The sequence below is a fragment of the Gobio gobio genome, assembly GCF_949357685.1.
Source record: "Gobio gobio genome assembly, chromosome: 17".
Classification (NCBI taxonomy): Eukaryota; Metazoa; Chordata; class Actinopteri; order Cypriniformes; family Gobionidae; genus Gobio; species Gobio gobio.
In genome coordinates this window covers 6,594,542-6,655,489 of record NC_137110.1, presented here as the reverse complement: position 1 = coordinate 6,655,489, position 60,948 = coordinate 6,594,542, and the positions used below count along the sequence as shown (strand labels likewise).

Here is a 60,948-nt window from a genome sequence, read left to right as displayed (position 1 = left end):
TTCATGATGCCTTGTTTTGAAATCGTCATCACTATGTAAGTCGTTATTTAGGGGTTTTTTGTGCACAAAAACTATTCTCGCCGATTCATAAAGTGATTTTAGAACCACTGTAGTGAGATGGATTTTGTAACGACGTCTTTAGGACCTTTTAAGGGTCTTGAGAGTGTAAAGTGCATTGAGCCAATGGAGGCCTTTCAGAGCCATCAGATTTCAACTAAAATATCTTCATTTGTGTTCCGAAGATGAACGTAGGTCTTTCGGGTGTCGAACAACATGAGGGTAAGTAATTAATGACAGAATTTTCATTTTTGGGTGAACTAACCCTTTAATAAGAAGACCGCAACACAAGCCTCGCGAGCAGTGGGACTTTTATTATGCCACAGTCGCCGGCGCCATTTCCGCTTTTCCAGCCATGAGTATAATAATACATTTTTTTTTTTTTTTAAGTGCGTTACAAATAAAATGTATTATTATTATTATACTATAAAGGTCCCGCTGCTCGCAAGGCTTGTGTTGCGGTCTTCTTATTAACAATCGCTCCTGCTTCTTCTTCATTCTACAGTAACGTTAATAATCACATCCATGAACATGATTTCTGCCCGAGTCCTATCCCGATTCTTTTTCACCGGCTGTGAGGAGAAGACCACATGTCCAAAGATTCTGCGCTCAAACCAGGCGTCATCAAACTACGCCTTGGTTTTGAATTAGCGGATGGAAAAGTTACATAGTGCAGCTTTAACACAGTCATAATAAAGCTTATATAGGATGTATCATTCATTCAAATAATGTCATGAAGGATCATTATGTCTGATGCTCCTATTTTGACTCTATTATGGATGAAATACACATTCTGTTGAGGTCAAAGGGGTTACAAAAGTTGTAACCATGTGTTAATATGTTCTTGGGCTTCACTTTCTAACTTTCCTTGTATAACTGACTTTTCTGCCATGGTACGTGCGCACACTTAGACAAAACATTGAGTAGTCCTTGGACACATTCGCACACACCCAGATGATACACATACACACATTTTGCGCATATACATGTCTTACACCATATATGGTACGGCTTGAATTTTAGTACCATGATTGGATGGTCAAGACATCCTGACATGACCTTTCTTCCTTAATAATACATTTGAGAATGTTATAGTACTGCACTGTGTGTTTCCTTGAGCATTCTCCCGAGATATCTCTCTGCTGCCAATGCCACACATCACAGGGGTTGGGATATTGGACATCGACTGATGACTGAGAATATTTCTAATAATAATTCTAACAGTGAGAAAACTTGACACTTTTTAAAACTTGCCCTTATTTGTCTTTGACCTATTCTTAAAACGTCACAGTAATATTGTATATCTTTATTGTCCACCAAGGTGGAAATCTGTCTTTGACTCACCACCACATAAAATAGTTAAACAGGCAATGTTAAGAAAGACAAAACAGACAAATTCACATTACATAAATATAACAATTAAGTTCCTAGCTGTGGATAGACACATGAAGACACAGTATTGCGTTGTCAGACTCCATTTATTTATATGTGTGTATGTTTGTTTGACTGCAATAATCAATATACATAAACTATACATCATTTTTGTTTGTACTTTTTTTTTTCCTTTCCAAAAAAAAGTACAACCCATTTTTACAAACATGTTTAATCAGAGCTGCCAGGGATCATAACTTATAGGCAAGAAATACAGTAGAATGAGTTAAGAGAAAACAAATGTTGCAATATTCAGTGTAGTATTGCTTTCTTAAAAAGGAACTAGATATGCATTTTACAGATCAAAAAAAAAAAAAAAAGTACAGTTACTTTATTCATTACATCAAAGGGTCCTCGAGGCCATGTATCAGTCTCACAGGCAAAGTTACATTTGGCCCATGTCAGTTAACACAGTCATAAATAAGCTTATATAGGATGCATCATTCATTCAAATAATGTCATGAAGGATCATTATGTCTGATGCAATGTTGCTGGCTTCCGTCACTGTGTGCAAAGGCCCTCTCGTGGTCAGTTTTGTAAGTGCAGCCTGACCTCACTGAGGTTTGGCTTTCCGGTTAGCAACAGCAGCATGAAACAAGAGCTTCTTAAACTTTCAAGAGCCCAAATTCTAGAAGGGCAAGTCAGGTACAGGTGTATGCTTTACTTGGGAAGGCAATGCATGGAAGATAAAAATGTGAAAATGTCATCTTTCAGATTTTTTTAGGTCCACTAAGATTTCTACATTCATCAAAGAAGACGATAACAGCGTCAGTACCAGCATCGATACAACTGCAGAATTTGCTTGGCAAAGATATTTTCGGGTTTTCCTTACATGAAGGAAATATTCGATTCGAAAACACGGCAATTACAAACATTAATTTGGCACAACAGGACATAAATGCCGTGAGAACACGAGTAGTGTTTCCAATGAGCAGCCATGCAAAAATGAATCCCTGAAGTTAAAGTGTCCGTAGACTCAGATTAATGTGTAGGCCTGGTGAGTTAGCCATTAACTACACGAATCTGTGTCAGTGCATTGGCAGTCTGCATGCAAGCACTTGCTCTGGGACTGTTCAACGGAGCACTTTGTGTGGCATTTCTGAGAGATTTTGGAAGTACCAGATAGCTATACATAAAAAAAAAATCTCTTTTTTAAGTCTATGTCTTTTCATGCTTCCAAGGTGCAGTTGGTCAATTGAATATTCAATGAGCTGGTTTTACCATTTTCTGTCGCACTTTGTCGTTTTCTACTTTGCTTACGGGCAATGTCACATGCAATAGCCAAAGCTCCGCCTTTCAGGAACCGCACAAAGTTCTCCCCCACCAGCGGACCCATGGCATACATCCCTGAATCCTTCACGCTCTCATACGTGTATGGATCCACGTCTAACGGGTTCCGCCGACAGCTGATTGGCTCTTCTGAGTCCAACCCCAGTGGGCGACCATGTTCTGGGAGGAACGACAGGTTGGGATGGGCACCAATCAAAACGAGTGCCATTGAGACTTGTAGCACAGTCTGTAGCCCTCCCTCGTCCTCTAGCACACACTTGCCATCCGGTCTGAAGGCAACCACACGGTGTTTTGGGTAACTGAGGTAACCAGGGTAACTGTTATATGGGTTGGTGCTCTCAGCAGGTGGCTGGTTGGACAGATTAACCACCATCTCACCAACTTTGTGTTGCTGTTGGCTCATCATTTGGTGCACTTTGTGGTACTCAGGGTAGAGGAGTTTGGGCAGTTGGTTGAAGATAAGCGCCGGATCGTTCACAGGCCGCCTAATGGCATGATATACAGGTATGTTCAAGTGGTGAGCCGCGAGAACAGCGTCTGCCGCCGTCAAGCCAGCGCCAACCACAAGAACAGGCTCTGAGGCACGGTCCAAACGGCCTGAGGAAATGGCGGCCTCCAGCTCCCAGAAGCTGTGGCACACGAAGGAAAGGTTTTCGCCTTCCACGCCGAGACGGGCTGGGATGTCGTGGGTTCCTGTGGCGAGCACCACGTTCTCTGCGTATACGGAGAAAGGGACTTCAATGACTTCCTTTCCTTCACCATCATTTGCTCTTCTCTGGAGGCCTTGGATCTTCCAAACGGAGCGGTCAGATTCCAGGGAAACCCGAGAGACTGAGGTCACGGTGGTGCCGCAAGCGAAGCTCCTCTCCAAGCCCATTTTAGTCACATAGTGCTGGTAGTAGGACGCGATCTCAGCTGGCGTGGCCCGGTCATTACGTAAATTTCTACATGGACAAAACACACAAATGTTAGATGATCGGTTTCATCATTTTGGTCACTTCTTACGTCATTAAATATAGTATGCGTATGATGCCTCATTTATTCACAAAAAAGCTCCACTTGCAAAAATAATGACTGTGGTTGACCTAGATTATGTCGAGTAGCTTAAACAAACATCTTAGGTTACATAAATGTTTCATTTTCGTACTTTCGTTTATCTCTCATCCAGTCCTTCAGCTTCAAACCAGGAAGTTCCATCCAGTTAGCGAGGCTGAGAGTCAACATCGAGCCCTCCATTGCCTGCAGGGATAAGAAGAATAATGAACATCAACTTCATAAGAAGCAGGCAAAGGCAAGAATAACAACATCTGATCAAACTGGTTCAAAAACTCAATAGAAAACAGTGTTAAAGTTGCTTTCAGACATGCACACTTTAGATCACATGGGTGCTTTTCCCACAGGGCTGTACTTCTGTATTAGAGTGAACCTCATGAAACCTCTCGAACATATTTAAGTCATTTCACTGTGTTTTTTTTTGTAGTTTCTATTATGCTCAATGGTGATTCTGTTTAGATGAATTGGCAATACAGACATTAACTATAATACAGTCGAATATATAATAAACACTAATATAATGTATATGTAATCAGCATATGTTAAAGGCAGTGCAACAAATACAACACCAGGGCTACAGGCTGCGACTAAATGGTCGCATTTTGCAACCTTTTTTCCTGCTGTTGCACTGGTGACTGTCTGATATGAGCTGCCATTTCTGTTATAAATGAGAAACATCAGAATGAAAGTGGAACGTAATCACGCTACTCGTTTGAGTGATGTGCTGCGCGGACCGTTTATAGCTCGGAGCAATATTAGACAGCGCAGTGCGAGCTCATACACGGGCTGATCTAGATCACAGGACACCGTTACGACACAGCGCTGGAGATCCAGTGAGAAAGCGCTTGAATTCACCACAGAATTAATAACATCGCTACTGCGAGATCAAGTGGGAAGCGTTTGGTGTAGAATTCTCTGTTATAAACCACAGATATCAGATCAAACAGAGCTGACATGGAGACCAGGAGAAACACTCAGGGGGTTCAGTCCACAAATAAACATTCAGCATGGATTTAATGTAGTATATTGTGGAAGAAATAATCAAATATTTTTTTTCTTTTTGTACATTATTCATCCCAGTTGAGATGGTGGTACAACCTTTTGAGAGTGAAACACTATTTTTTCAAGTGTTTCACACTTTTCCCTGCACTTCAAAGCTCTAAATATTATCCAATTTTAATATTTTTTTAGTTTGATGATTTGTAAAACTAAAAGTTGAAAGGTGTATGCCACTTTATGGCAAAAAAGCACTTTTTTTTTATTTTAAAGACATGAAATTACCAGTATAACCAGTAGGTGGTGGCATAGGAGCACTTATTAAAAAAAAAGGTTTTTGCACATTACTGTTGTTAATAAAAGTAAAAAAAAAATCTGCATATCAATTCAAGCTCAGCGCTTCACTGTTAAATTTCCAATAAACAAACATGTACTATTATTAGTAACTGCACTTATTAACAAAACAATAGTAATTTTATGATTAAATTATCTTTGATAAATTTTCCTCCAGTGCTGGTGCCACTGTTCGCAAATGTTAGTCTGGAGCCCTGAACACATAATATACAACAAATATTATCTTTATGTTAAATATAATTTCATTTTTATTTAGATTTTGTAGTGAAACATGACCAGGACATGCATCTGTGACATATAAAAAAATAAAATAAAAAAAAAGATAGTTTCCTGAAAAAGTGAACAATATAACCACTGAGGCTTAGACTTTTAGGAGTGGTTACTTACATGCCAGGCCCCTCCAGGTGGTCCCTTTCCCAGTACAAGGTGGGGAGTGGCCCTTTCTGGCTCATGTCGCCATATCAGCGGGGAAGCGCAATCCACCCCAAAGTCGCCATCTGGAAGGAGGAGGGCATCGAAGAGCACAGCCACAGGGTTTGAGGAGCGGCCCTCCACACCCTCACACAGGTACTCCAGATCCTACATGCACATATTAAGACAAAACTGTTTTTTCGTATATGAACAGAAGAATGTGTGCAAGCTCTTAGATTTCACAAATATAGTCATTAATGAACTTCACTAATCCTGGGAACAGCCTTTATAGACTTTTGGTGAAAACCCAAGACATTTAAATCACCACTTGTTATGTAAAGAGGTGTGGTAAATGTGTGTTGAGGGATTAAGTGTGTGAATTACCTGGTCAAGCAAAGACAGATGAGCGTTCTCCGTCAGTTTGTTATGCAAAATTGGGTTGGGATGGAAACCATTGGGGGAAAAGTAAGGTGTGTATCCCGACAGCAAATAAGAGAGACAAATCCCTGATGGCCCATTACCTGTTAAAAACAAAGTCATGCATATGAATACTGAATGCTCTACAGTATTTTCCAAAGAACTCTTCATATCTCAGATGATTTTTGATGTGCAAATTAAGATGTTCAGACTGCACATCTCTCTGAAATTGGGCATTAGAGGGATAGTTCACCCGAAAATGAGAATTCGGTCATCAGCTACTCAACCTGTATGAAATTCCTGAACACAAAAGATGATATTTTGAAGAATATGGAAGTCAATGGGACCCATCAACTATTCGGTTACCGACATTATTCAAAATATCTTCTTATGTGTTTAGCAGGAGGAATAAATTCATACAGGTTTGGAACAACTTCAGGGCGAGTAAATGATAGAATTGTCATTTGTGTGTGAACTATCCCTTTAAGCTGGTGGTAAAGTTATTAGAAACGTCCATGTAAGTGGGTATGTGAATGGCTGGTAAGAATTATTTATTATGACATATTTTTTTCCCACTTTACACCGGTCATCAGCACATCCATTTTTTCGCATTTACACGTGGTAAATGTTTTAAACTGAAAGCACTTTGCAATTATCGGTAGCTGTAAGAATGATGAAAGTAACCAAATTTGTGAATATACAAAAATCCAAGGAGTGGTGGATGTGCAGAACATTGTAATCAACAGGCGTACCAATTATGCAGAGCTTTCTGCAGAGTTCTGCATGCCCAGATTCCATTTGAGCCTGTCCATTAGTTAATTTTGGACCTTGGCTGCAATACAACATTTCAAATTGTTCACAGAAGTACAGTCTAGATTATACAAAGATGAAAATGAGAGAGAGAGAGAAAGAATCGTACAAGAATAGGCATGCATAAAGAGTTGTGATTGCTCATGGAAGAGGCCGTGTCAATGATGGGTCACATGAACTCACAAAACACACCTAAAGCTTAAAAAAACAACAGATATATAGTCTAATGTTGACTCTTACCAACAATGACAACAGGCAGGATATCCTCAGAAAATGCGTCTTTGTTGCACAGCTCCATAGTGGCTCTCCTGTCACATGCAAATAGAGAACAAATGGTGAGTTGCCAGCTATCAACATAACCATAAAACCCCCTCCCAAGATACACAATACCAGGTCACTACATCCCCTCCCCTACCATGATGGTCATGCCCAATAATAATAGTGACTAATACTTTCCCCTTCTATATAATCTGCATTAAAGTACGCTTCAGCCAATACTTATGAAACAACTTAAGTGTTTTACATAACAGAAGTTCGGTGTAACCATGACTGTGCAGATTTTTTAATGTGTTTTTTTAAAAGGACAGTGCCTCTCTAAACCGGTTCGCGCCACGGTCACAATTGCTGAGTCATTCTGAATAGTCATAGTGACACCTTATTTAGCCACTTTACTTTTCTCAAATACACGCTCTGGTTTTATTTGACATACATATATGGGTAGTTGACAAATAAGCAGATAAAAAAAACAAAGTAAAACACCACATTTGAAGAAAAAAAATTAAAAACCCTATTGTTATGTAGGGTCTGAAAACCCTACATAAAAAAAAAAAAAACGAACTTTGTCAATTCTTTCACTGTTTTTTGAACATTTTTAATGAAATGTGTCCTATGGTGTGACAGAAAGAATTAAGAATATAAGGGTTGTCGCACCAAAGGACAACAAATCTTAACGCTTCCAAAAAAGTTAAATATTTTAACAATTCGGAGACAAAGTCATCGGCTTCACAGTAACATGACCTTGAATGGGGTCCTTCAACAAATTAATCTTGTCAGTGGAATTGCCCGACTTAAAATCAGGATATGGTGTCACACCGGAGGACATGGTTTTCAGTGACAAATGTATCAGGCTTGAGACACTTTTGAGATTTGGCTCAAATAGTTAAAATATCTAAGCAGTTTTTATATCAAGGTCCATGCAAGATAAATACATGTTTAACCATTTACTCCAATCGAAATTATGACAATACTAATTATTATATTCATTTTGATCTTGAGTGACAGTGAATATGCCATGTCAGGTCAACAACCCATGCACAGAACTGCAGTTTAGAGATTGAATGGAGTCCAGGGGGGCGTGTGTGTCTAATATCGTACGCGTGAGACGTTTTCTGTGTTCTGGACGGTTCTGGACGGTTTATGAGGCTACTGTTAAAAATCATGTGTATGTCCAACTCATAAAAAAAGGTAAATGTGCACAAGTCATTCAAGTTCAACGCTTCGAAAGTGTAAGAACGTAGATTCAAAGTGTGGCAACGCATGAATTAGAGAAAAATGCTCATTTTATCTCACAGAATTTAAGACACTAGTAAGAGCCATTTCCCACAACTAAACAAAAATCGCTATTTAAAAGTAGGACACCGTGACAGCGAGGCGCGTGCACAAGTCCATTCAAGGAACTAACGTTAAATCGTACGCGTTCACAAGTACCCCCCAATTTAAATACTTTTATTTACGGGTGTACTGTTGCTTTAAATCTTCCGCTCATACTTTATGATTTTCTGTATTCAACGGTCCACAGAACTTTCCAGACTAGAACGACGTTCGTTTCCAAGCGACGGCTTCAGCGTTTCTCGAGCCTCTCCGGTCTCCATCCCAGCCGGTAGGATGCGCGAATAGCCTGAACAGAAACCCGAGACTGCAGGTCAACTGTACGGAAGATTACACGAAAGCCGGTAACCGTCTGTAACCCAGATGCTCGTGCGCGTCTATACGCGTGCACTGCGTCCAGACATGCCCACGATACAATGTCCATATCCGACGGACACATTACGACGCGACACCAAATTAAGGAAACAAGAACATAGATCAGCTATGATCTAGGAGATGAGATGGTCCAAATATGCTGCAATTGATGGTTGGTAGCGCTTTGTAATGTGACATTGGCGTGATGATGGCTTGAATGTAAAAAACACCTACCTTTAATGCAAATATCCGAGGTCCAAATAAGTCACGCTTCACTTGAGACAGCGACGTCTTCAATGTACAAGCTGCAAAAATATTTTAACCCCAAATATAGCTTCCTCCCGGCTGTAAAGAGATATGCCGCACACACCCCACGACACTCGACTCGTGCGCTAACGGGTTTTATAATTCTTCTTCATAGCCCATCCCATACGAACCAATCATCGCAAGTGGTAAGATGTGACGCTTGTGATTGGTGCAGTGCGGGGTGACATATGAGCGTCTTGTGGCTTGTAGTTTTCCACTGACTGACAATGATCTCATCCCTGATTGGCCAGAATCCTGCTGTCACTCCTCAGCAGCCAATAGGAACACGCAGCGGCTTGTACAGTTTCGCTACCATTTCACTTTCCTCAAAGAAAATGATTACCCCTTTTTGGCCCCCTGAACAATTGTTAGCCTTTCTTTTGTAATAAAAACGTTAATTATTTACGGAATATTCTCTATTCACACGATTCAATATCTAAACGTGTATTTATTACAGAATTGAAAATTGCTTCATGACTGACAGCAATAAGAAATTATTAAATCGATCATTATCCTGTTAATGGCTGGGTAATATGGTTAGGCTAACTTACTTGTTCAGGTGACTCAGCTATTTTATATTACTTTCAACCCCTTTATTTTTAAGAAATTGTGGTTTTAAGCAAACTTTAGTTTGAATACGTTTGTATAAGTCATTTGTTAGCATTAGATTTCATGCATTAAAAGTAAACAATCACTTTTTACAGCTTAAGTAGTGTAATTATATAAGTATACTATTCATTGATAAACTTTAAATGTTAAAATTGTTTGCTTCATGACTGACAGCAATAAGAAATTATTAAATCGATCATTATCCTGTTTATGGCTGGGTAATATGGTTAGGCTACTTGTTCAGGTGACTCAGCTACTTTATATTACTTTCAACCCCTTTTATTTTAATATTATTTTTGTTTTGAACGTCATGCTCAATTTGCTTGTTGTATAGATGTAAAACCTTTAAATCAATATTAATATTTTGGTTAAACCACAATTGTACGTGACTGGGTGACATGCTTACTAGGTCAGGTGATAGTGTTACTTTCTTTGACCCCCTCCCTCCTAAAAGAGAAAGAAAGTTTCCATTGTTGGGAACTAATTACTTAAATCCCCATTCAAGGCCTTTTCTCAGGGGTGTATTTGGGTTCGCATGTACATTTTTGTTTTGTTATGAAAGGAGACTTTTTAATACTTGGTATGAGGGAACAGCACATGCTTGACTAAGAAGTAGAACAGTGTGTCTAGAAATATCACACATTCGAAAAAGGATCCATTGCAAGTCATAAATTCATAGTGGTTTATAGTTGGAAGGACAAATGTAATAGGACTGTGGTAGCAAATTCGTATACCATGACATACACACAGAGAAAAAGGGTCAAAATTGGTACAACAGCTTGTCGCTTGGGCAGTAGCCTACCCTTAAATGACATATTTGTACCTTTTTTACTCCTAAAAGGTGCATATTAGGCTAACTTAGAGCACAAATACGTACCTTAAAGGGATAGTTCGCCAAAAAATGAAAATTAGCCCATGATTTACTCTCCCTCAAGTCGTCCTAGGTGTATATGACATTCTCCTTTCAGACCAATACAATTGGAGTTATATTTAAAAAGTCCTGGCTCTTCCAATCGTTATAATGGCAGGGACTGTTGCTGTGTTTTTGAAGTCCATAAAAAATGCATCTGTCCGTCAAATAACATGCTCCACACGGCTCTGGGGTGTTAATAAAGGCCTTCTGAAGCAAATCGATGCGTTTGTGTAAGAAAAATATCCATACTTAAAACTTTATAAAGTAAAGTTCCAGCCGTTCGCCTTCCATGGAAAAGTGTTGAAAGTGCCTTCTCGCAATTCAAGATGCGTGCACGACGTCTGGTGAGCATACCTGGTAGCGTAAGCCTTTTGAACAGCAGAGGCACTTTGAACACTTTTTCCATAAATTGAATACGGAAGGCGATCGGTCGAAACTTTACTTTATAAAGTTTTAAATATGGATATTTTTCAGACAAAAACGCATCAATTCACTTCAGAAGGCCTTTATTAACCCTCTGGATCCGTGTGGTGCAGTTATTTGATGGACAGATGCTTTTTTTATGGACTTCAAAAACAGAGCAACTATCACTGCTATTATAAAGCTTAGTTTAGCCAGGATTTTTTTTTATAACTCCGATTGTATTCGTCTGAAAGAAGAATGTCATATACACCTAGGATGACTTGAGGGTGAGTAAATAATGGGTTAATTTTCATTTTTGGGTGAACTATCCCTTTAAGGTATTACTATGAATCTTTTTGTGGTAAAAAAAAAAAGAGGTACAAATATGTCCTTTTTAGGGTACTGCCCCAGCGACAAGCTGTTATACCCTTAAAGGTACATGCTCCGAGGTATTTTAAAGAATACTATAGAATTACACAATGCTACCATTGCAGGGTTTCTAAAATGGTAAAAAAAAAAAATGTAAAGGCAAAAAGCATCATTACAACATTAACTGAAGCTTGCATAAGAGTTTTGAGGTGTGGGAAGACAGCGGCGTTGTTTTCTTGGAAATCTACCAAACAATTTACTGGACGAAAATGGCAAGAACATGCTGTCTTTTTAACATTGCGACCCCTTTCACGCTGTACCTCATAGCTTCTTAAATTCTGTTGGCTGGTAGTCAGCACATGACTCAACAAGTTTCCTGTCAGGACGAGGGGCCCTTTACAAAAGGCTCGCAAAAGCATTTTTCTTTAGTCTATCCAAGAGTCAACGGCACTCACAAAGAGAACCAAGTCTGTTATCACAATGCATCGCTTCATCAGCTCATGAAAGAATGGTGACATGGAAATCTGATTCAACAGGTCCTGTTGTCATGGCTGCTCAGAAGTTATGCAAATACTTATGTAACATTAAGCCATTAAGCCACACAGAAACCACTTGAGAATGGGTGAAATTGTGGTTTTGCGCAAACTTTAGTTTGAATACGTTTGTATAAGTCATTTGTTAGCATTAGATTTCATGCATTAAAAGTAAACAATCACTTTTTACAGCTTAAGTAGTGTAATTATATAAGCATACTATTCATTGATTAACTTTAAATGTTAAAATTGTTTGCTTCATGACTGACAGCAATAAGAAATTATTAAATCGATCAATATCCTGTTTATGGCTGGGTAATATGGTTAGGCTAACTTACTTTTTCAGGTGACTCAGCTACTTTATATTACTTTCAACCCTTTTATTTTTAAGGAATTGTGTTTTTAAGCAAACTTTAGTTTGAATACGTTTGTATAAGTCATTTAAGCATTAAAAGTAAACAATCACTTTTTACAGCTTAAGTAGTATACTATTCATTGATTAACTTTAAATGTTAAAATTGTTTGTATGTAGAAATTAACATTAACCAAGATTAATAAATGCTGTAAAAGTATCGCTCATGGTAATAGCTCATGTTAACTAATGTGTTTACTGTTAACTACACCGGGGTTTTCAAACTAGGGTCCGGGGACCCCCCTCCAGAAGGTCCTAAGAGGTCCCCAGAAAATTTCAGAGAAAAAAAAGACAAAGCAAAAATGGATAATGTCTGCTAAATATTATGTTTCATTTCTAAATGTTTCTCTCATTTCTTGCCATATACATAGCCTACTTTCCAGTATTGTATATGTTTGTTTTGTATCTTTCTATCAGAGGTGGACAGTAACTATAAGTACATTTACTTGAGTACTGTACTTAAGTACACTTAACTTGAGTATTATTTTTTCGGGAAACTTATACTTTAACTTCATTACATTTGAAAGACAAATATCTTACTTTTTACTCCACAACATTTCTATCAAGGTCCTCAAAGTCGAAAGTCGTTTCTGTAGCAGCTTTGAAAGTCAGTGGATGATTTAATTTCCTCTTTAAAAGGAATTTTTTTTTTTTTTGCAGACAGCCTCAGTAATCATTCTTGTAGGGTCATCTGAAATTTCCCAGCATTTTTTGAACACTGATCAGTTTATAGCAAAATGGAAGAAGGTGGTTCCTCTGCGCAGTGTGTGCACCCATGGCCATACTTAAAAAGTATGTTTCAGTTTTCTGAAAAGATTAAAGATTAGTTTTGTTGGCATACACTTGATGCATGTCTCATAAAAATGTAAAAAAATGTAAACGTCCGGGAGAAAGAGAAGAGTAAACAGTTGGGAGAACATTGGATGTGTATCAGTGTATTGGATCCATGCATTTGGCTTTAAAGTGACAGCAGCTTTGTAACTTTTATACACGTATTTAAATGAGTTTAAGGTAGTCGTATGCTAGCATGTCGGAAGGAGCATCACTGACTGGCTTAAACCACCATGGTGGCATAATGCGCATTTATACAACAATGCAACAATAATAAAATAATGCATTGACATAAACAATGAAATTTACTTTTGATACTCAAGAACTTTTAAAAACAAATACTTCTGTACTTTTACTTAAGCAAAAATCTGTTTTTAGAACTTTCACTTGTAACGGAGTAATATTTGACTAGTAGTACTTTTACTTTTACTCAAGTAATAGAGTTGTGTACTTTGTCCACCTCTGCTTTCTAGTGAGTTTTTCTCACTATAGTCCCCTTGATCTCGCTCACTGGGGTTGTAAGGCAGTATTCTTAACACAGTACGTAAGCTGCTAACATACATTTATTGTGAAAGTTGCTTTCAAATACAAATAATTTGGTAACGCTTTACAATAAGGTTGTATTATTAACATTAGTTAATGCATTATTTAACATGAACTAACCATGAACAACACCTCTCTTCAGCATTAGTTCATCTTTGTTAACGTTAGTTCATAAAAATCCAGCTGTTCATGGTTTGTTCATGTTAGTTCACAGTGCATTAACTAATGTTAGCAAGATTTTAATAATGCATTAGTACATGCTGAAATAAACATTAACAAAGATAAATAAATGCTTTATAAGTTGTAAAGTGTTACCAACACTCTCAGAAAAAAAGGTACAGTGCTGTCACTGGGGCGGTACCCTAAGGTACAAAAGTGAAAAGGTACATCTTTGTACCATACTCACCCCTAAATGGTACATATTAGTACCTTAAGAGTGTTTATTAGTACCTTAAAGGTACATGTTAGTACCTTTTCGGTTTTGTACCTTAGGGTACCACCCCAGTGACAGCAATGCACCTTTTTTTCTGAAAAATGTCCTTCTTTAGGTTTATTCACACAACAAAGTATAGCCAATTTATTAAATTTGGAAACAATATTTTATAATATTGTGTGTAAAATTGTGTGACAATAATTTAAAATGTCACACAATTTATCTAACAGTTTAAATGTTTTTTTTCTTCATAAAAATAGATGGAATTTAGGACGGGGGTCCCTCGTAAAAGATTCATCGTATTTTGGGTGTCCTTGGCATTATAAAGTTTGAAAACCCCTGAACCACACAACTTTATTGTAAAGTTTTACCAAACTTTAATTCCAGTGCAGGAATGTCAATTATTACAATGTCAAATAAAGCTATAATTTAATTATTAACTTATGATTTGACAGGTTTCTAGCTGAAGATCAATATTCAAATGTAAATTATCTAAAAAATACAAATATAATAATCTACATCATAAAACTTTATAATTAAATCCATTGGAAGAGGTGAAAGCACACAAGGGAGGAAACAGTTATTATGCAGAGTCATTCTGACTTGGAATGATTGGTGTACAATGTAAAGACTTGCAAAAAATGATTGTAGTGTAATTTGTGCATGCAAACAAGCGAGTCTGTACAACGACACAGCATTTTTTTGTCAATTGAGCTGGGAATATAATGCTAAATCTCTTAATTTCACTCAAGACAGCTTAAGTCTGACAATCAGAAGCAGGGTGGGCCGTGTTTATCCATTTCAACATCTTTCTATACTGTGCTTAAACTTTTCACTGTCATCCGTCAGCTATACAAAGCTCTCATTGACATGGAGGTCTGGGACAACCCTTTGCCAGAGTTTACAGGAATGCTTTTGCAATATGCAAAAACTTCAAACTTGACAAAAAGTCTGTGTTATTTCATTCAAGTCATGATATCAGCAACAAGCTTGACCTGTGACAAACAATAACTGCTGACATGAGAGATTGCACTTCTTGTTTTAACGATGAAAACCCATGACAGGCTGAATATAAATTGCATTTTTTACCTTAAAGAAAACAGATCATAAGATTACAAAATCACTTAAATCGAGAACCAACATATAGTCGAACAAAACAGCACAACTGAGAAATAATCTTTATTGGCATTTTAAATGACAACATAATTTATAATCCATTTAAAACCAGTGTCTTGACATCCTAAACCCTCCTTTTAGACAGAAAAAGGAACTAGAGTGATGTGAAATGGAGGTCATGTAATGCGTAATACTTCAGTGTGCACATTTCTGATCCGCCGCATTGAAAATGAGAAGAAAGAATCCTGAAAAAACATATTTAAATTTTCATTAACAACTTGAAAAATTCCCTGCAGGTCCATCTCGGATGCAAGCAGGAGAAAAGCCCTTAATCGTGCCAACCACAGACATTTTCACATTCCCAGTGCATTCAAATGTTTCTTAGTACCGATAGCATATTTATGAACTTAAGTCTGTGTAACACTTGTTCATCCAAGGTTAAACAGCAGGAGAGAAAAATAATCACAAATAACCCCATGCGACTTATATCAGCTAGTCCAACTTAAAGAAAGTTTACTTATGGTCAGAAGCTTCAGTCATAATTTGGTATTTCATTACCAAATTTTTTTTCTTGATTTCCAGTGACAATATCTAAATAGAAACAAAACAAAATAAATGTACTTTCACAATTGTACAATATATAAAATATATAACAACGTCAATTTGGTAACACTTTACTTAAGCCTTTATGTGTAATGCACTATAAAAGTATTTTTAATGCATTAATTATGGCTTGTAATACACCTTTAATGCATTGTGTGACTTCATGAATAATTGTAACCACAGTTAGAATACACCTTTAGAAAGTATAATGTATTACAACACGACAAACAAACAATTTTAACAATGTTAACTTTGGTTACAATTATTTATGAGAATATATAATGTATTATAACGTACATTATGAATACCTTTATAATGCCTTATACACAAAAGCTTTAAGTAAATTGTTCATTTCTTACCTTATTGATCTTTTTTTTTAACTAAAAAGGGGGGCTTAAAATAGAAAAAAATAAGTATTTGCCAATATGGTGAGAAAAGTAAACTTAATTGAAAATATATTCTGTGAAAACAAGTCTTAATTTAGCTTATTTTTACTCAAAATCAAGACAAAAAAAACGATTAAGCATTATTAAATTATTTTTTAACTATATTCCTGTTAGTAACAGTTAATTTACAGTATGATATAAAATACTGATGAAAATTTAGTTAAGGAAAATACATTTGCGTTATACAGTATGTCAAATATGGTCAAAAAAGGTACAATAAGGACGTCACTGCATGTGGAAATAAAATGGCAAGCATACGTTTGTAAACCGTCAGTATCTACATCTTTATGGCATTAGAGATGACTTCCACACACACTAGACTTTGGATCGGATGACCTCATAATCAAAGCCACCCGGATGTTTACGCCTTCCTATCTGGCCAAAAGGCGGATTAGAAGTCTGGAAACAATACAGACAATGGAAAATTCCATCATTTAAAGGAACACTCCACTTTTTTTGAAAATAGGCTCATTTTCCAGCTCCCCTAGAGTTAAACAGTTGAGTTTGACCGTTTTCGAATCCATTCAGCCGATCTCCGGGTCTGGCGGTAACACTTTTAGCATAGCTTAGCATAGATCATTGAATCTGATTAGACCGTTAGCATCTCGCTCAAAAATGACCAAAGAGTATCAATATTTTTCCTATTAAAAACTTGACTTTTCTGTAGTTACATCAAGTACTAAGACCGACGGAAAATGAAAAGTTACGATTTTCTAGGCCGATATGGCTAGGAACTATACTCTCATTCCTGCGTAATAACCCTGCGCAATTATATTACGCAGTGCCTGAAAATAGGCTAACTTCCGTCAACATAACCAACACAGGGAGTGTGCTGGGGACTATTTTCAGGCGCAGTTCCTTGATTATTATGCAGGAATGAGATCGCTTTTCATTTTCCGTCGGTTTTAGTACACGATGTAACTACAGAAGAGTCAAGTTTTAAATAGGAAAAATATCGAAAGCCTTTGGTAATTTTTGAGCGAGATGCTAACGGTCTAATCAGATTCAATGATCTATGCTAAGCTATGCTAAAAGTGTTACCGCCAGACCCGGAGATCGGCTGAATGGATTGAAAAACGGTAAAACTCAACTGTTTAACTCTAGGGGAGCTGGAAAATGAGCCTATTTTCAAAAAAAAGTGGAGAGTTCCTTCAAAGACTACAAGGAAGGTCTAACCTTGAGAGGGCAGAGACGTACAGGTGTGCAATCTATCAATTCACGTGTCCTGGAGTTAGATCAAAAGCACAGATAAAAGTAAATCCATTCGGTTAATTCCTAATCCCCAAGGAAATCATTAAATCAGAACAAGGACCACAATTCAAACCATCACCAATTAAAACAAACAATTGCAGTGCAGTTTAATCCCTCATTCTGTAACATAAAACAAACAAAACTGTCATACACAAAGCACCAAATCTGAAAATTAAAGCATTCAAAGAACATCCGAACAACCACCTCTTGATGTTGGACTGTCCGCTAAAACATCCACAAAGTGAGGGGTCTGTCCGTTTGGGCTCTCTGCAGTCAAAGGGTGTCCCATCACTGCACATTCATGTTACACCCTCTGCTGACCATGACTTCAAACTGCACGTCCAACTAAACAACCTCACTGTCTGAATGGAGTTTAATAAAGAAAGCAAATCCTTTGAAACAGAGAAAGACAGCAAGCAAAAAAAAAAAACTTTCTACCCACCTCTTTTTCATTACATCATTCATGGAAGCCAAATGAAGCAAAAGTATAGTTCCTGTATCACTCAGATACCTTCAGTAGGCCCCATTATTAAAAAGTCTCTTACAAAACAGCTTTGGTCCAAGAGGGAGTGTCAACGTCCAAACATGAGGTAAAACTCTCAAATGTGCAAAAGAAAAAGAAAAAGGAAAAGAGAGGCAAATTGAGGTGAAAAGTAGTGTGAATGAAAAGTTAAATAAAAAGGAGTAAAAATATGGGAGTGTGAGGCAGTCGGTGAGATCTCTCAGTCCCGTGAAAGAAGGTCACTTTAACACTAGAGTGGCTTCAGTGCCGTCTTCCTTCTTCAGGTAGAGGCCGTGCGTCAGGTGATGTTCTCGACGCAGGTAGGCATAGAAATAATCTGACACCAGGAGGATCTGTGATGGCATAAACACACACGACATTAGTTCATGTATTCTGTAAACTCTACTCATTTTCATAGTATTCACTAAATTAACTTTTAGTTTCGTTGTGACAAATGTGTGAGAGGTCATTTATAAAAGAAACCGCATGCTTTAAATTCCAACACGCTAGCTCAAGAATCTCTACAAAAAACATGCAGGTTTTATTATGGCAAGTTTGAGAAATGTTTAAGACCAATAAAGAAAATGTAAGGAATAAATAGAAGGGAACATAACACGTCAATATGTTCTCTAAATGTAAATGTCTAAGCACACAATGAGTTGTGTTAGCGACACTTCAAAGTTCCAAAATACAATTTCCAACAGATCTACATAACTTTTGAATCACTGTAAAGCTGCTCTGAAACTATCTGTATTGTAAAAAGCACTAGATGAAGGTGACTTGACTTAATTTGACAAAAAACAGCTTAAAGTTTGAGATTTTGTGAAAGTGATTTTATGATTAAAACAAGAACAAATATCTGCCAATGGGTTCATAAAAATCTAATTCAAATGTAAGTCATTTTCATACCCAATGACAGATACAGTATTTGATTGCTGACTTAGTACTTGTTTTTAAGATTTTAAATGGTTTTGCTCCACCTGTTTTTCAAGATTATATTGGTCAGATAACAGGACGGTATACACGAGCCGGTACTAGGGGTGATTGTAATGCACCACTACGAAGAACTACTTTTGGTCAGTTATCTTTTTCTTTCAGAGGAACACATGAGTGGAATAGACTTCCAATGGAGCTTAAAGAATTAAAATGTATAACAGGTCATTGTGCTTTCTCCAAAAACCTTAAAAAATGGTTACTGTCGAATCAAAATTGTGATCATTTATAGGCATTTAGGTACACTATTTTTGTTCCTTTTTGTCTTGTCTTGTCCCTAACATCAACATGCCAAGGGACTAAGGGATGAAAATTAGCCAGTGTTAGCTGAATCTGGCGCATTTTTACATATTTTTTGTATTATTAATGTGTATTGTCCCTGATTAAAGAATAAATGAAAAATGAAAATGATCTTGTTTTAAAGGGTTAGTTCACCCAAAAATCAAAATGTCGTTCCACACCTGTAAAACCTCATCTTCGGAACACAAATTAAGATATTTGTGTTGAAATCCGATGGCTCAGTGAGGCCTGCATAGCCAGCAATGGCATTTCCTCTCTCAAGATCCATTAATGTACTAAAAACATATTTAAATCAGTTCACTTGAGTACAGTGGTTCAATATTAATATTATAAAGAGACAAGATTATTTTTGGTGCTCCAAAAAAACCTAAATAACGACTTATATAGTGATGGCCGATTTCAAAACACTGCTTCATGAAACTTAGGAGCGTATCGAATCAGCGGTTGAGAGCGGCATGTGATTTCAGCAGTTTGACACGTGATCCGAATCATGATTGGACTCGCTGATTCATAACGGTTCGAATCTTAATGAAGCAGTGTTTTGAAATCGGCCGTCACTATACAAGTCGTTATTTCGTTTTATTGGCACACCAAAAATATTCTCGTCTCTTTATAATATTAATATTGAACCACTGTACTCACATGAACTTATTTAAATATGTTTTTAGTACATTAATGGATCTTGAGAGAGGAAATTGGCTATGCAGGCCTCACTGAGCCATCGGATTTCAACACAAATATCTTCATTTGTCTTCCGAAGATGAACGGGTGTTGAACGACATGAGGGTGAGGAATAAATGACATTATTTTCATTTTTGGGTAAACTAACCCTTTAAGCATAAAAACACTTTGTTCAATTCCTCAGAAAACTAATTTCTTTATGTTGCATGTCAAGTAAATTAATCTTGATTTAAGGATGTTTTGAATTTGTACTGGAAAACAAATGTTATTTTTTTTGCAGTGGATGCAATTTAAATTTGCAATTAAATTTAGGGCCCTATGAAATATTTAATTAATTTTTAGTTTTTATAGTTTATTCTATTTTTTATATTTCATTCATCTTTGGAACACAAATGATGATATGTTTAATGAAATGGGAAAGATTTCTATCCCATCATTGACAGTCTAATGATGGGTACACACCAAAAGATAATCGGGCTGATTTTGGGCCGATTTCCCCCCTTCCGACAATCCTAGCTATGTCCCGATTATCTTGATGGTTCTAAAGATTATCTTATCAGATTTTCCTGTGGTGTGAAGTGTGTTAAGAGTGTCCGAACATGCTCGGAAGAACGTCGGAGCCGTCCCGATCGCGAATCGTAAATATTCAACATGTTGAATATTTACGATCAGAAATCCTGATGTGTGGGGGGAACCCCGAGGACAAACGCGCGCACACTCACGTGAAACGAAATAATATTCAATCCGAAATCACGCAGAGAGATGAAATAGTCATGAACTGACTATAACTCCGACTATAAAAACAATTATTTAAAGTTTATTTAATAAGGCAATTTCAAAGAGAATAATATAGCTATTTTCCAAGAGACACATGAGGACAACAATTATAAAGAAACAGCAGTGTGATTTTTTTTTTTACTCACCTCTAGGCTCTAGCTCACTCTGTAACATCAGTGTTTCCCACACATTGACTAATTAGTGGCGGTGCGCCACAGAATCAACCGGCCGCCACATATTGCGCGTTGTTATTCATTCACTTTTTAACTATTTAAAACACGCAGCGTATTCGTTAATTTCCTTTCCATGCTCTCTCTCCATCTCTCTGTCACTCATGCGTCTCTCTCTCTTTCTCTCAACCCTGCTTTTGATATGAAACTTGAAAGTCTAAGGTTTTAAACTTGAATACGAAATTCAAACAATAAATATAGCGTTTTGGCGCTAATGTGGCATAAAAGTTAAAGCCAGAGGCGTGGAAAAACAGAGTTCCGACATGCTCTCATCTCCCGGCGGCGTGCGCTCATGTACGTGGTTCACAGAGCGCTCACCTACATCTAGTCTGTTTGCTCAAAGTATTGCTGATCATAACTGTTTACTTATTTTTAGGTTTTGCATTTAAATACATATTTATGATCAAACACTAGATTTCTTTAAATGTGAAATTTTAAAAACGTTAACAATTTACATCCTAATATTTTTAATGATACTTATATAAGCACACACAAGTGAATATTAATGATTCCAAGCAAATATAATTTACCCAAGAAAAGTTTAAAATAGTGCTAAAAAGGCCAACTTTCCTTATATGTACAGTAGGCTATATGAATTGATATTGAATCAAGATCGAAATTGACATTTGTGCCAATCATCGCCATACTTATTCTGAAGTCTCGCGAGATTTTGCGAGAATTCCTGTGTTTACAGTCGGTACTCTGGTTGAAAATCTGTTTGTGTGTGGTGTGCTGTCTTTGTCACATCATGGCACACCACACACTATAGGAGCAAAACGGTTCAATCTAGGATTATTTGTCCTCATGTGTGTGGTCTATCACATTTTGAAAATCTTATAAGATGTAAAAAATCTTTTGGTGTGTACCCAGCATAAGCAACTCCCACTTTGACACTTCAAAAAGTTAATAAAGAGACTTGATTGTTTTATATAATGAATGAAAGTCTTACGGCTTTGAAATTACATTAGGGTGAGTAAAGGATGACAGTATTTTTGGGTGAACTATCCCTTTAAGTGTTCTCACCTACCTTTGATTTATTCATACAAAATTTGAAAAATTCTGTGACATTCTGCATTATACAGTAAATTACATTTTTATGAATGGATTCTGATATTTCGTTCACGTTTTCTGCATCGCAGGAATCATAGGGCCCTAATTTAATGTCATGATATTGAATTTAAGACTTTTCACTCCAAGTTAAGACATTTTTAAGGCCTTAAATTGTGGAAGGTCAAATTAAGAATTTTTAAGACTCGCAGAAACCCTGACATGGGATTTGTTGTCACGCTATGAAGCAAACGTGAGCTGCACGTGCCTCATGTGTAAGGCGTGCTGCCAGCAGTCCTAGTTAACCTAATACGGGACTGAGCTGAAATTAATACAAGTTAATGAATAATGAAACCTTGTTCCTACATAGATTTTTCCACTCACAATTTGTTAGCCAAGTAGCTGTAAACACTATTGTTTCCAACATTTTCAAACATCAAAAGCTAGGAGTGGATAACTGCCGCTATATTTGCAGTTAACCTTTATTAATTAGATTTTTTAGCCATGCATTACAATAGGCCATTCTTTCTTGCAACCTGACACCAGGTTTTGTGTACTACCTCCAGGAGTACAGGAAAATATCTGGCATGACAGGCTTCTGTCAAGGTCTAATGAGCATAGAAACTGACTCTATCTTGAGGCTAAGGCCCCGTCCACACGAAGCCAGAACTTTCCCTATCCAATCTTTTTTTTTCCTTGTTTCAAGAAATATCTGCGTACACACGAGAGCATGAAAACGGCTCAAAACGATGTAGTATACATGCCAGGGCAGTATGTGGCACTGTAATTCTGCCACAGAAATACACTAAAAACGGAGAAGAAGAGTTGTGGCTAGAAGGCAACAGTCGGAGGTGAGGTAAAATCTCACAATAAAATAATAAATAAATGTGCTACTTACCAGATGTGTTTTATTAACGCATACACCTACCCCAACCCTAAACATACCCTTACAATAATGCAAATACAGTAATTAAACAATGCAGTATTGATGTGCGCATGCCCAGTGTCCGTAGCTGTATCCCTTCTAGTCTTCCCCGCGCAGAACGTGGTGTGATGACATCACCGTTTCACAAAATATACGGATTGGCTGTATACACGAAACCGCAAGGTTGTCGGTTTCAGATTTATCCACTTTAGGACCCGGTTTAAAAAAAAAAATAGCGATTTCAGTTTCCCAAAACGCCGGATCCGTGTGGACGAAACGCCAACACGATAAAAAATGTATATGTATACAGTGATACGCGTCTCCGTGTGGACGGGCCCTGAGAACTATAAGGGAACAAAAAAGGAAGTTTTCTTCTTAAAGACGGGATGGGCAATCTTGGTCCTGGAGGGCCACTGCCCCGCAGAGTTTAGTTCCAACCCTAATCAAACACACCTGAACCAGCTAATTAAGATCTTAAAAAAAACACATGATAATTACAAACAGGTGTGTTAGATCAGGGTTGGATCTGAACTCTGCATGTAGAGATGCGTTTCCACCGAAATTACCTGGAACAATTTGTCCCAGGAACTTTTTTCCCCCAGACCTGTCTGCGTTTAAATTGCGGTCTCATGCTGCCTTCACGTGCCATTGGAAAATTGGGAGGGCGTTCATGTGCAATTTTTCACCTAGGAAACTCGTATTTACCATAATTGCGAGAGCACGTGAAGGCAGCATTAATACCGTGAAGATTAGGCTAATTAGTCTGGTGATGTAGGACTGTGTGCGACTTTCCAGTTCCTGCTGGATTTCGTCCCCCCATAAAGCCTGAACCTCGTCGTCTGTCCATCGGTTGTATTTTTAAAACTCCATTGTTGTTTCGAATAGCAAACAACTCTTACTGCACGCACCGCAACAGACTTTTAAAAATGGTGGTGCTGCGTGGAGTCAACCAGTCAAAATGCTGCGTGAACTCAACCAATCTGCATGTTCAGCGCCCAAGTCCCACCCTTGAAAGTTCCTGAACCTCGAAAAAAGTACTACCTCGTGAGCAGGGACTTTCTGAGGGGGAAATTTTTACCCGGAACTTAATTTAGACCCTGTTCCCTGCGGTCGAAACACACCGAGTACCAGCCCAAAGTCCCTAGATCCTGGGGAAAGTTCCTGCGGTGGAAACAGAGCTTGGCTAGATCTCCAGGAAAATGATTGGGCACCCCTGCCTTTAAGATTTGTTGCTTAATTCCCAGGAAACACTGTACGATTTTGGCATGTGCCAGACGAAAGATGGCCAATTTGTGGTCTTGGCTCCCAAACAGTGGTCCTACGTCGTACAGTGAGAGAGGTTCAAAGACGGCCACGTCACTCTTGCGACCAAATGTCAGACATTGTCAGAAATGTATCATGATCATCTCACAGCGTGTTTGCTGCTACGCCTTGCGTCTACTGACTAGCCATAAAATTGCAACTAGAAATGGCGTATTGATCACCGCGCTAAAACTTAAAACTACTTCAAGCTCCATTTGCAAAATTGGCATGCCATGTTGGCCTCTTGTCCCTAGCCATGACCGCGTCCATATTCCCCTCTTTTGCTTCATCCTCTTTTTTTAGAGCACATAAAAAAACCCCACAATCGCCGATTCATCTTGATCTATTTGTTTACCACTAGCACATGCTTCTATACTTACTTGCGTCATAGACTATGATTCAATAGGTGTTATCATCATACAGTCAATATACATGTCGTATCCAAGTCTGTAGCAGGCATAACATATCAATATTGTTTTTAGGTGATGTGGCTTGTCAAGATGGGACCCTTTACCTGTCCAAAGTTGAAGAGCAACGTGATGGCGTAGTAGAAATTAGAGTTGGCACTGCCAGCGTATATCCACAGATGCCAGAGTACAGGAAAGAGCGCTGAGCACGCCAACAGCACACATGACACCAGAAAGATGTTTCTCAAAACTGAGATAGAGAGAGAAATAAAAAAAAAACACTCATTTCTACAATTCAATCCATACTACACATGCAATCCAAAGCTAGCAAGCAGATTTCAACTCACTCCACTTGCACAAAAATAACACAGAATTTGACTGAAAGCTCTGCAGAATTTGAATAACTCATTTACAAAGTTCATTCATAAAGTTTGTCTACCAATTCATAGTTTTCACGTGACGTCACACGCTTATAGGAACGCCCATCTAGAGGGCAAAACAAGGCTTTCCTCTGTTGCCCGCCAGTCATTTTGACCAGGTTTGTAGTCTGTAGTCTATTAATTCAGTAAGAGTGATATTAAAATACCAAATTCAATATACACCTTATTGATGATGCATACTTTATACAGGAAAGGAGATGAACACAGAATATTAGTGCAACGCAAGAATTCTCGTTAACTTTTCCGTCCGCTAGAGGTCGCCTATTCAAAACAAAGGTGTAGTTTGATGATGCCAAGTGTGAGCGCAGAATCTTGGGACATCTGGTCTTCACCTCACAGCCGGTGGAAAAGAATCGGGATAGGACTCGGGCGGAAATCATGTTCATGGAAGCGATTATTAACGTTACTGTAGTATGAAGCAGAGCAGGAGCGAGTGTTGTGGAGCTGAGCAAAGGCCGCAGGAGCGATTGCTAATAAGATGAACGCAACACAAGCCTCGCGAGCAGCGGGACTTTTATTATGGCACAGTCGCCGCCGTCACTTCCGCTTTTCCGGTCATGAGTATGGGGTAACGCAGCTCTGTTTATCATATTAGACACATGTGAGTGATTTGGAAATTACACTGCAGTGCTTTTTCACACTGCAGTGAGAGTAAAGCATTTCTGCTAAATAAAACTGGAAACCAAGAGGAACGCAGGTATGATGCCATCGACAGGCGACTCCCTCACTCGTCCCGGTTCATGATTAAAATAGCAATTTTCTCACGATTTACAAATAGTTTGGGATGTTTGGGATGATGAACATTTGGGATGTTGTAAGTACTCAACTGATCAAAATATATAACACTGACCTTATGGTTTTTGGATATTTTACTGAAAAAAAGTTAGATAGTGCACCTTTAAGCGTTTTTTTTCCCCCATCGAAAACCATAAAAAAGAAAACGCGTTGAGTTCATATTCTTGGCTCATCTGCTCGCCTGTATATAGTATGCAACATCAAAAAGCTTTTAATGTCACCGTTTTAGTACATTATGGCACTTTAAGGGTGGGTTGCACAAATAAGGATTCTTTAGTCTGCGTCAGTTCACCCTCCTCCAGTGCTGCTTGATCAGCTCTATAATTCTAACGGTTTTACTGCAGAATTAATCTGTATTTAAAATTAAGTGATGCAACAACTCGATTTAAAATAACTTAATTGTATAACTTTACTTAATTGAACCCTTATTGGTGCAGCCCACCCTAAAGTGTTTTTCATGTTAAATGATTTAGAAGGTCCCGTTGTTTTTAGTGATTGAAATTTGACAGGCTTGTGCTGCAGTTCAATGAAGTTCTATGGCGGTTTTGCCCTTCAAGGCTCCGCGACTTCTATAAATTACTAATATGAAAAGTGAAAACTATAAATACAAGTTTCTATATCGGCATCAATGGTTTTATGAAGACACTCTAATATCCTTGGAACTTTTCCATTGAACAAAAGTTTCTTTATAGAGGAAAAAGGTTCTGTAGATTTTTTTAAATATGTTTTTTACACAAAGAAAGACGAGGTTAGTTTAAGAACTCTGAATGGTTCCCTGAAATTTCATTGAATGGTTCTTTGGGGAACCAAATTTAGTTCTTGTATTGCAAAAAAAAAAACTTTTGGGACCTTTATTTTTAAGAGGGAGTTTAAGTTAAAATCCATAGAATTCTGCAGATTTTCCTACAAAAAAAATCACTGCAGAAAATGTGCAAATAATACACACATTCTTTGTAAAGATGCTTTGGAAAAGTGCTAAATATACGACGGTATTAAATGTATACACTACATTTTATTAATTCACACAAACCCACACAAAAGAAATTACATTAAATAAATCACATTTTTGCTCAATCTACACAAGTTCAAGCTACAGTCTCAAAATCTGGAGCTGAAATATTGAAATCAGTTATTTGGCGTGGGGCCAGGATGAGCCAAGCTTCTGATTGAGCCAAGCCACCCTGGCCCCCCCAACGTCTTTTGATATGGCCAAATTGAACCCGTTAACATATTTAATTGAAAAGAGACTCACATCTGTAGAGGTGACTCCAGGCTGGCAAAAATGCCATGTAGAGGGCGACATCTCCCACGGTGGGGTACGACTTAAAGATGGAGATGATGGCAATCTGCATGAAGATGAGGAACACTGGATGCTCCCTGTGTGAATGAATTTCCACCATAAGAGAGCTACACATGCTAAATGAATGCATCGCTTTATGCATTGCCCACGTTCAGCCATATGCAGGACTTACTTGAGTTTGATGGAAAGCGGGATGGTGTAAAAAAAGACATTGATCTGGAAGACGCAGATGAAGAAGAGACGAAAGTGCTCAAACATCTCTGCGAAGAAGTACCAGAAGAGTCCGATGTTTGGAGTGAGGTCTGGAACAGAAAATCTGTGGAAAACACACACAAACACATACTGTAGAAGATTTCGGAATAAGCACTTGATGAAACATAACAGAGTGCGATGCATGACTGCTGACTGACATGAATCCATAGACAGAAGGGATGAAGTCCCAGGTGCCCAGGAGGAAGAAAGAGAGTCCAGTGATCACCACCAGACTGCCCACGTATATGAACGCATACTGAAGAGTGAAGAACCAGAAACTGCTCCTCCTCAGGTTCACTGGGATATACAGCCTCTGAAAGGGAGACAGAGAGAGAGGTTTCATTTTGGTCATCAGTGACTACATTTACACATGCACCCTCATTATGTGGCTATCAGTGTTGGGGTAACGCATTACAAGTAACCAGAGTTACGTAATAATATTACTTTTTCCAAGTAACTAGTAAAGTAACGCATTACTTTTCAAATTTACAACAAAATATCTGAGTTACTTTTTCACATTAATTTGATTGACAGCTCTCCTGCCCCCATGTTGAAAAAAATAAGTGCAGAGGCGTTGTGTGTAAACATGATGGTTATTGTAGTTCTAGACTAAATGTGAGCATTTATTTATCTCACTTGCACAATAAAGATTCTGTACTCCTCAAAATGAATAAAATCAGTAAAATGCAAAATCAGAGTACTATGCAAACCTCCAATAATTAAATGTTAAATAAAACAATTTTTATGCATAATCTACCTTTATATTTAATTTACCAATGTCTTGCTGCCGACCTTTGATGATGAAAATTACTAGATTTTTTGTTTTTATTAGTAAAACTTTTCTCCTGCATCCTATTCTACCATTCTCCAGAATGGCAGCACAGCTGAGCTGCGCCCTCTACTGTTCATGCGGGAATCTGCATTTTTACCTCAGCCTGGGGCTTATTATTTCAATTTTGGTATGAAGAGGTCTTTACCGTTGTACAAAAATATTACTTTATTGTTATAAAAAAACAAGCCCAGCTCAGGTGAGAAAAAGTAACGCAAAAGTAACGTAACGCATTACTTTTCTTAAAAAGTAACTAAGTAACTCAATTAGTTACTTTTTAAGGGAGTAACGCAATATTGTAATGCATTACTGTTCAAAGTAACTTTCCCCAACACTGGTGGCTATAATAAAATTTAGGCAATATTATGATTAACTTTACCTCATACCTGCAAATTGATGCAATTGAGCTCATAATTGTATTGCGACCAAAGTGCGCATGTGCTTGTGACATACACGGATGATGTCATCAAGCACAGTCATGAATATAGCCGTAAAGAAGGCATCGCAAGTTCATGTTGACAACATTGCATGACATGAATATAATTCAGTATATTGATGGTCGAAAACATCAAAATGAAGACCACTTTTTAGATACGTCATTGAAAAAATCCAATAGGTCCATAGAAATGTGTTTTGCAGATTTAACGGAAGTAGATTAAAACAGTGGCGAGTAGCATATCTACTCAATGTGAGTTTATCATTTATGCTGTGAATTGGGGTATGTGAATAATAGCGGTAAAAATAACCACAATTCTTGGTGAATAAACACAATAATGAAAACTGCATGTAAACATGAATGAAGAGGTTTGCTTGTGTCATGTAAACATCTTACTGTGGTTAAAGGGTTAGTTCACCCAAAAAGGAAAATAATGTCATTTATTACTCACCCTGCATAGCCAGCAATGACATTTCCTCTCTCAAGATCCATTCATTTACTAAAAACATATTTAAATCAGTTCATGTGAGTACAGTGGTTCAATATTAATATTATAAAACGACGAGAATATTTTTGGTGCGAAAAACCTGAAATAACGACTTATATAGTGATGGCCGATTTTAAAACACTGCTTCATGAAGATTCAAACCGCCATGAATCAGTGTGTCTATTTATCATTCGGATCGCGTGTCAATCCGCCAAACTGCTGAAATCACGTGAATCTGGCTCTCCGAGACACTGATTGGACTCGCTGATTCATAACGGTTCGGATCTTCATGAAGCAGTGTTTTGAAATCGGCCATCATTATATAAGTCGTTATTTCAGGTTTTTTGGCGCACCAAAAATAATCTTGTCTCTTTATAATATTAATATTGTACCACTGTACTCACATGAACTGATTTAAATATGTTTTTAGTACATTAATGGATCTTGAGAGAGGAAATGTCATTGCTGGCTATGCAGGCCTCACTGAGCCATCGGATTTCAACACAAATATCTTCATTTGCGTTCCGAAGATGAACAGAGGTCTTACGGGTGTGGAACGGCATGAGAGTGAGGAATAAATTACATTATTTTCATGTTTGGGTAAAGTAACCCTTTAAGGCCTTACTCTAATCATTGGAAATCCCATTATTGGTGCACATGGTGAAATGGTGTCTGCAGTGCTAACTCTCACCTGCAGGAGGAACAGTAGTGCAGGAGCAAACAGGGTCAGAGGATAGATGGACTGATATGTGGCCAAGGCCAACATTATCCCGCTCAACAAGGCACTACCTAAAAAAATAAAGACAACAACCCCATATTCAGAAAACCTGTACATCTATAGACATAATGCCATGCTCTATCAATTTGAATTTTTTAGGGAAATAATGAATTCGGACACAAAAAAAACATGTCATGTCATTGACCCATAAAATAGCTTTGTTACTGGGGGAAAAAAAATAAAGTCTGGGCCCACCAGGAATTTCACTTGGCCCATCCTGCATCTCAAAGCTGGAGCTGGGCCTGATACCGTCCCAATACCTGGGAAGTTTTGATTTGAAGAAGTTTGGCCCATCTTTAGGGAACACTCACCTTTTAATGTACAGAGAATGAAGAGCGCAATAATGGCATTGTTCAGCCCACAAGTCGACTTTGCCACACAAGACAGGATGGTGAAGGGGTTTAACAGATAACTGGAAGACAATTAGTCAAATGAAAATGCATGCCTTATAGTTTTCTCGCTGAAATACTTTATTTGAAATGAAAAAAGTGATTGCATAATGCTTGATCAGAACTTACAACATGGCAACTTTGAGGGGGATGTAGAACATCTCCTTAGGAGAACGGAGGAGCTCCAAAGAGTCGGCGGGATACCGGTCCGATTCCAAGGCATATCTCTGTTTTCTAAACTACAAAATACACCAAGAGATATTTGAATCGATCTAAAAATAAATAATTAAATACAAAAAAGTAATAATAATAACAACAAAACATATTAAATGAATAGGCTCTAACTTCTGAAACATACACGAACAAGCAATAACTTACCACATTCTTATTATAAGTCTGGATTGACAGATAAAGAGCCACTGCTGTGATTCCATCTGCTATCTGGTGACATAATGTTATACGAGTACGTTTACATGGGTGAAGTTTGTACAAAAACACAAACAGTAGTTCTATCATTCAAACACGTTTTCTTGTTTTATGTGAAATTTACAGCAAACTGGAAAATTGCATAGTAAGACACATTTGGTATTTGTCGCTACCACTTGGCTTTTTACACAGTCCAATGATGCTAGAAAACAGCAAAGACAAACAACAAAATAAGGACTTACCATAAAAACAACCTCTGCATAGTCGACCACAAAATGAAAGAGGTATATGATAAGGGGTGTCTGGAAGAAATAATAATAGTAAAAAAGCTGACATCTGACTATAGAATTGAAAATGTAAAATGTGTAAATCAAATAGATCTTACTTCATGAAACACATCTCCTGAGTAAGGCGAGACCCCGAGATCCAGCAAGGCAAGGCCCTCCACAACTGTTTAATCCACAAATCAATCACGTTATGCATTTAACAACTAAAGCAAAGAATCTGAAGACCGTTTACCATTGCATGACCTTTAAAAAGATATTTTACATGATGACATTAAAGTGTGACATCATGTTATACCCCATCTAATACTATACACAACTTATATATGTAGTTTAAAATAACTGTATTTGAATATTTATACACCACAGAACTACTTAAATGAAAAAGTTGTTTTATATAAAAATGTTTAACTAATCAATAAAATTAAATAAAAATATTAATATTATTTAAATGAAATTAATGTGTGTGTGTCTCTCTCTCGCTCATATATATATATATTAATAATTAAAATAATAAACCAATTAATCACATGCAGGGCAGTGAAATGACTAACACTAATATCAAGTCTGTAAGGGTGTGGGGTCAAAAATCACATACTTCAATGTGGACTTCAGTTCATCAATATTTTCCACACTGTTTAAATATAACATGTATGATGGTCACATGCAAACTCAAACTTAAGAGCAATTTGCAGTAATGCAATCAATACAATACAAGACAATGAAGACACACTGTAATTCGATATTAAGGTGGGTGCCACAACAAGCTGTGGAGAAAATGGCATATTCAATTGATGCTGAATATTTGAGATGAGCTATTCCAGTAAACAATAACGCTAATAACAATAAATAACTTAGAAATGCAGCATGAAAACATGATGTGCTGTCAATATCTTTAAAGCATGTCTTCATTTGACAGCTCAGCAATGAGGCTGCCATCATCATCAGTAAACAGCCTCCCCGTGCAGAAAATAAACACGAACAAACCTCGTTTCCACGCATTCAACGGCGACACCACCTCGACCCTTTCTGAAATGATTTCTGCTAAACTGGATCGGAATAAAACGGCTCTTATTGTTGCAGCCACTATCAGCAGGAGTGTTAAAGGAGCCGCCATTTTTGTCGCGAGGAAGAAGCTGTCAGCGCGGTGCACTCTGGGAAACGTAGTTCACCACCGCCTTCCTGAAGGTTTCATAAGGGAGAAGATTCATAAGGGAGGAAATGGAAGCGTAGTTAGTAGGACGAAAATATAATGTGATTTAGGAAAGTTTATTAAATGGTCATGGATCTAAGTTACAACTCTGCCCTGTAGTGAAATTTGACGTTCATTCCATAATAGCTTTTGTGCACACAGTACAACACAGTAAATGGAGTGTAAACACGTCTGTGTCCTACTTTAGCCCAGTATTCACTGGTCTGAGAGATTTATTATCTGTATATTTGTAATATTATTTGTTGGCTACCAGTCCAAACAACATGCAAATGGTTTGACTTTCACTACACCTAAAAGTTCTAGACATAGCCTAAATATATTTACTAATATCTAAAATAATAAAATGAATTATGAATTAGCATAAAATGTTACATTTTCATATTTTCCCGTCATTATAATGTATTTGGCAATAATTAAATCCCGTTGCTCAACAAAGCATTTGGTACGCCTGCAAAAAAAAAATTTTGTAAAAAAAAAAAGAAAAGAAATGTTTTATAGGCCTACTAAAATATCTAAATCACATGTTTGGATTAGTGTTGCACTGCTTCAAAATACTGCCGATGCCACAGCTTTCTTTTTAAACAATAGTATTGTCAATAATGTAGGCTACCATAAGTAATGTGCTGCAGTTACACTATTTAAAGCGTTCATTTGAACATTTATGGCTGCAAAAACATTACACGATAGTCTTTTTGAACATTTAATATTTCTGTATTCAGAATATTATATTATATTTAACATATCGTTCTCATAACATTATTCATGTAATTGTAACCGCATGCATTAACCACATTTGAGCAGCATTAAACAGTCTGAAACATTGTAAATACATCTAAATGTCTATGTTTGAGGTACCCCCCCCCCCCATTACCATACGGACAAAGACATTTATAGCCATAAATAAATGAAAAAAAAAAAAAAAAAATACAATTATACATAAATAAGGAAGACATTTTTACATTTCCTTGTATATTTATTTATTTTTACATTTCTGCATATATTTATTTATGTATGCCTATTTATTTATTATTTAGGCAGCTTTGGGATTTCATAGGTTATTTATTCTCGTTAATAAAGTATTCAGAGGAAAATCTAGTCTAGTCGTTTTCATCTAGGCCTACATCTATATATTTATGAAAATTTGGTCAATTTTGTAGATTTGAATTATGAATTAACACAATATGGTTTCGTGATACTTCAGCTGGTATAGTAGGCTATCCTAATAGTATATGTTTATGGTACACTCAGCAATTGGGTTGTTTTGACAAAAAAATGCTGGGTTAAAAACAACCCAAGTTGGGTTGAAAGTGGACTAACCCAGCAATTGGGTTGTTTTAACCCAGTGAATGGGTTGTTTTAACCCAGTGAATGGGTTGTTTTAACCCAGCAATTGGGTTGTTTTAACCCAGTGAATGGGTTGTTTTAACACAGCAATTGGGTTGTTGTTTTAACCCAGCAATTGGGTTGTTTTAACCCAGTGAATGGGTTGTTTTAACCCAACAATTGGGTTGTTTTAACCCAGTGAATGGGTCATTTTAACCCAGCGGTTGGGTTAAATGTTTGCTTAAAACCAGAGGTGGACAGTAACTAAGTACATTTACTTGAGTACTGTACTTAAGTACACTTTTTGAGTATCTGTACTTTACTGAAGTATTATTTTTTAGGGAAACTTTTACTTTTACTTCAGTACATTTGAAAGACAAATATCGTACTTTTTACTCCACTACATTTCTATCAAGGTCCTCAAAGTCGAAAGTCGTTTCTTTAGCAGCTTTGCAAGTCAGTGGATGAATTTTTATATTTTTTTTGCAGACAGCCTATAAGTAATCACTTTTGTAGGGTCATCATTTCCCCAAAATTTTTGAACACTGATCAGTTTATAGCAAAATGGAGGAAGACGGTTCCTCGGCACAGTGTGTGCACCCATGGCCATATTAGAAAGTAAGTTTCAGTTTTCTGAAAAGATTAAAGATTAGTTTCATTGGCATACACTTGATGAATGTCTCATAAAATGTTAAAAATCGTAAATGTCTGGGAGAAAGAGAAGCATAGACATATGGATGATGAAAGAGCTCAGTTCAGTCTGGTTTTTTGTGCCTCTGAGATGCCAGAGCACGAGTACTGAATAGAGCTTTCTTTTGTGTTTTTTTCGCACTTAAACAGACCAATACACACAAAATGTCAAAATTTTCATTTTGGAAAGTATTCACGTAAACAAAGTTGATTATGTCATAAGTGAACGTAAACAGTTGGGGGAATATCGGATGTGTATCAGTGTATAGGATTTGTGCATTCTGCCTTAAAGTGACAGCAGCTTTGTAACTTTTATACAAGTATTTAAAAGAGTTCAAGATAGTCGTATGCTAGCATGTCGGATAGAGCATCACTGACTGGCTTAAACCACCATGATGACTATAGCGTGCATTCATACAACAATGCAACGATAATAAAATAATGCATTGACATAAATAAGGAAATTTACTTTTGATACTTAAGTACTTTTATAAACAAGTACTTCTGTACTTTTACTTAAGTAAAAATAGTTTTTTACAACTTTCACTTGTAACGGAGTAATATTTGACCAGTAGTACTTTTACTTTTACTTGAGTAATGGAGTTGTGTACTTTGTCCACCTCTGCTTAAAACAACCCAATCGCTGGGTTAAAACAACCCATTTTCAACCCAACTTGGGTTGTTTTAACCCAGCATTTTTTTGAGTGTACCATAAACATATACTATTAGGATAGCCTACTATACCAGCATTTTTTAGAGTGTATCAATACACATATTGCCTGATGCCATATATATATATATATATATATATATATATATATATATATATATATATATATATATATATATATATATATATATATATATATATATATATATATATATATATATATATATATATATATATATATATATATATTTTACAATATAGAATTGTATACATTTCTGAACATTATTCAGAACATTTCTTTATGTCTGTCATGCAAGTCTGTATCGACTATTGACAGGTGAACATTTAAAGGGTTAGTTCACCCAAAAATGAAAATAATGTCATTTATTACTCACCCTTGTTATTTAGTTTTTTGGCGCACCAAAATTTTTCTGGTCTCTTTATAATATTAATATTGAACCACTGTACTCACACGGACTGATTTAAATATGTTTTTAGTACATTAAGGGAGCTTGAGAGTGTAAATTGCTTTGCTCCCTATAGAGGCCTCACTGAGCCATCGGATTTCAACAAAAATATCTTAATTTGTGTTCCGAAGATGAACGGAGGTCTGAGGGTGAGTAATGAATGACATTATTTTCATATTTGGGTGAACTAACCCTTTAAGAACATACCAATATAAGTCATAAAAATGTGGTGCAGGATTTCAAACCGACCACAAGATGGCAGTGAATGAACACTCAATAGGCTCCTACTAGCGCCTGTCCATAAACCAAGAGCATTAAATGCTAATCGAGTCTCTTGTATTACCAAAGAACATGCCCGAACTAAACTAAGCTTGTAAAACAAATTTTCATATTCAATTCAGCTTTTATGTCCCATTATAGTCTTACTGAACCTATCAAGGCCATGCTGACCCAGAAAGAGTCCCATATTACACAGGTCAAGAAACATTTATGGATAAATGTCACATTATGGAGAACCCGCCGTGTCTGTATAATGTGACACATCAGCCGCTGAAGGCTAAATTGAGCTGATGGGAAGATGACTAGACTGTGCCTGAGGATTACTGAGTGTGTGTGTGTGTCATAAAACAGAATCAGGTAATTTAAAAGTGCGACTAAATGAGCTTGATGCGCACAGGATTGTGGGGGTCTCAGCGGGAAAGCGGCAAAGTTCAAGGTCCGAGCCAAGAGGGATGATGATGTTGGGCTGGGGATGTAATGAAGTCGGGAGGAGAGCGCATTAAATCCTTTCCCCCCTCTTTCTTTCTCGCTCTGGGCAGGGCTGGAACGGGCCGTTGAGTGGATAAAGATTATCGAGCAACCGTGTTGACTGACACTGGCTCACCTTTCTGAAGAGTGGCCAAAGCACCAGGCCAGGTAACAGCATGTGGAGAGAGGATGAGCAGTGAGTCAGTCAGATGTGGATAGAGGATTAGAAAGTTCAGGATGAGAAGAGTGACCTTAGAAAGAGAACGAAATAAGAAAGTGTTACTGAAATACATTTTTAATATAGCATGCTGAGCTTCGTGTTCTGGTGAGATTCCCAGAGACCCCAATTAATCTATATTTCACTTTCAAATATTTTAATATGTTCCTCTGAACTAATCAAAATTCAGCTGATAGATATTAGTGAAGCTTTATTCCTCTGTTGATCATAAAGTAGGCATGCATGTTTTAAGTTCGAGAACAGTATCCATTCTTTTTCTCAACTTAAAAACTGTTCTAAATAACTACTAATTAGGTCAATTTAAACTTGTTTATTTACAGTGCCTATGCAAGTACAGACTTTTTGTTTAACAAAATTTCAAATTAGTAACATAAATGTATTTATTATTTTTATAGGCTATAGTTTTGTATGGTATTATGGTAGGGAACTGTTTTATCTTTATTGATATACAGTCACCTTACAAACAAAAGATACCTGGGATATTGCTTTAAAAAGTAATACCTCAATACTTGACACACAAATCTCAAGACTGGTGACGGCTGACTAATGTACAAATATATTTACCCAGCCATTGGGTTAAAAACAACCCAAATTGGGCTGGGTAAAGGACAGAACACATGCTGGTTTAATTTTACCGAGCAAATTGAGTTGTTTATTTAACCCAGCATAATTTTTTACTATAATAAATTAATTTTATTTTTTAAATATATTTTTTTACTTCATACAATAATTTACCTTTAATCCTCTAAACTTTTTTAAAATACTCCACACAACCACTAGTTTGCATAATAATTTGACAATTTTTTTTACTGTATTATATACCGTTTTTAATACATATTGCCTTAACTTATCCATAAACAATCAGTGTACAGTTCTGTGAAAATATTTTAACATCATAAGTATTTATATTCTGTATCGTTTTGGAAATAATTTTATGCAAGGGCAGCCTGGGCAGGGCATCGGGCGTTTCCATCATGCGAAAACACAGACGCGACACTCTTTTAGCTGACTCACATCGAGCCCCTGTGTGTTGCTTTGCATAAAATTAAACGATATACAGCACAATAACTAATTTATAGATCAAATAAAATGTACGCAAACCTGTATTTTACCGGATACATGCACCAATTTGACAGAGTTGCACTGCTCTCTCCTGAAGAGGTCGCAAAAAGCCTGTAAATAACTCAACCCCTGGGTTGATAGTCTGACCCACACACAAAAACTACCCAAACACTGGGTTGGTATGTCTGACCCAGGATCTGGGTAACACAAAAACTACCCAAACCTTGGGTTGTTATGTCTGACCCGTTACCTGGGTAACACAAAAACTACCCAAACCTTGGGTTATGTCTGACCCGGTACCTGGGTAACACAAAAACTACCCAAACCATGGGTTGTTACTTCTGACCCGGGACCTGGGTAACACAAAAACTACCCAAACCTTGGGTTGTTACTTCTGACCCGGGACCTGGTTAACACAAAAACTACCCAAACCATGGGTTGTTACTTCTGACCCGGGACCTGGGTAACACAAAAACTACCCAAACACTGGGTTGATACGTCTGACCCAGGACCTGGGTAACACAAAAACTACCCAAACCTTGGGTTGTTACGTCTGACCCGGTACCTGGGTAACACAAAAACTACCCAAACCTTGGGTTGTTACGTCTGACCCAGGACCTGGGTAACACAAAAACTACCCAAACACTGGGTTGTTACGTCTGACCCGGTACCTGGGTAACACAAAAACTACCCAAACACTGGGTTGATACGTCTGACCCGGTACCTGGGTAACACAAAAACTACCCAAACACTGGGTTGACATGTCTGACCCGGTACCTGGGTAACACAAAAACTACCCAAACACTGGGTTGATACGTCTGACCCGGTACCTGGGTAACACAAAAGCTACCCAAACACTGGGTTGTTACGTCTGACCCGGTACCTGGGTAACACAAAAACTACCCAAACACTGGGTTGATACGTCTGACCCGGTACCTGGGTAACACAAAAACTACCCAAACACTGGGTTGTTACGTCTGACTCGGGACCTGTGTAACACAAAAACTACCCAAACCTTGGGTTGTTACGTCTGACTCGGGACCTGTGTAACACAAAATCTACCCAAACCTTGGGTTGTTACGTCTGACCCGGTACCTGGGTAACACAAAAACTACCCAAACACTGGGTTGACATGTCTGACCCAGGACCTGGGTAACACAAAAACTACCCAAACACAGGGTTGTTACGTCTGACCCAGGACCTGGGTAACACAAAAACTACCCAAACACTGGGTTTTTACGTCTGACCCGGTACCTGGGTAACACAAAAACTACCCAAACACTGGGTTGATACGTCTGTCCCGGGACCTGGGTAACACAAAAACTACCCAAACCTTGGGTTGTTACATCTGACCCGGTACCTGGGTAACACAAAAACTACCCAAACACTGGGTTGTTACGTCTGACCCAGGACCTGTGTAACACAAAAACTACCCAAACCATGGGTTGTTACTTCTGACCCGGGACCTGGGTAACACAAAAACTACCCAAACCTTGGGTTGTTACGTCTGACCCAGGACCTGTGTAACACAAAAACTACCCAAACCTTGGGTTGTTACATCTGACCCGGTACCTGGGTAACACAAAAACTACCCAAACACTGGGTTGTTACGTCTGACCCAGGACCTGTGTAACACAAAAACTACCCAAACCATGGGTTGTTACATATGACCCGGGACCTGGGTAACACAAAAACTACCCAAACCTTGGGTTGTTACGTCTGACCCAGGACCTGTGTAACACAAAAACTACCCAAACCTTGGGTTGTTACATCTGACCCGGTACCTGGGTAACACAAAAACTACCCAAACACTGGGTTGTTACATCTGACCCGGTACCTGGGTAACACAAAAACTACCCAAACACTGGGTTGATACGTCTGACCCAGGACCTGGGTAACACAAAAACTACCCAAACCTTGGGTTGTTACGTCTGACCCAGGACCTGGGTAACACAAAAACTACCCAAACACTGGGTTGTTACGTCTGACCCAGGACCTGGGTAACACAAAAACTACCCAAACACTGGGTTGATACGTCTGACTCGGGACCTGTGTAACACAAAAACTACCCAAACCTTGGGTTGTTACGTCTGACCCGGTACCTGGGTAACACAAAAACTACCCAAACACTGGGTTGATACGTCTGACCCAGGACCTGGGTAACACAAAAACTACCCAAACACTGGGTTTTTACGTCTGACCCGGTACCTGGGTAACACAAAAACTACCCAAACACTGGGTTGTTACATCTGACCCGGTACCTGGGTAACACAAAAACTACCCAAACACTGGGTTGATACGTCTGTCCCGGGACCTGGGTAACACAAAAACTACCCAAACCTTGGGTTGTTACATCTGACCCGGTACCTGGGTAACTCAAAAACTACCCAAACACTGGGTTGATACGTCTGTCCCGGGAACTGGGTAACACAAAAACTACCCAAACCTTGGGTTGTTACATCTTACCCGGTACCTGGGTAACACAAAAACTACCCAAACACTGGGTTGATACGTCTGTCCCGGGACCTGGGTAACACAAAAACTACCCAAACCTTGGGTTGTTACATCTGACCCGGTACCTGGGTAACACAAAAACTACCCAAACACAGGGTTTTTACGTCTGACCCGGTACCTGGGTAACATAAAAACTACCCAAACACTGGGTTGATACGTCTGTCCCGGGACCTGGGTAACACAAAAACTACCCAAACACTGGGTCGTTACGTCTGACTCGGGACCTGGGTAACACAAAAACTACCCAAACACTGGGTTGTTACGTCTGACCCAGGACCTGGGTAACACAAAAACTACCCAAACCTTGGGTTGTTACATCTGACCCAGGACCTGGGTAACACAAAAACTACCCATACCTTGGGTTGTTACATCTGACCCGGTACTTGGGTAACACAAAAACTACCCAAACACTGGGTTGTTACGTCTGACCCAGGACCTGGGTAACACAAAAACTACCCAAACACTGGGTTGATATGTCTGTCCCGGGACCTGGGTAACACAAAAACTACCCAAACCTTGGGTTGTTACATCTGACCCGGGACCTGGGTAACACAAAAACTACCCAAACCTTTGGTTGTTACATCTGACCCGGTACCTGGGTAACACAAAAACTACCCAAACACTGGGTTGATACGTCTGTCCCGGGACCTGGGTAACACAAAAACTACCCAAACACTGGGTTGTTACGTCTGACTCGGGACCTGGGTAACACAAAAACTACCCAAACACTGGGTTGTTACGTCTGACCCAGGACCTGGGTAACACAAAAACTACCCAAACCTTGGGTTGTTACATCTGACCCGGTACCTGGGTAACACAAAAACTACCCAAACACTGGGTTGTTACGTCTGACTCGGGACCTGGGTAACACAAAAACTACCCAAACACTGGGTTGTTACGTCTGACCCAGGACCTGGGTAACACAAAAACTACCCAAACCTTGGGTTGTTACATCTGACCCGGTACCTGGGTAACACAAAAACTACCCAAACACTGGGTTGTTACGTCTGACTCGGGACCTGGGTAACACAAAAACTACCCAAACACTGGGTTGTTACGTCTGACCCAGGACCTGGGTAACACAAAAACTACCCAAACCTTGGGTTGTTACATCTGACCCGGTACCTGGGTAACACAAAAACTACCCAAACACTGGGTTGTTACGTCTGACTCGGGACCTGTGTAACACAAAAACTACCCAAACACTGGGTTGATATGTCTGACCCGGGACCTGGGTAACACAAAAACTACCCAAACACTGGGTTGTTACGTCTGACCCAGGACCTGGGTAACACAAAAACTACCCAAACCTTGGGTTGTTACATCTGACCCGGTACCTGGGTAACACAAAAACTACCCAAACACTGGGTTGTTACGTCTGACTCGGGACCTGTGTAACACAAAAACTACCCAAACACTGGGTTGATACGTCTGACCCGGGATCTGGGTAACACAAAAACTACCCAAACACTGAAAGATAACTAAAAAAATGACCCAAAAGGCTCAACCCAGGATGTGGGTAGAAACAAATAATCCAGAATTTTTTAGAATGAGGAACAGTACCCTGCAATGCATTCTGGGAACAAATCCTCAACAATTCAGCAATATTATACCATTTGAAATTCTCAAGAACTTCTTTTGTTTAGACAGCTGTGTTTGACTAGTTGGGACAACATTTGGCAGAATTGCTTTTTTTTGTAGTTTAAACTAATTCACATTTAATACGTGATTTAAAAGGTCCTATGCAGTTGCTTTATTCTTTTACAGTGTAACAATTTATTCATTGTTGAAGGCTACTGGTAATGCAGCATTTCTAAAACCCTTACAGTATATATGTGCAGTAATAATTCATCCTCCACATCCACGTCGAAAAATCTCTGCAAAATTAGATGTCAACTGCAAACTCACATTCAAGTCAGGCTCTACACAGGTGTAAAACGCCCTCATTTCATGATCCATCCAGATCTCATTCACTTAAAATGCATCACATTGTAGAAATCAAACGGGGTGTGAATGGATTTCATGAAGACTTCTTATACATTTTTGTGTTTCAGTGTTTCTGGCCTTATGGTTAAGTTACTGACAGATGCCAATAACATTATCAAGCAACTCAAGTTGACCCAAACTTTAGAATGTTTGCTGCAACTTTGAAAGGATTCTTTGAAAGGATGAAAAGCAGAAATCAGACAGCTATCAAAGCCTCTGCTCACCTTTCAAACCCCAGCCTATGATGTTTTCTCCATTCTCTTGCTTTTAATTCAACAGGAGTCTCTTTCTGTTTGACTGAGGATAACTTATTCCATCCTGCCGGAAACTCTCTCTCTCGGAATCTCAATGTTCTGCCTTGCCGAGAGAAGTCACAGCATCTAATAGTTTGTGAAGATCAGGTGGCGTATGATCAAGGTGACAACTATTTACACTATCCCGGTTGACTTTGAACATGGGATTTTTCTATTGACAAAATTAATAATATCCAGAAGAACAAGGTAGTAATGCTATAATCAATTAGCCTGACGTCGTCATACTCAATAGTCAGAATATGAGTCTGATACTGCTCCGTTGGGCTGTGATTATGGGGCGTGTTTCAGCCGAACCAGGAAAGACCTCAATTGGATAGACCTACAACCAATCAGAGCAACGGAGCGACGCATAACGTTAGTTGTCAAATGTCAACAGAACTCAACTGCACTTTGTTGCCATGTCCGTGGGTTGAAGCGACCCCAATTATGTGATATACAGACCCAGGAATGCGATTTTTAGCTGCCAGCCCTGCCAAAATAACACATATTTTACCCCCCAAATGCTTTTTTCCCGGAGAACCCCCCTGGAAAGCTATTGGGCTTGTTTTTGGCTAGTTTTGAGGAACGTTAGCAATTGGGCGGGTTTTGTTGTAAAAACTTGGCAACCCTGTACCTGCACGCACGCTGGAATAAGTAGCCTAACGTTAGAAGAAAAAGATGAGTGTAAACGATCTTTGCCGGTGTTGTAAAAAAAGAATTTAAGGATACACAGAGTACTTACCCACACGATCATCATTTCTGAGAGAAATAGTAAAGGTGAATGCATATACGAACAAGTTCTCCGTTTAGGATTAGAACAAACTCAACCCAAGCGCCTTTGATGACGTGGATGATTACGTTAATGTTGATCATCTGTCCATCATCGTCTAAAGCCCGCCCTGACAATTTCATTGGTCCGAACAGTTTCTGTTCAGGCATAATTACTTCTCTATGGATCAAGTCCAGACCGAACTGCCCGAGTAAAAATGCTGTGGGCGGGGCTAAGTTCGGCTGGCATCCAGGCTAATAATCAATGTAAACATTTAGAACGCACCTTAGTATCTCATAACACATGAAAATGAATATTTATTCAATCTCCTTTTCTTGGCACTCCTAGAATTTGCCTTAATATTTTTTCACTTGGCATTCATTTGACATTATTATTTATTAATGCTATTAATTTGCTTGCTAAGGTAAAAACACGACAACAAAATTCATTTGAATGTAGTCCTGTTTCGCAGTCATGAATAAACATACAGACCAAGCAGTTCACCTGCCCAGAGGCTTCCACTGACTGTCACAGATATTGCATCATTCTTGCTAAGAAAAAATATTTTGAAATGGGGTTTTGTGACATGATGTAGTCAATTATACTCGTTTTGCATGGAGGGAGACTGGAGTGCAGATAATGCTCAACAGAAAAGTGTTTTAAGGTAGCTGCACAAATCTCTTTTATTATCAGACTCTGGCCCAGGGCGATGCAGGTAATCATAATGCTGAAGGAAAGACCTCTCTCCCGTATGAGACGTGTGTCAACAACAACAGTCCACCAGGACATCCATCTCCAGCTCTGATCTCTAATATAACAGGGATAAGCAGGGATTTGGTGACCCAGTGTTACAAACAATGCCAATAGTGATGAGGTGAGAACAATTCTGATGTACGCTACGGTTCAAAAACTTTTTTTGAATACTTTTATTCAGCAAGGACTCAATTATTGATCAAGTAAAGACTTTTATAAAGTTTATATTTACAATAAATGCTGTTCTTTTGAACTTTCAATTCATCAAAGAATCGTGGTTTTCACAAAACTATTAAGCAGCACAACTGTTTTCAACATTGATAATAATAAGAAATGTTTCTTGAGCAGCAAATCAACATATTTTCTGAAGGATCACGTGACACTGAAGACTGGAGTAATGATGCTGAAAATTCAGCTTTTGCATTACATGAATACATGATATAGCCTATATATATTCCTAATATTGTGTTGGTCCCCCTTTTGGTGCCAAAACAGCCTTGACCAGTTGAGGCATGGACTCCACTAGAACCCTGAAGGTGTACAGTGGTATCTGGCACCAAATGTTAGCAGCAGATCCTTTAAGTCCTGTAAGTTTCGAGGTGGGGCCTCCATGGATTGGACTTGTTTGTTCAGCACATCCCACAGATGCTCGATTGGATTGAGATCTGGGGAATTTGGAGGCCAAGTCAACACCTCAAACTCGTTGTTGTGCTCCTCAAACCATTCCTGAACCATTTTTGGTTTGTGGCAGGAGCATTATCTGCTGAAAGAGCCACAGCCACCAGGGAATACCGCTTCCATGAGAGGTTGTACATGGTCTGCAACAATGCTTAACATGTCAAAGTAACATCCACATGGATGTAGGGCTGCAACAAACGATTATTTTAACAATTGATTAATCTAACGATTATTAGAACGATTAATCGACTAATCATCGATTATATTATTGTCATTGACATCAATGACTAATCAGTAAATTTTGAACGATTATTCAGCTTTTTCAATGAGTTAAAACATTGAGTTATACATATTCTAACTATAATATATAAAAAAGAAAATCACTTCAGCTTTTGAAATGGATGTTTTAATTAACTTTGAGTTAAGTTCTAAGAACTCAAATCACACATAAATGCTCTCTAAGCAATGTTTAAATATTCTGTTCTCTTTCAATTGAAAAATAATAATAATAATTAGCTGCATTACAGACAACAAACCAAAAAAAATGTATGTTTGAATGTAAACATCTTTTGGCAGCAGTATTAAGAGCTTCATTTGTAAAACAATAATAGGCCCCACTGCTTTTCTTAGAACTGAAACAGAAAAAGAGGACATTTACTTCAGGACACAAAGAATGGTAAAAATATTAATCTGCAAATGACATAATATTAATCTCTTACATGACAATTGAGCTGACAGATTCTCATTCACCTTTTAATTAATAATATGAAAAAGTAACTGACATGATATTCTTCCTAACATCGCCTTGTGTAAGTCTTCATGCATATGGAACAAAATACAGGCGAGTGATGAGACTATAATACCTAATAGTATTATAATAATAAAAACAGTCCTGACTCCAAGCTCGATCAAACTTTATTCTATGCTTAATAAATCACTACATTACTTTAATTATATTATTATTGTTAATATTATTACAATTATTAGTAGTATTGGATTCTCTAATAAAGAGATTTACCGCTTGTTAGTTAGCGTTAGTTGTTTCCTCTTTAAGTGCTCCAACATGCACGTTGTGCTCTTGTGAAAAGTTTGGCCTTGCACGTCTCAATCAGCTCCTGGTTCAGTAGTCAGGGCACTGATCAGGACAAGAGTCAATCGGCTGATCCCTGATCAGTGCCCTGGCCCCTGACTACTGAACTAGGGAGCTGATTGAGACGCAGCCTTAGTTTGAAGTTGTCAGAATAAGTCTCGGAGCCAGATGCAAGTTCACAAGGTTTATTAGAGGAGTAAAAAGAGAATCAGATGAAGCACCAAAGTCACAGTCCACGGCACAGAGACCACTTTAACTTTAGCGGAATCGGGACGAATCTCTCCCTCGGCTATTACGAAACCCAGAAACGAAACCGACTCCTGGTGGAACTCACACTTCTCCGCCTTAACAAAGAGCTGATTCTCTAACAGCCGTTGTAAAACCTGGCGAACATGCTGGGTGTGTATCTGCATAGAGGGAGAAAAGATGAGAATGTCATCGAGATACACAAAGACAAACTTGTTAATCATGTCACCCAGCACTTCATTGACCATGGTTTGGAAGACAGCCGGTGCGTTACAAAGACCGAACGGAAGAACGCAGTATTCCCAGTGCCCTGATGGTGTATTAAAGGCTGTCTTCCACTCATCGCCCTCTTTAATACGTACCAAGTGATAAGCGTTGCGCAGATCTAACTTGGTAAACACGTGCGCTCCCTGTAATAACTCGAACGCTGATGACATTAAAGGCAAGGGGTACTTATTTTTAACAGTAATGTCATTCAGCCCTCTATAATCAATGCACGGACGAAGAGACCCGTCTTTTTTCTAGCTGGAGACGAGGAGCGGCGAATGAGACCGGCATTAAGAGACTCATTAATGTACTTATCCATAGCCTCTCTCTCTGGTTTAGAAAGGGAAAATATGCGACCCTTAGGCGGAGAAGTGTCTGAGAGAAGTTTGATTTCACAATCATACGACCGGTGAGGAGGTAGGGAAGTGGCCCGAGCTCTACTGAACACCCGACACAGATCAGAGTACTCCGCCGGAACTCCCGAGAGATCAACATCCGGAACCTGAAAAGTAGAACACACAACAGGAGAAGGAGCAGGACCGAGACATGAAACATGACACGCAGACTTCCAAGATAACACAACACCGTTCTGCCAATCAACGTGAGGATTATGTTTAGTCAACCAATCATGCCCTAAAATGACGGGTGATTGAGAATGTTCTAATAAAAAGAATTCGATCTCCTCACGATGATTGCCAGAAACAAACAGACTCACAGGGGGAGTGCGATGGGTGATAACAGCCATATGCTGTCCCTTTAAAGTTCATGCGGAGAGGGAAGAAGACAGAGGAATAAAAGGAATGTTCCACGATTCGGCCACACTGGCATCCAGAAAACTCGCCTCCGCACCAGAATCCAGCAACGCCTGTGAATGAAAACACTGTTTATAGTTTATGATTACTGGAAGTGTGGTACAGCTTACGGGAGACTTTAATGACGACACGCCCACCGAAACTCCCGAAGTCATCGGCGGGCAGACTCTTTTACCGGGCACACAGCGGCGATATGCCCCGCCTTACCGCAATACAAACACAACCCACAGGACAGACGACGATGTCTTTCAGTGGCGGTCAGACGGAGCTTGCCCAGTTGCATGGGTTCCTCCATTTGGAGAGAAGATGCGGTGAATTCCTCCGGTTCAGAGACGACGAGATGACGAAACGACCGGCGGATGTCACGTTGACGGTGGCGAGTCTCGATCCTCAACGCCAGGTCAATCGCCGTCTCTAGAGATGTCGGCGGATCCCGTGCAGCAATCTCATCCTGGATTTCAGGCTTGAGACCCTCGAGGAACTGAGCCCGTAATGCAGCGTCATTCCAGCCGCAGGTGATGGCTAGCGTCTTGAACGCGATTAATCCGTAACGGAAGAGGTCCGTTGCAAAAGTCTCACTAACTCGGCTGCTGCCATGTCCCCACGAAGTGATCGATCAAATAAGCTCAACATCTCCGTTTCAAGAGCCTCAAACGAAGCCGTGCACGGAGCCCTGTCTCCCCATACAGCCATTCCCCACTGTCTTGCCCTTCCGGTGAGAAGTGTCAGTACATACGCCACCTTGGATGATGAAGCGGCGAACCGCCGTGGCTGAAGGGCAAAGACAAGGGAACACTGCTGCAAGAAGGCCCGGCAAGACTTGGGATCGCCGTCGAAGGACGGAGGTGTCGCCGCGTGTGGCTCACGGTCTGCAGGTGCGCTTTCAACCGGTGCAGAAGGAAAACGCTCACCGACCTGGGAAACCATCTGGTCTACCCGGGTACTGAGCTCCGTAAATTGTTCAGACAGGACACGAAAATCTCTGGAAGCTTCATTCAACAGAGATGAATGCTGTTCAATGACCACTCCCTGCTGATGAAGTGCGGCGTACACCGGATCCGAACTCTCCGAACTCGCTGACTCCATTGGTGGCGTGCTCATTCTGTCAGAATAAGTATCGGAGCCAGATGCAAGTTCACAAGGTTTATTAGAGGAGTAAAAAGAGAATCAGATGAAGCACCAAAGTCACAGTCCACGGCACAGAGACCACACGCGGCGTCCCACGAAGTAATCCACTCTGGTCGGTGACCGGGAAGAAATCCTCACACGGCAGGAGACTCACGAACCTCAGAACACTGGACAGAAGGCAAAACAACGTCCGACAGAAAAGAGCAGCTCTTTGGAACCTGGATGATACTGGATCTCGCCTGAAAACAAAGCGCACCAGTAATACCAGAAAACAGAGCACAGTTCACTCAAGGTCAAGTTCACGATCCACAGGCGAGTAAACTCCGGGCTAAGACGAGCCTCCAGATGCCTGCGACCGAAACTGACGAAACAGCAGGAACTAACGACTGGACTAGGACAGCGAGACTGAGACCAACCAAGACAATGAGCACGCGACGAGAGACAGGACAGAGTGCTATAAAAAGAGAACAGCTGATGAGACACGACAGGTGAACAATTACTGAAACGAGCGGGAGGAGCCAGTGAACCAGTGAGGAACCACCACCAACAGGTAAGACAACATACACACATACACATGATCACCCAGGAGTCCTGACAGAAGTTTTGTGAAACTTTCCCACATCTTGCTTGTTCAGATTTGTTTGCACTCTGTCATTCATGATGTTTTCTTCTACCGCAACATTTGTAAGGGCTGCATTCAGGGCTTAAAAACGGAAAAAAATATCAATCGGTTCACTCCGAGCAGAATCGATATTTTAACATTTCCGTTTTTGCGTTCCTCATTAAACATTACTGTTCCGAAAACGGTTTGATTTGAAAAAATAACGGTTAATAACGTTATTTTAATTTAGCCTATACTTTAAACAAATATGTATAAATAAAGACTTATTTTCACTCAATAATAATTTAACGCATGATAATTAAACTTGAATATTTATTTCATAACATTTTTAAAACCACAACAGAAAAACATGCATTAATTACAAAGCATAAACAGCGGTACAAATCCTGTTTTAATGGAGTGGAAAGTGGCCCTCTATATGCCTATTCTTTTCAGAAGAGTGATAACATTCTTTGTACATAACTTTTTTTTCAACACGACTTGTTTTAAAAATTGCATGAATAAAGAATAAATAAACTGGATAACCATTAATGCACTGTCAACATGGTAATTTCAAAGCAAACACTGCGCAACACGTCCTTGCATCACATAATCAAATTCAGTCAGCTAATAAAGCTTGATAATTTAATGCAATATAACATACCATTTAATACGAAGCATCAACCGTCTATATAGAAAACATTGACCTGTCCTGTATTGGCAATCTGAAAGACTATAGGAAAAATGTTTGATAGATGCTAGTAACTAGGGTTGGGCATCGTTTTGATTTGAACGATTCTGATTCCGATTCCGATTCTTAGTTTCGATTACGGTTCTTTTCGATTCTCGATTCCGATTCTTTGAGGGGTGGAGTCACAACATGTCACAGGCTCATTTCACAGAGGAAAATTGCATTTTGATTCAATAATGAGTTTTAGTTTTGGGACTTTCTCCGCTGGCATTTTCACTTGCTTTGCTGCAAAGGTGAATGGAGTTTCACATGAGTCCCGGTTTAACAATAGCATTAACAGCAGTCATATTAGGACTGCTACTAGGGTGGGCAATTTGCGTATAGCTACATTTATCTACGAGGGGGAAAAATAATTTCAGTAACGTTGTTGTTCACCACAATTCGCAATTTGGTCAAGGGCTTTGTTATTACACTACAATCACTTACCTGATTATGACGAGGTGGGATAATGTTAGTTCACCCTGAAATGAAAATAAAGCCATCTTTTACTCACCCAGCTGTTGTTCAAATGCGCGTGTTCTTGTGTGTGCGCACTCCAAGCCGCAGTAGCCTCGTGCAATATTGTCATGACAACCGGTACACAATATTCACTTAAGGAGGTTATATTATTAGTATTATTTCTTATCATATACGTTATAGAAAAGACGAGAATCGCGTTTTTTTCTATTGAGCTTGATTTCTCAAAATGGTTATGTGTGTGTATGTGTGTGTGTGTGTGTGTGCTTATCCTGTTTGCAATGACAACAGTGCGAGTTATTATAGTAGGCATGAGCTCCGGCGGCTGCTGACGGCTCATAGTGTACACAGAGGAGTGCGCTCAGAATAACGGCCGAGCTCAGTGTTTTGACTGAATAATACGGGTTCGTTCTCGCAAAACCTTATAGTGTGCCCCTGAACACTTTCCATATGGCGCGCGTCTCCCTGTATCGTTGCGTGATACATTTGTTTATTTTTTGTAATGTTTTAGCTGATCGCCATTCACTGCCATAATAGGAAGGAGCGCGTGCAGGAACAGTATTTTAAATGTCATAGGACATAGGGCACTGGGACAACATCCGGGTAAGAAAAAGAAGGCTTTATTTTCATTTCAGGGTGAACTATCCCTTTAATAGCGTTGGTTAGCGCAGGGTTGCCCGAGGAGGACAGACCTGCGCAGCATTTCAAACACGCTACACTCGTTAATTTATACACCACATATTTGTAGTACATCCTCCCGTGCAAGAAATAAGTTTGTCATTTGTGTTGCACTGTGCCGACCCAGGCTTTTTTTTTTTTCAAGTGAAATAAAGCCACACTTTTGAGCGCCGCTTACCGTGCTCCATGGCTGCAACAGAACAAACGGGCGCGGCAAGCACTTCCGAAAACTTGCGCGTTTGGAACCATTGATCGGAATCGAAAACAAAATTTCTAAACGATTCCAATGGCATCGTTATTTTTTAAACGGTTCCAAGTTGGAACCGGTTCTCGATGCCCAACCCTACTAGTAACCTACTTGGATAGGCTTAAACGAAATCCACAAACTAGCCTAAATCAGACTATTTGAGCTTAAAGTCCGTACTGCTTATTTAAACATACGAAAAGAATGTCCTCCAATACCTGCGCTTTCATTGTAGACCTCAGCGGGGAAAGAAATGTACTTGAGGCATGAAAATGCGCGCTCTATACTGACTTGCGTACCAGTAGATTCATAGATGATGGTGCGCGGGCATTTCACTCACGCTTGATCCGTCAACGTCACACGCTGTAGCTACTACTCTATTCATTATTGGTCACTGCCAAATTAAAATATTAAAGAGAACGATAAAATAACGTTATTAACCGGTTAATGGTCATTTCAAATTAACGTTTCTGTTCAGAACGATTCAAATTGATTTTGATTTCGTTTTTGTTCCTCTTAAAATTTTGTTTGTTTCCGGTTTTCGTTTTCGTTCCTTGAACCGGTTCAGAGCCCTGGCTGCATTACACTCTAGCGCTACAAGCAGGCCCTTACATTAGGTCACATGAGATCAAACGATTACTCGACAACAAAGATATTTGTCGACAATTTTTTATTGTCGACATTGTCGACAATGTCGACTAATCGTTTTAAACCTACATGGATGGGAGGACCCAAGGTTTCCCACGGAACATTGCCCAAAGCATTACTGCCTCCACCGGCTTGCCTTCTTCCCATAATGCACCTGGTGTTCCCCAGGTAAGGGACGCACACGGTCATCCACGTGATGTAAAAGAAAACGTGATTCATCAGACCAGGCCACCTTCTTCTATTGCTCTGTGGTCCAGTTCTGATGCTCATGGCCCACTGTTGGCACTTTCGGGGGTGGTCAGGGGTCAGCATGGGCACCCTGACTGGTCTGCGGCTATGCAGCTCCATTCGCAATAAACTGTGATGCTCTGTGTATTCTGACACCTTTCTATCAGAACCAGCATTAACTTCTTGAGCAGTTTGAGCTCCAGTGGCTCGTCTGTTTGATCGGACCACACAGGCCAGCCTTCACTCCCCACGTGCATCAATGAGCCTCGGCTGCCCATGACCCTGTCATCGGTTCACCACTGTTCCTTCCTTGGAGCACTTTTGATAGAGACTGACCACTGCAGACCAGAAACACCCCACAAGAGCTGCAGTTTTGGAGATGCTCTGACCCAGTCGTCTAGCCATCACAATTGACCTATCGGTAAGCCCCTCCCTTCGAACGCAGATGAGCCAATGGCCGTTGAGTATCAGTTGCACGGCGACTGGAACTCGGACATCTTTAGGTTTCAGCGCCATAGAGAAACATTGGAAAATCTGAAGCTCTCATCGGTTTGATGGTGTTTATGCTACAAAAATGCTAAAATGTTGTGCCTGAGGTACTATAACACTGAATCCAGGGATCCTGAGAGGATTTTCTGTTTGTCATACTCTCATTAAGTTACAATTAAAGTCCCTGCTAACATACAAACCGTAATAACTAACTGTTCTCACGTCATGTAACGCTGTAGGTCAAAAACACGAAGGTCTACATTTCAGTGCCTCTCCATATTAAACTGGTTATAACTTATATGTAAATTAATTTAATTTTAGATATGTTTAAGGTCTACATTATCTGTCCTACTAAGGAGGACTCCTATTTTGATGGGTATTATAGTCTACGGGTAGTGAAAGGAAGAGCTCGCACGCAGTTTATCGGAGTTGTTTTGCAGATACAAAGTTAACCAGTTTTTAACTGCACCCTCGAAAAGGCACACGGTCTGTGTATATGTTTGTTTACTGTTAGTTGTATGAGTGTTTCTGTGTAATTTGCTGTGTATGTTAATGGTAATGCCACGGAGAGAGATAGTTTGTGAATGAGACACTTAGTTGTTAGTTGATAGTTGTTAATGCGCACTTCTTATGCTTTGTTTGTTCAGCTCTTACGATGATTTTTTGGAGTGAAAAAGTACATAATAAACTTGATAAACCATCAGTTAAGTTTGGCCATCATTCGGACGGGGTATATGCTACATTCTGTGTCCAAAAACATCTTGGAATAAGGTTTTCACACTGATAGCTGTCATTGTAAGATATAGCAACTCCGTTTGTTTGTCCGAGTTAGCAACAGTAACTAAGGGGGGCGGGGCTTACCAATAGGTCAATTTGGCCCTTGTCAAACTCGCTCAAATCCTTACGCTTGCCCATTTTTCCTGCTTCTAACACATCAACTTTGAGAACAAAATATTCACTTGCTGCCTAATATATCCCACCCACTAACAGGTGCTGTGATGAAGAGATAATCAGTGTTATTCACTTCACCTGTTATTAATGTTATGCCTGATCTGTGTATTGTCCCTGTAAACATTTTTACAATAATCTTAAATCTGAATGATATAAACCTATATAATGCCTTGACATTATAGTTCTGTAAACCACATTTGTGTGAACACAGGAGAGTGCGGTGCAGATGAAGGGCTTCGTGAAAGGTTTGAACAGTGGCACGATTACCTGTAAAACATTTTTTTGCAAATGATCACAGGCTGAATTAGGAAGAGCCTATTACTCTTATCTTTTCATGCCGAAGAAACTCCCTAGCCATGAACTATTGGACTAATATGTTACTTGTGGTAAGAATGGTTTATTCTCATTTTTATGAATAACAAATGCATTCATTAAACAGTGGTGTCTTTTATCATATTGCAATAATTCATTCACGGTTATGTGCGCAGTGATTTTACCTTGAACACCTCTAACCCATGGTAAAATCATTGTAACACACTGCCTCGAGAGGCTGATTGCTTTAATCTAATAACCCGAAGGCACTACGGCTGCCTCAGCCGCTCTATTCACAGGTAGTTTTCCGAAGGCACCGTGGCAGGACAGCACGGGTAATGTCTCCTGTTCATTTTTCTTCGTAATAGAACTGTCAGTGGGAGACACGTGGCGAAAAGGACGCGCTCTGGCTCAATAGGAACAGAGTTTCCTCACGTCATGGGGAAAAAACGAGACACCCGCTGGTGGGGGGGAAATGAAATTCACACCGCCTGCCAAGTACAGAGGCGATTCATCACCTCTAAACTGTTCTGCCGCGGCTGGTGTGGAATAATTCACCGTTGGGCGACAGGTCAGGCCACAACGGGAGCAATCGCACCTGCCCTCTGCTCCTGACGTGCGTCAAACGCCCGAGAGACACACCGCCGCGTGCGCCCTAATTGAAGCGATGGTAACTATTAACCCTATTAGCATTAAAGACACATGAGCCCACTGATGGAGGAATCAGACTTCAAATGGGACTGATAACCAGTTGAACTCGTTTATTTACACTACTAAACCTTGCAATATCAATAATAAATTCATCACAATAGCTTGTTTGCAATCACGTGGTTCTGATGACGTGCAAAATTCAGATGGAGGGCAGGAAGTGAAAAACAGAATGGACGAGATGGAGGAAAGTGCTTTTGAAAGTTCTGTAATAATTAAAATTACATTTGAAGTATGATTCTCACTCAAACTTGCACGCAGCCACTTCAAAACTATTCACAAGCTTACGTAGATTTGACTTTGGTTGTCATTTTTGGAAATAAATATTATAAAAAGAATACAGTGTGTCGGTGTCTGTCCGCTGAATGTAACCCTCTCCGATTCTCCTGCGTGGCCATATGGGAAAATGAATATATACAATGACCACAATAATTTACACCTTTCCAACAAAGAAGAGATCGATCGATTTCTGTCAGCTTGTTGAACACATTTTTATTTTGACACATTTCTACCATATAATGATGGCAGCAGCGAGTGCCCAGCGTGTGACACTGTTTTACGGTAACCAGATCAACATTGTGAACCGAGTTCTTCAAAACTTCTGTGAAAACATCAAATGAACAAATGAATGGAATAAAATATATTTTCTTCACTGCAAACGATACCAAGAAGAATGCAAATATTTAACCAAGTTAAAAACAAAGGTAAGCCGGTATCCGTATTAAGTTCCGTATCAGCAGACGCAAAACGCCATTAAAGTTACATAAACGATAAAAACTCTGTGCTTTCTTGGTTTGATCGATTTGAGCAACAATAAACGACGCAAAACATAGGCATTTTGAGTTTGTGTTAGTGATTCCTATGTAGAAAATCGCTTCTTGCCCAGCAGTGACGTCACATGCAAACAACCTATTACAAACCTTATTTGTTAAACATTTAAAAGTAGAAATGATCGTGTTAGGTGAGATCAGAGGATTGGCACAGTTGTGGTTCATTCTGGAGAAGGTGATTTTTATTTATTTATTTATTTATTGGAGAAATATATAATGTACAGATAAACAACAGAAATCGAATTTTAAGTTATCGTATTTTCCTTATGCAAACAAGAATAGAACATAAATTATAGTTCCCTCTGCAGTTATTAACTATATTTTATTATTTAGGGATGCACCGTTATGAAAATTTTGGCCGATACCGATAACTGATCATTCTTTATATTTGAAAGCCAATAACTGATATTTTGGCCGATAAATCTAAATCCAAATTTGTATATCATTTTTTAAGGGGCCTGATTACAAAACAAAAGTCTCACTATTAAAAGCCATGTCCCAAGCACACAATTATGATATTTTCCTTATAATTTTATGTAGCCTCTATATGACAGATTTGTGCTGCATATTGCATTGAACTGTATTTTCAGTATTATAATACATTATTTATCAGCTTTAATATATACCAAAATTTGCCGAATTTTCTTATCAGGCCGATAACAATAACATTAAAAATGAATATATATCGGCTGATACTGATATGGTGGCTGATATATCATGCATCCCTTATATATATATGTACACATGCTTACACAGATACGTTTGTGGGGGAATTTTTACTTGAATGTAAACGAGATTTGGTCTAGAATTTAAAATAGAAATGTATTTTGTTATTACGAGTTTCCACCAAAACACCATAGTTTCTATTGTTACTGTAAAATTGACATATATATCTCATTTGGCAGATGCTTGCATCTATATTTTACATGTATAAGACCCAATTTTAAAGTATTATAAAACTGTATTATATTATTATTTTAAATCACATCAATTACATTTTTCCACTAACTATTGTATTGTGCTGTTAGATGTCAAATGTTAAAATAAATAGAATTTTTTACTTATTCACATTAATCAAAGGTTTTTTTTTATTTTTTACTTTAATTTTATTTCTATTATTTATTTATTTTCAGATTTTTACACTGAACTTTTAGCATTCCCTTGATCCCTGGACACCAGTTTGAAAACATTTGATTTACAATATTTTATTGTTACTAATAAAAAATCATAAATGACTATGGGATCTCCCTCAGCCAGTGTAAACCTAATTTTTTCTTATTTTTCTAATGTATTTATGATGTCATGCAGTGGTGGATAATAAGATGCAGCACTTTTACTGTAGTAACTGTAACTATGGTACTTTGGTGTAAAATATAGCAGCTACCATGGTCAATTCAAACCCTCCCTTACGAAAACGTCAAATCCTTAATAAATTCTCTCAGACTTTTCCAGCATCTTTTATTACTTGCTCTATGGGTTGTATAACATGCTGGGCATGATTGGTAATGCTCTGTACCCTGTTCCGTTGTGGGATTTATAATCATAAATTCATCTCTGAAACATATTTATAGCTTACAACAAAACAAGAGAGGCTTCTTTGATTTGCAAGTATGTGTACTTTCAGAGTTATTGCAATATTTCATTTAGATTTTTTGTGAATATTTTGTATATTTGTATACAGGACTCCCACCTAAGAAAAAACGTCATGCAGGGGTTTAGACGTGGCTGAATGTGTCCTTTCATTTACAGTCACTGATAGTGAGCTATAGGTAAACCTAAGAGCAGTGCTAAGTGAGTGTTCGTTGTCATATCCACACACTCTACACAGCACCCTTAGCTTGTCTGTTCAGCCTCTTGTCTTGATGTATTCTCTCCTCACACACACATACACGCTCACACATCAATCAGCTGCCCCAGCTATCACGTCTCAATCTCAGACAGACCGCGGTCTGGAACCTGATCAATCAGTCCCCCTCTGTGGGCCCTGCGCACCCGCGACAAGACAAGGTCTTGGCTGTCCCTCGAGGTGCCTGTCTGAAACCTGTCCCACATAAATAATGACAGGAACATCATTAGAAGCCTTATTTATAAGGACTCTGCTGGATAAATCCTCTTTATCGCTCTCTCTTTTTATCCTCCATTAAACTTTATGCACAATCCCCCGTGGAGGAGAACGAAATACTGAGGTTCGTTCAAGTGAAGGAGAGAGACTGAAGGTGGTTAAAGAGCAGCACTTTGGCCTAAAGCCCACCACGTGCAACTACGTGAACGCAATCGTTTCTAGCCACGCAAGCTCGATTTCACGCGTCGTTGCGCTCTGGACTTTGTCAGACTGCAATTCATAAAGTATGCACAGCATCGCTGCAAGGGCCAATATAACGGACATTAGCGTAAACACTTTTCTTCTGCAGACACTTTTTTTTTCCCCAGGTCAACTACTTTCTTGGCAGAGCAACAGTTTTAAAGAAAACCCTGCTGAGGAAGTTAGTTAAAGTTTATGTTTGTATATCTAGCTACCTGAATAATAACATAGAGTGTCTGTAAAGCATTTATGTTTGCATTTGTGTGAGGTCATAAACACTAAAAATGAATCCATAAAGAAAACCCAATTCCTAAATTTATCTGCAGTACAGCTGCATTAGCATATTCATATGCATATTCATATTTTTCCATTTCATATTCATAGCAGCGTACTTATTCTAATGGAGGTTAATGTAATCCGGAGAGGCACTTAAAAGCGTATCACATGACTGAGTCTGCTAGTCCTTCACACTCCAGAATCGCAGTCTGCCGCTGATGTTATCTCAAATAATCGTATTGTTCTCGCTACGCTTATTAACACATTAATAATATTTGGCAAGTCTTCAAGGGCCATTCAGATACACTCCTAACTGTGTTTAATCTAATTCTGTGTTTGCCACAACAAAGTCCTCGGGCAAATGATTCAATTATTAAATATATATGTATTTGGTGCATGAAAGGTTAGCACAATGACTTTTGAAGCTTGGGGAACTCTTTGTAATCAACTTGATTTTTTTAACACACGATTTCATTTCAGCTCCAAATTTTACATCAGCTTCCTTCCATCAACATCGTTCCATCACTGAAGCTGATTTAACTGGATATGAGTTAATTATTTGGCTTTATTGTTTGCATTTATCTCTCTAGTGTTTAATAAAATATTGATAAGACCAGGAAAATAAAACTCCAGTCCTCGGAGGTAAAAAGCGATAAAAAGCAGAAAATGACTGCCAAAGGGAATGGCAATGAAAATTTTGTATTTTTGTTATTTGATGAATTTTAACCTTTCATATTCAATTGCCATGCTGATGCTATTAACAAAATGATTATTCACAGTCTAAACATAAAAACACTCTAAAAACACTGGGTTAAAAACAACCCAAGGGCTGGGTAAATATTGGACAGAACACATGATTAATTTTAAACTTTTTTTAAATACTCCACACAACCACTGTTTGCATGATAATTCCTTAATTTTCGTATCATATTTTTACAGTGTACCATACACTCACCTAAAGGATCAGGGTAACAGAAAAACTACCCAAACACTGGGTTGTTATGTCTGACCCGGGATCTGGGTAACACAAAAACTACCCAAACACTGGGTTGTTATGTCTGACCCAGGATCCAGGTAACACATAAACTACCCAAACACTGGGTTGTTACGTCTGACCCGGGATCTGGGTAACACAAAAACTACCCAAACACGGGGTTGATAGTCTGACCCAGGATCCGGGTTACACAAAAACTACCCAAACACTGGGTTGTTATGTCTGACCTGGGATCTGGGTAACACAAAAACTACCCAAACACTGGGTTGTTACGTCTGACCCGGGATCCGGGTAACACATAAACTACCCAAACACTGGGTTGTTACGTCTGACCCGGGATCCGGGTAACACAAAAACTACCCAAACACTGGGTTGTTACGTCTGACCCGGGATCCGGGTAACACATAAACTACCCAAACATGGGGTTGTTATGTCTGACCCAGGATCCAGGTAACACATAAACTACCCAAACACTGGGTTGTTACGTCTGACCCGGGATCTGGGTAACACAAAAACTACCCAAACACGGGGTTGATAGTCTGACCCAGGATCCGGGTTACACAAAAACTACCCAAACACTGGGTTGTTACGTCTGACCCAGGATCCGGGTAACACATAAACTACCCAAACATGGGGTTGTTACGTCTGACCCAGGATCTGGGTAACACAAAAACTACCCAAACACGGGGTTGATAGTCTGACCCAGGATCCGGGTTACACAAAAACTATCCAAACACTGGGTTGTTACGTCTGACCCAGGATCCGGGTAACACATAAACTACCCAAACATGGGGTTGTTACGTCTGACCCAGGATCTGGGTAACACAAAAACTACCCAAACACGGGGTTGATAGTCTGACCCAGGATCCGGGTTACACAAAAACTATCCAAACACTGGGTTGTTACGTCTGACCCGGGATCCGGATTACACAAAAAATACCCAAACACTGGGTTGTTACATCTGACCCAGGATCCAGGTAACACAAAAATTACCTAAACACTGGGTTGATAGTCTGACCCAGGATCCGGGTTACACAAAAACTACCCAAACACTGGGTTGTTACATCTGACCCAGGATCCGGGTTACACAAAACTACCCAAACACTGGGTTGATACGTCTGACCCGGGATCCGGGTAACACAAAAACTACCCAAACACTGGGTTGTTACGTCTGACCCAGGATCCGGGTAACACATAAACTACCCAAACACTGGGTTGTTACGTCTGACCCGGGATCCGGATTACACAAAAAATACCCAAACACTGGGTTGTTACATCTGACCCAGGATCCAGGTAACACAAAAATTACCTAAACACTGGGTTGATAGTCTGACCCAGGATCCGGGTTACACAAAAAATACCCAAATACTGAAAAATAACCCCAAAAAATGACCCAAAAGGCTCAACCCAGGATTTGGGTAGAAAAACTAACCCAAGATTTTTTAGAGTGAAGCTTAAAAATCATGATAGAAAAAATAATACTATTATTAATCAGGAATATGGTTTTCTTTCCAAGAGAGAAACAAATGTATAAACAAATGGCTCCTTAAAGGTTAAGTGTGTAATTTCTGTGCCGTCGAAAGAAAATGCAGAACTAATGATTGTTTTCCAGTGTTGCAGTGTTTACACTTCTCAGGGAAATCAACCCATGAATGGCTTATTAAAGTTCTCTGTGTATTGACTGGAGGAAGAAGAAATCTGCTTCATGTGCTGTGTGAACAGTCATCAGCATGCAGGAAAAGTTATCATGCCATGCGTTGACCTTACCCTCAGATTCAGGACTCTGAGCTCAGATCTGTCTTAATATCCCAGAGCAGTGAAATATGTCCACATAGACATTTCAATTATTCTGAATTAGACTGGAACCCTTCATTAATATGCATAAGATATGTTTAGATTCAGTGCAATGAGAAGTAGGCTACTATGAAAATCGAGACAAGATTGTGTTAGCATTGAACGTTGGTATTTAAACACAGAATAAGATGAATCTGTAAACATTGGATGTCTAGAATTGTGGTTTAAGACTAAAGTTAATTTGCGTATGCTCTTGCAACCTTAGTAAATCGATGCATTTGACCTTTTTATTTTCTCTAATGGTAAGTAAATTAGTTTTGAGCTGGCAAAGCGTCTAAAAGATGGCAACAAGTCAAAGTTATTTATCAGATGCACCATAGAGCATGATGCAGCAATAATTGCTGGGAAATCTCACAAAAGAAAAGGGAAAGTTAAATGGATTCACGGGGTGCAGACAGGAAGATGTATTTGAACCCAAAATAGTTTATTGAACAATATGAAAATCGATGGGACAGCACAGCACTGAGGAGAACAGGCAAGTATTCAGGTAAGTTGAGATCTTAAAACGTAAGAGATATGCCAAGTAAATGAGTTTTAAACTGAAGAGGGTGA

The 60,948-nt window shown here is 38.9% G+C and overlaps 2 protein-coding genes across 6 annotated transcripts; both read right to left on the bottom strand.

The window, feature by feature from the left end:
• Positions 1–1,518: 1,518 nt before the first annotated feature.
• osgn1 (oxidative stress induced growth inhibitor 1) lies at positions 1,519–9,260 on the bottom strand. Of its 3 annotated transcripts, XM_079841351.1 has the most exons (7): positions 9,016–9,192; positions 7,060–7,127; positions 6,762–6,841; positions 5,977–6,113; positions 5,569–5,760; positions 3,926–4,017; positions 1,519–3,722 (listed from the first exon to the last, which is right to left on the bottom strand). In XM_079841351.1, the coding sequence occupies exons 3-7, from the start codon at positions 6,805–6,807 to the stop codon at positions 2,657–2,659; spliced, it is 1,533 nt and encodes a 510-aa protein (XP_079697477.1). In that variant the 5' UTR covers positions 6,808–6,841; positions 7,060–7,127; positions 9,016–9,192; the 3' UTR covers positions 1,519–2,656. The 3 variants fall into 3 exon arrangements, with proteins under 3 accessions (XP_079697477.1, XP_079697476.1, XP_079697475.1); XM_079841350.1 differs by lacking the exon at positions 6,762–6,841 and having other exon boundaries at positions 9,016–9,260; XM_079841349.1 differs by lacking the exons at positions 7,060–7,127; positions 9,016–9,192 and having other exon boundaries at positions 6,762–6,980.
• Positions 9,261–15,294: 6,034 nt separating this feature from the next.
• Positions 15,295–32,263, bottom strand: pigu (phosphatidylinositol glycan anchor biosynthesis, class U). 3 transcript variants are annotated; one of them, XR_013818257.1, is made up of 13 exons: positions 32,116–32,248; positions 31,230–31,294; positions 31,087–31,146; positions 30,797–30,859; positions 30,548–30,657; positions 30,341–30,441; positions 29,943–30,040; positions 27,658–27,812; positions 27,420–27,563; positions 27,200–27,324; positions 24,820–24,962; positions 18,099–18,403; positions 15,298–16,776 (listed from the first exon to the last, which is right to left on the bottom strand). XR_013818257.1 is itself a non-coding variant. In XM_079840183.1 (12 exons), exons 1-12 carry the CDS (start codon positions 32,243–32,245, stop codon positions 18,290–18,292), a joined length of 1,308 nt encoding a protein of 435 aa, XP_079696309.1. In that variant the 5' UTR covers positions 32,246–32,263; the 3' UTR covers positions 15,295–18,289. The 3 variants fall into 3 exon arrangements, 2 of the variants coding, with proteins under 2 accessions (XP_079696309.1, XP_079696310.1); XM_079840183.1 differs by having other exon boundaries at positions 15,295–18,403; positions 32,116–32,263; XM_079840184.1 differs by lacking the exon at positions 18,099–18,403 and having other exon boundaries at positions 15,297–16,781; positions 24,904–24,962.
• Positions 32,264–60,948: the final 28,685 nt, after the last annotated feature.

Bases quoted from the DNA above. Each gene is read 5' to 3' on its own strand.
- osgn1 (XM_079841349.1), bottom strand. From the start codon at position 6,855: ATGTTGTATTGCAGCCAAGGTCCAAAATTAACTAATGGACAGGCTCAA. The intron at 6,114-6,761 runs GTACGCCTGTTG...TGTTTTTAACAG, and splicing joins CAGAAAGCTCTGCATAATTG to GTAATGGGCCATCAGGGATT. The intron at 5,761-5,976 runs GTAATTCACACA...ATGTGCATGTAG, and splicing joins ATCTGTCTTTGCTTGACCAG to GATCTGGAGTACCTGTGTGA.
- pigu (XM_079840183.1), bottom strand. From the start codon at position 32,245: ATGGCGGCTCCTTTAACACTCCTGCTGATAGTGGCTGCAACAATAAGA. The intron at 30,860-31,086 runs GTAAGTCCTTAT...TTATGTCACCAG, and splicing joins ATGCAGAGGTTGTTTTTATG to ATAGCAGATGGAATCACAGC. The intron at 30,658-30,796 runs GTAAGTTATTGC...TGTATTTTGTAG, and splicing joins AGACTTATAATAAGAATGTG to TTTAGAAAACAGAGATATGC.